The 72089-nt window shown below is 45.2% G+C and overlaps 1 protein-coding gene across 1 annotated transcript; it reads left to right on the top strand.

The window, feature by feature from the left end:
• Positions 1-30621: 30621 nt before the first annotated feature.
• Positions 30622-67225, top strand: KLF11 (KLF transcription factor 11). The gene is made up of 4 exons (XM_082249420.1): positions 30622-30854; positions 53263-53517; positions 61463-62417; positions 66680-67225. Exons 1-4 carry the CDS (start codon positions 30825-30827, stop codon positions 66976-66978), a joined length of 1539 nt encoding a protein of 512 aa, XP_082105546.1. The 5' UTR covers positions 30622-30824; the 3' UTR covers positions 66979-67225.
• The last annotated feature ends 4864 nt before the right edge of the window (positions 67226-72089 follow it).

Below are 72089 nucleotides of genomic sequence, written 5' to 3'. Positions count from 1 at the left end.
CCATTTGTCAGGTTTCCTCCCACTGTCCAACATGCCTCCCTATTGGACCAGTGTGAAACACTCTCTAGACAGAATGAGTTGCATTCTGAGCACAATGAACAGACCCCAATAACAGATCCTGCTCTCTGGTAGGCAGAGAACAATATAGATTTACCTGCAGCCCCTCTGGTAAGCAGGCAGAGCTCAGACTATACTTTCTCACTAGAACCTACCTAGGAGGGTGCTACACTTGTTTAAGTATATACTTCTGTATGCTGCTTTAAAACTGCAATAAAAATTATTGGAAAACAAAAGTTAGCAGCTACACTTTTTGTAGCTGCTGACTTTTAATAAACAGAAAAAGCTGGAATGCCGCTTTAATTGCGGTTAGCTTGTTGTTCATATAACAAATCAGAATGTAACAGGTTGAGAAAAGGAGCAAAACATGTTATTCTCCAATGAAGTGAATTATTGTTATGACTAGAAGAGTACAATAGAACGTCATCACAATACATTAGCATCTTGTGCGGTTAGTTGCGTTTTGAGTTTTGTGCTTTTACATATTGCAGGCTGTAAGATTTGCTGTGTCATGTCTTGTTTGTGCAGAGTGATGATCAGGAGGTGTTCCCGGTTGCAAGGTGTTTATGAAGCACATGATCCCAATGATTCATAACAAGTCTGACTCATTATAATATCCCCGGGGAAGACTGACTGCCTTGTTTATGATGGATTTTCTGCCATTCTACTCCGTACGCTGCTATCGTACCCAGAAAACAGCTGATGTACTTTGTATCCAATGTATACCATTAACTGAATGCAGATATAGATCCATGCTGAATGGAATCACGAGTGACAACACAGAAAGCAATGAAGTAAGCACAGTAACTTATTTATAGCAGAACTAATATAAAAACTTTTTTTTCCTCATTTTGGATAGAGTAAGGGATCCCCTATCAGTTTTTTTCCTGAGCCATCTGTGTCCCATTGGAGAGATTACCCTTCACTTCCCGTTCTACAGCCAGAACAGGAAGTGAGAGGAAAACTCTGTAAAGTGAGGGAATCCTTGGTTGTCATTGTGAAAAACCATGCCCACACTCCGCTTGAGTGCTTCAGTGCGTCAGTATACCACTTCCTTCAGTCTCAACATAGATATCAGATATAGCTGCATATTGCAACCAAGAACCACACGGGACTCGTTTAGCTGCAAAACTGGAACTCTTTATTGAACAAACTCACACAGAATATATATCCCACAGAGGACAGTCCCCTTCTGATCATATTACCCTAACAATACAAACTGTACCCTGGAATATAATTGCCATAGCTAAACAAAAACAAATGAACAATAACCCATATATTTACCCAAAACATCGCACAATGGTTTAGATAACGAGGTACAGCTGACTCATGGCTTATCCCATCACAGAGGATCATTAGGAGTTTAGTCAAATTAGCCAACATATACTAGAAACATTATACTGACCTGCTCTTTGCAAGGGTTTTGCACTGAGCACCCCCCGATCCTCTTCTTCTGGGGTGCCCCGGCATTGCTTTTGGCTCCTCCTCTGCATTGGGTGCCCCCACAGAGAGCTGCTTTCCATGGGGGCACCCATGCAGGCGCGCTCACGAGTCCCGCTGTGGTGTCCATTGACACAGACAGCAGGACTTGTCCCGTCCCCCGCTCTCGTGTCACTGGATTTGATTGTCAGCAGCGGGATCCAATGGCTCCCGTTGCTATCAATCTATCCAATGAGGACCCGAGACAGTGGCTGGAGCTGCTGGGCTCATGCTCGTCGCTAGAACATTTGGGTTCAGGTAAGAATAACGGGGGCTCTGGGGGGCAGCTGCAACCAAGAAGGTTTTTCACCTTAATGCATAGAATGCATTAAGGTGAAAAACCTTGAGACTTTAAATTGATTAAACAGCTAGCTACCTGGATGCTCTGAGGTCTCATTCCAGGTTAGACTTGCCGGCATCAAGCTCACAAAGTACAATAAGTATCATTACAAGTGTAAACACATCCCCCAATAGTTTGCTAGGAGACAATAGGTGAGTTAATTAGCATAATTAACAATACAAATAGTGATCTCCCCACTCCTCAGACTAGTAGGCAACAGACTATAGCAGGAGACCTACTTACAATAAACACATTATGGCAGGGGTTACATTAACATCTACAGTCTTAGCTGGCTTGAGGCCTAGAGGCCCGAAATATGGATATGGAACCTCAACTTCCCAGATTCTGTGTGTTTTGGGGAGACATGAACTTGAATCAGAAACAAGACCACTCCACGGATCCCCCAGGCATACACCTTCCAAAAAGTAGTGTTTCCTTAAAGCAGAGTTCCAGCCTCAAAAACAACTTGCACCATCCGCTTGCTTTTTTTACCGAAAAAAGAATTGGATAATTAAAATTTTTTTTTATTTACTTACCTTGTTTTTAAAGAAAATATACTTACCTTCCTTCCTCCCTCTGCGCGCCATCTCTTCCTGCTTGCATTGACTCCTGGGAGATGAGCATCATCACTCCCAGGAGTCAATGCGCCTACACCGGCCCTGCTCGTCACTTCTGGTGCAGGGGCGTCATTCCCTGCTAAACAGCTTCTGGGCATGCCCAGTACCTGTGCAGGGATGACGCGCCTGCACCGGAAGTGACGAGCAGGGCCGGTGCAGGGCATTCTGGGACTCCGACGTCACCGAAGAGGACACTGAAGAGGACGCTCCGGCTTCAGCCGCCCACACCTGAGATGGCAGCGCTGGACAAGACATTTTCAAGGTAAGTATTTATTTTAAAAGGTAAGTGAAACAGGGGACAGTTCAGAGGCTATCGTTGCTGAAATGCATTAGCCCGGGGGTATTTTTATCTAAAAAATGTTTTTGAGGCCGGAACTCTGCTTTAAATGCTAGGACCCATAGTCAGTGGGTAAGAGGCTTGCTCCCAGTCCTCTCCTAAAGCCCCTGTCCTGGCTAGGTCTGTCACAGTCACCAGAACTAATGACCCTATTGGAAGATTTCCCCTCTGTTACTGTTTTGGTGACAACCCAAAATTTTGGATTTGTCTTTCACCATCACTTTTGGTAATAACGGTAAATGGGACAAATAGAGAGGGTGAATCACCCTAACAGGGGCACAGACAGCAATTAAAGTGATTGTAAAGGAAATACTTGTTTAACCACTTATGGACTGGAAGGTTTTACCCCCCTTAATGACCAGGCCATTTTTTGCAATTTGGCACTGCGTGACTATAACTGGTAATTTCGCAGTCATGCAATGCTGTACCCAAAGGAAATTGATGTCCTTTTTTTCCCCACAAATAGAGCTTTCTTTTGGTGGTATTTGATCACTTCTGCAGTTTTTGTTTTTTGCAATATATAAATGAAAAAAGACCGAAAATTTTGAGAATTACATTTTCTACTATTTTTGTAATAAAAAATATCCAATAAACTCAAAATTTTTGTCATATATGTAGGCCAAAAATGTATCTAGCTACATGGTATTGGTTTGCGCAAAAGTTATAGCGTCTACAAACTATGATGTATATACTGGAATTTACGCAGATTTTACTTTCTGACTGCCTATCTCATTTCTTGAAGGGCTAAATGGCAGGGCAGTATAAAACCCCCAAAAATGACCCCTTTTTTGAAAGTTGACACTCCAAGGAATTTCCTGAGAGGCATGTTCAGCCCATTAAATATTTCATTTTTTTTTGTCACAGGTGTGTGAAAAATGACACACACCCTGTTTGGCTATGGGACAGGAAGTGACGGTAAATCTCCCCGATGGGACACAGATGGGAGAAAAAAAATCTGACAGGAGTTATAACCCTCCCTTACTTTATCCAAAATTAAAAAAAAAAAGTTTTACCTATAGTTCTACTTTAATAGGCAAAGAAGAGACTGGCTTCATGTTCTGTTACTTGTTTTGTTGAACTTCTGGATTGGTTGCATGAAGGTCAGTCTTCTCTACACAGCAGTCTTTAATCACTTGCCGACCTGCCACCGACGTAGCCTTACGTCAGTTTGCGCAGGAGGGGCTGCCTGCCGCAATATATCTGCAGTGGGCGGTCCGGAAGTGGTTAAACAAAAAAATGTGAAAAAAAAAATCACATTTTATTTAAATTCATAATTTTCCACAAAAGTGTGACAAAAAATGTAAAAAAAAAAACTGGCCATGCCTCTTTACATATTACCTCAGGCTGTCTACTTTCCAAAAAGGGGTTATTTGAGGGTATTTGTATTGTCCTGGTGTTTTCGGGCCTCAAGAAATTAGATAGTCCATCAGTACATCAGGATTTATCAATTTTTTCAAATATATTTACTATACTTTGTAGAATCTATAACTTTCACTCAGACTAATTAATATAGACTTATTGGGATTTTCTTTACCAAAGAAATGTAGTAGAATACATTTTGGCCTAAATTTTTGAGGACATTTAATTTTATTGGATATGTTTTATAACAGAAAGTAGAAAATATTGTTTTTGTTTTAAAAAAATGTCAGTTCCTTTTTAGTTTATATAACAAAAAATAAAAAACATAGTGGTGATCAAATACCACCAAAAGAATGCTCTATTTCTGTGGAAAAAAATGATATAAATGTAATTTGGGTACAATGTTGCATGACTGCGCAATTAACATTTAAAGTACCACAATGCTGAATAGTAAAAAAATGAACTGGTTATGAAGGGGCTAAAACCTTCAGGAGCTCCACTTGTTTAACAAATAGTCGTCCCGCTGCTCTGGTTTGGCTCACTCAGGGGTAGGGAGAGTTCTGGTGTTCCCCAGAGGGGTGAACTACATGATGTCTGCTGGTGAGGCCCTTGGATTCTTGGACCTGTTATTTCTGTCTGCTCCCTCTTACTTCACTACCAACAACCATTAACTCCTCCCCACTCTTCTATTTATACAGTGCTTACCTAAACAGGGAGACCCCTAGTGTCCACTCTGGAGACTACCACTCAACCGTAACAGGGGAGCTGCAGCTGGTCCTGCAGGCCTGCCTTACAAACCAGAAAATCAGTGATTGATGGTAGAAAAGCCCAGGATGCCTATACATACCACTCTTGTAGAACGCACTGTAAACACAATGATGGTTCCAAATACTTGAAACCATACTTTGAGAACAGTTTTCTGGATCCAGTGTGACATAGTAGTAGTTGATCTGCAGGGCCCTTATGTGGGCCCTCTACCACAATAAATCTGACCTACGACATGCCATTCAAATGCACCCCAATCATCATGAATACTTTCAAAGTAATGCAACTTTCTAGGGTGGACTGGTTTTCACAGAGTGACAGAAATACAATAACTTTATTCAAAGCTAAAACGACCTTATGAAGTTTGAAGTCCCGATTGACAATGAATTGAAATGCATTGGCAGGAAACCACTGGCTAACTGGCTAAGGCCAAGGTACTGCTGGTCTTTAAAGGGGACACTAAGACTAACAATTCTGTTAGCTTGTTATATGTGCCCCCCCCCCCATTCTTCCTCAGAGCAAAAACCTCACAGACTGCATACAAGGAAACTGGGCTGTCACAGCCGAATCAGCATGCAGCAAAGAACTGGATGCGTTCGATGGCTAACACTGGAGAGACTACCAGGATCTATGTTGTCCTGCCAGCAGCTTTCTTGAAGTAAAACCAAAGGAACTATGATTTTTTAGGAGGAAATGTTTATGTCTTAACTCCTAATCACTAGATAGACTGACAATTGGATTTGCTCCACAGTGTAGAGGGTGGGTGGTGAAGGTTTTAGCCCCTCCCCAGTCTGATCTGACTTTTGTTTTTAGTGTCTTAGGTGGCAGATGGCACTATACTCAATATGTGATGATCTAAAGATGCTATGTCCTCCAATGAAAAACAGGGGAAATGGTAATATTTTAGGAAGAATGTGTATGTGAGCAGGGTCTACCATGCCTGTGCACTTGGGGGTATCTATCCTCTCGCGTACATGCTTATCAATGCCCGGGATCAGGTGGGCTACGTCCACATGAATGTCAACGTTTAGGCTGAACCCCAGCTTAGAGATGAGCTGTAAACCATGTGCAGTAGTATAATGTACAGAGTCTTTCTATACGCTCCCTTGCTCAATATAGGTAGCATTTAGGAGGGACACTGCTGTGCCCATGCCCTCTCCACCAGTCCAGCATACCTTCGGCAGTGGGGTTCAGCTGTGCACTAGCGCAGACTTCATGCGTGCACATAATTATCACCTTCCACACTTCCATACCATGCAGCTAAGTACATGGGGTCTCCGTACCATGGCTTTGGTCCCGATTGCTTGTGGGGAACAGCACAGTACATAGACCCCTTGCTATTGGAGGACTTGTCACCTATACCAGGTACCATGCTTTGCTCACTAGCTGCTATACATCACCAGTTTATGGTTACCTGTGACAACTACTCTCTTTCTCCGGCTCTTCTGCCGAGTTAACCCTTTTTGTGTCGGCCTTCCTCTTTCACCCTGTGTCTGCTTTACAGGCCCTGTTCTTCTGATACGCCATGTACCCCCATGCGCCCCTTTGAATAACTTCAGACCAGGCTTAGAACAGTTTAAATGCTTTACTGAAGCTCTCGTGGTGCAAACATCACAATCACATAAATAACGTTTGTGTATTTCTCCTAACTAACTATCTTGTGTTGCCCAGGCATACCTTTGCAGATAGAGATCCATACTTGGCAAAGTACTTGCAAATAAGTCCCCTTGGGGTGGTAGTTGAATGTTGCTCTGGGCTAAATCTTCTCCTCGAACTGGACCTTCTCGCTTCCTATGTGGGGGTCCCGCTCGACTTCCTCTGAGCCCAGCCTTCACCCTTTTTTGATACAGACCAGGGTGGGGGGCAAAACCCAAAATGCTGGGGAAAATGCAGATCGCTAATTAATCCTTCCCAAACCTGGGCAGTTGAAAACGAACTAAACATTAAGGCTCGCTATTTCCTAAATGTCTTGCAGGACAATTTCATGGGTCAGATGGTGAACGCACCAACAAGAAACATTGAGTTGCTAGACCTACTTGTTACGAATAGTACAGACCTGATCGAGGATGTAGAAATATGGGGCAACTTAGGAAACAGTGACCACAGGTCAATTCGTTTCAGTATAAATCACAGAAATAGGAAACACATGGGTAATACAAGGACACTGAATTTCAAAAGAGCCAACTTCCCTAAACTGCGCTATTTGCTACACAATATTAAATGGGATAGAATTCTAGAAACAAGGAACACAGGAGGAAAAATGGGAGTGCCTTAAGAGCATACTAAAAAAAGGTATTGGCCAGTGCATTCCAACAGGGAATACGTTTAAAAGAGTAAAAAAAAACCCTGGGTGGCTAAACTCAAACGTAAAAATGCATATAAAAACAAAAGAAAAGGCCTTCAAAAAATACAAGGCTGAGGGGTCATTGTCAGCATTCAAGAAAGTGAGGCCAGAACATGTTGGCCTCATAAAGGCATAATATGCTAGTATGCATCACATAATAGCACATTATGAAATACTCACCTTAGAACCTTAGAACAAAGCCCTCTCAGTGACGCCCACTCACCGATGAGAGGGCTGACATCTTCTCCCGTCCTTTCTTCCGGGATCGCAGACTCCAGCAGTGTGAGTAGCTGGAGCCACAACAACGTTACTCCCGCATGCGCGTTGGATCCCTCGGTTCCAGAAAGAAGTTCTGAAGTTGCGGCACGGTTCGCCGGAACTTCAGAGCGCATGCGCCGCTGACGTCAGTAGATGCATACAGAGTGAATGCAGGGTGCATGCAGGGTGAATACAGTATCTCACAAAAGTGAGTACACCCCTCACATTTTTGTAAATATTTTATTATATCTTTACACTTTGCTACAATGTAGTGAGTGTACAGCTTGTATAACAGTGTAAATTTTCTGTCCCCTCAAAATAACTCAACACACAGCCATTAATGTCTAAACCGCTGGCAACAAAAGTGAGTACAGCCCTAAGTGGAAATGTCCAAATTGGGCCCAAATTGTCAAAATTTTGTGTGGCCACCATTATTTTCCAGCACTGCCTTAACCCTCTTGGGCATTGAGTTCACCAGAGCTTCACAGGTTGCCACTGGAGTCCTCTTCCATTCCTCCATGACGACATCTGAAGCTGGTGGAGGTTAGAGACCTTGCGCTCCTGCACCCTCCGTTTGATGATGCCCCACAGATACTCAATAGGGTTTAGGTCTGGAGACATGCTTGGCTAGTCTATCAAGTTTACCTTCAGCTTCTTTAGCAAGGCAGTGGTCTTCTTGAAGGTGTGTTTGGGGTCGCTGTCATGTTGGAATACTGCCTTGCGGCTCAGTCCCTGAAGGGAGGGGATCATGCTCTGCTTCACTATGTCACAGTACATGTTGGCATTCATGGTTCCCTCAATGAACTGTAGCTCCACATTGCCAGCAGCACTCATGCAGCCCCCGACCATGACACTCCCACCACCATGCTTGACTGTAGGCAAGACACACTTGTACTTGTACTCCTCACCTGGTTGCCGCCACACACGCTTGACACCATCTGAACCAAATAAATTTATCTTGGTCTCATCAGACCACAGGACATGGTTCCAGTAATCCATGTCCTTAGCCTGCTTGTCTTCAGCAAACTGTTTGCGGGCTTTCTTGTGCATCATCTTTAGAAGAGGCTTCCTTCTGGGACGACAGCCATGGAGACCAATTTGATGCAGTGTGCGGCGTATGGTCTGAGCACTGACAGACTGGCCCCCACCCCTTCAACCTCTGCAGCAATGCTGGCAGCGCTTATATGTCTATTTCCCAAAGACAACCTCTGAATCTGATGCTGAGCATGTGCACTCAACTTCTTTGGTTGACCATGGCGAGGCTTATTCTGAGTGGAACATGTCCTGTTAAATGGCTGTATGGTCTTGGCCACCATGCTGCAGCTCAGTTTCAGGGTCTTGGCAATCTTCTTATAACCTAGGCTATCTTTATGTGTAGAGCAACAATTCTTTTTTTCAGATCCACAGAGAGTTCTTTGCCATGAGGTGCCATATTGAACTTCCAGTGACCAGTATGAGAGAGTGAGAGCGATAACACCAAATTTAACACACCTGCTCCCCATTCACACCTGAGACCTTGTAACACTAATGAGTCACATGACACCAGGGAGGGAAAATGGCTAACTGGGCCCAATTTGGACATTTTCACTTAGGGGTGTACTCACTTTTGTTGCCAGCGGTTTAGACATTAATGGCTGTGTGTTGAATTATTTTAAGGGGACAGCAAATTTGCACTGTTATACAAGCTGTACACTCACTACTTTACATTGTAGCAAAGTGTCATTTCTTCAGTGTTGTCACATGAAAAGATATAATAAAATATTTACAAAAATGTGAGGGGTGTACTCACTTCTGTGGGATACTGTATCTCCTAAACCGTGATGGTTTAGGAGATATTCATTTTAACTACAGGTAAGCCTTATCATAGGCTTACCTGTAAAAATAAGAAAGTAGGGTGTACAACTGCTTTAACAGAAGACAGACTCTGAAATAGACTTGAAAAACATAACATCAATTCAAGTCACCGGGACCAGATGGCTTACACCCGAGGGTCCTTAAGGAACTCAGCCAGGTGATAGTCAGACCATTGTTCCTAATTTTTATGGACAGCATACTGATGGGAATGGTACCAGCTGTTGGGAGAAAAGCCAACATGGCACAAATATTTAAAAAAGGGGCCGAGATATATCCTTGGGAATTCCAGGCCGGTTAGCCTAACATCAATAGTATGCAAGCTATTGGAGGGGATGATAAGGGACAAGATTTTAATAATGAAAACAATATCATTAGTGGTATATCTGGATTTTGCAAAGGCATTTGATACAGTTCCCCACAAATGTTTACTGTACAAACTAACGTACACAGGTATGGACCTTTGGAACGAGTACCTGGATTGAAAACTAGCCCAAAGGGTGGTGATAAATAGCGATCACTTGGAATGGTGTGGAAAGTGGGGTCCCACAATCATCTGTCCTGGGACCAATGAGGAAAGACTGCAAGCATTGAACCTATTCTCTCTGAAGGAGACGCTTGAGAGGGGGTATGATATAAATTCTTTACTGTCAGAGTGGTAAGGGTGTGGAATTCTCTTCCACAAGCAGTGGTATCAGCAGGGACCATTGCTGGTTGTTTAAAAAAGTCGGAGTTTAAAAAAAGCTATTAAATGTGCATCTTAACGACCAAGACATACAGGCGTATACGATATAGTTTTGACATAAACACACACACACTCATCGTAGGTTGAACTTGAAGGACTGGTGTCTTTTTTTCAACCTCAGTAACTATGTAACATTTGTAGGCACTTGCCTTTGTGCCGGTTCACACTCTTGCGAGTGCGGCGATCGCATGTAATATCGGAGCGCACTGCTCCTTCTCTACATGCGATCGGCTGTGCGGTGCGAATTCAGCCATACACTTTGTATGGCTAAATTCACACTGCACCCGCACAAAAGTCGCACAGGGACCCTTTTTTCAGCTGCATCAGGATCGGATTGCACAGTGGTTCACACTTGTGCGATCCGATCCTGTGCGAACTGTAAAGATCGCACTGCGATATGCGATCAAACTGGGGGTGTCGTTAACATTTCATTGACACCCCCAGCGTATCGCATATGGCAGTGTGAACTGCCAGGGGGCGTTTGCGATGCAGGAACAGGCTGCAAATTTGCAGCCTTCCCGCATCGCATAAGTGTGACCCGGCACTTAATTGTAGGCTGCCATTCATTACATTGTTTTGAAAATACAAACTGTCTGCCTGACTTCAATACATTCCCTGATCCAGGACACAAATTCATTTTCATACTTGTTATGTATGAGTGACCAAGAGCTGGAGGAACAGCATGACAACCAGACAACTTCATTTTCAGAAGAAGGTCCACAATGTAAGCCTACATATGGTGAACACAGGCTTCCTTTAACCACTCTGCAACCGCTCACAGTAATACTACTGCGGCAGAGTGGTTCGTTATCGTCCAGCCACGTAGTATTAACGTGACTGGACACTCCCCCTTCTGGGCGGCGCTTGCGCGCCGCCGGAGGCTCGCTCCCGCTGTTTTCATTCACAGCGGGAGTCGGGCCAGGGGAGGAGCAGCGGCGATCGCCGCTGCTCTTACCCGATCGTCGGGGATCGAGTCTGGAGATCCGCCCGCTGTGTGTAAACACAGCGGGCGGATCTCCATAGTGACAGGGAGTGACAGATCGGACTGTTCAGCATAGCTGGACATCCGATCTGTCCATGAATCACTCAGTCACCTCCCCCCCTACAAGTCAGTAAGCACCAGGCATACATTAACCCCTCCCTCTCCAATAAAATTAACCCCTTCCCTGCCAGTGTCATTTTTACAGTAACAGTGCATATTTATAGCACTGATTACTGCAGTAATGTCACTGGTACCCCCAAAAGTGTCAAAAATGTCAGTCAGGGGTCCGGTCTGTCCGCCGCAATGTCGCAGTCCCGCAAAAAAAATCGCAGATCGCCGCCATTACGCGTTAAAAAAAAACACCAAAAATGACAGAAATCTTTCCCTTTGTTAGTAAACGCAATAACTTTTGCGCAAACCAATCAAAATACGCTTATTGCGATTTTTTTTACCAAACATAGGTAGCATAAAACAAATTGGCCAAAAATTTTTAAAAAAATTGGTTTTTACATCTTTTTTGGGGGGAATTTCATATAAAAAAATGTTAAAAATATTGTTATTTTTTCAAAATAAACGCTCTTTTTTTGTTTATAGCGCAAAAAGTAAAAATCGCACAGGTGATCAAATACCACCAAAAGAAAGCTCTGTTTGTGGGAAAAAAAGGACGTAAATTTCGTTTGGGTACGGCGTCGCACGACCGCGCAATTGTCAGTTGAAGTCGCACAGCGCCGAATCGCAAAAAGTGGCCTGGACGGAAGACAGCAAAATCCTCCGGTGGTAAAGTGGTTAAATAATGCTGTACCTGTTTTATAGAATTCATTATTTGGCAAGTTTCCTCTCATTAGCTCAGACTGATAATCTTTCCAGAAAGCCAACGTGCTCTAATCTCTCCTGTCTAGGTTTCATGATAATAGGAAGGCAGGAGTTGCTTTTTCCTGGAAAATGGGTACAGTCCTCATATCTAGAAGTCAAACAGAGGCAAGCCATAAAAAAGATCAGATCTGCAACTGTATAATGCAATTGATATTAACTTTTTCCATCATCGAGAACACTTTATCATGATAGCAACATGTTGTATAAACCGTGTGACTCCAGAATGTTTATGACTCGCATGTACAGTCCTTGTGATAGTAAAATGCGTTTTTTTTTTTTTATAGAGCCCTGTGCTTACTGTGCAGGGAAGGTGTAGAGACCAAAGTACACAGGGGGAAAAGTTACAAAATCTGAAGCAGTGTAAAAAATTCTGCTCCCAGAAACCAGTCACATTCTTCTATTGTGAAAAGCAACCTATGCACGAGCACCAATTGGCACACGACTACGACCAAAGCAATCACTAATCTGATTCATTATGTACAATAAAACAATCACAGCAGTTAATGAACACCTGCCCTCAGAGCCCATTTTAATGGGTTGAAAAATAATTGGGTGATTCTCTAAAGGAAAACTCCACTTTAAGTGCCCATTCACACTACCGCGACTTGTCAGGCGACTGGTCAGCCTGACAAGTCGCGGTCCATGCAGTGCTACGGGAACCATTCTAATAGGAGCGACTCAAGTCGCTCCGACTTAGAAAGTAGTTCCTGTACTACTTCGGGGCGATGTCGGATCGACTTGCATTGACATTCATTATATGAAGCCCGTGCAAGTCGCTCCAAAGTCGCGGTGCACGCGACTTCACAGGTCGCCCCCGAAGTCGTGCCGCGTTAGTGTGAACCGGCACTAAAGGGGAGGTACAGTCTCCTAACCCAAATTGTAATAAATTCATCTTTGTGATTCTTACAACTTGCAGCATTTAGTTTGGATATTCCTATAACAGTCCACATTGTATGTACTTGCCAAATCTTTCATTTATTCTCTTCCTCTGGAATTCTGTCAGCGGTCAATATTATTATTATTATTATTATACAGGATGTATATAGTGCTGACAGTTTGCACAGCGCTTTACAACATGAGGGCAGACAGTACAATTACAATACAATTTAATACAGTAGGAATCTAAGAGGCCATCACAGATCTGGGCATCTGAAGCCTGCTCCTTTGCAGTTCCAGGATTCCGTGCAGCTGGCTACCCAGCATGCACCTCCCTTTCTTGCGCTTGCGCAGTAATGACACTATGTGGTGCACAGTATTAGACTTACAACGCCCAAAGTCTCCTGGGATCAATGACACAGATATCCCAGGAGTCAACGGGTCAGGCTGATTTCGTCACTCGCCTAGGCGTCTGTGACCGGAAGTCCTGGGGAAAAAAATTGATAAAAAAGGGCCTTTCATATAAAATTAAAAAGTGTTATTATCCAACATAAAGGCACTATGGGTGACTATTAGGATAAATATAACTTTGAAAAATGAGTGAAGCTCCACTTTAGTTTAACCACTTCCCGCCCACCCTATAGGCGATTGACGGCGGGAAAGTGGTTGCATTATCCTGACCGGACGTCATATGATGGCGGCAGGATAATGCGCTCTGCACGCCCGAGCAGCAATCGGTGATGTGGCGTGTCACTCTGACGTAGGCTCTATACCATGTGACCAGCTGTGTCCAATCACAGCTGGTCACATAATACACAGGAAGAGCCATTGATCGGCTTTCCTTCGATCTGCGACTCTCTTGACAGGGGGGGGGGGGGGTCTGTACTGGTAATCAGAGCATTGTGGGAAAAAATGACATAAATTTGGTTTAGGTACAGTGTTGCATGACCGCGCAATTGTCATTCAAAATGCAACAGCGTTAAAAGCTGAAAATTGGCCTGGGCAGGAAGGGAGTGAAAGTGCCCAGTATTGAAGTGGTTAAAAAATAGATATGGGATTGTATACAACTCTTCCATGAGTCATATAATAATTTAAAACTGAACTCTGGGCTGATAGAGGGTCCTACTCACACTTGAGCATCTTTGGTCATTTTGTGGCTTGAGGTTTTAGTCTATTATTATTTTTAGCCAATATAAAGTTCCCAAAAATGTGCCTTATGTGTGTTTTGTGTGTTTTTCCATTGAAGTCTACTCTAGCCAAAACATACAACTTTGCCCCAAAAGTACTTCATGTACTTTTGTAGGTGACAGGCTTCAGGCTACACTATGTTTAAAATTAGGGATGCACCGATACTTTTTTTTTTAACACCGAGTACAATGCCAACTACTGATACCTATCACCTAGGAAGAATAAGTAGGGGGGTGGATTTGGCGGTGGGGGAGAGTTAGGGAGTTGGGTGAGGTGCGGTAAGGGCAGGGTTGGGGGGGGGGGTTGTTAAGTGAGGACAGGGTGGGGGGGGGGTAATTGGAGGTAAGGTGAGGGCAGGGGGGGGAGTAGGGGGATAAGTGAAGATGAAAAAGCACAGGGGTAAAGAGTATGCAGCAGAGGACTTCTCTTTCCTGTCTATGTAATCTGCCACCCCCCCCCCCCGCCAAGGTTTAACCCTTACAGTGCCGGTGTTCCGTGAAAAAACCATACCCGTGAGAAAACCATACCCTCGTCACTTCCGGGGCTCCTACGAAGGGTATGGATTTCTCACGGTAGTTCCATTTGCGGCGGTTCGATTAAAACAGCTCCTCTGCAACATACATCATCTCCGCTCCTTCACCTGTCACTTCCCTGATCTCCGGTAATAAATATAAAAGCGGATCACGGAGCCGCGATCGCCGTCATTTACATCTCATACACCCGCCGCCGCTTTTATATTTATTAGGGGAGATCAGGGAAGTGACAGCGATAGGTGAGGAGATGATTGATGTTGCAGCCGAACTGTTTTAATGTACCCGCCGCAAGCATTAAATTACACACAGTGCCGTGAGTATTTCATGCCCTCCGAGCATGCGCACTTGTCAAATTCTTTGATTGTCAATCAGGTATCCGGGGCTCTGCTGCGCTGCTCAGCTGTTTCCCACAGGAAGTGACGAGGGTATGGTTTCTTCACGGGGTATGGTTTTTTAACGTTACACCGGCCCATTCCCTCATCCTTACGCCGTGGCCCCTCCATTCTCATGCAGAAGCCTGAAAAGCTAGACGGTACGGAAGAGCAGAAAAGTTGAAGACCAGCAGCTCCAGCACTCCATGAAGCTGGGGGAGCTTCAGAGTCTGGGAAGACATTGCTGTCCTGTCCCATCTCGGCCAGCACTGCCCCCACTCTGGACCATACTCAGGCTCACTTTTATAGCCCGTTACAGAAGTCATAGCTAGCAATTACAGAGCTCCAAGAAGGGGCCATCCACCCGCTTGCTCAATAACTAACTGCATGTTGGGAGCTGTAGTTCTCTGCTGCCTGTCAGTGCAAGGCCGGTGTTCCGTGAAAAAAACCTACCCGTGAAAATTTCATACCCTGGTCACTTCCGGTGCACCTACGTCACCACTACGTCATTGAACAGCTGAGGAGCTGACTAGTGCGCATGCACGGAGGGTATGGATTTTTCACAGTAGTGTGTGTAACGTTACACCGCCTCAGCTGTTGCGGCGGTTACATTAAAACAGCTTGGCTGCAATATGAGTCATCTCCGCTCCTGTCCCTGTCACTTCCCTGATCTGGGCTAGTAAATATAAAAGCGGCGGCTGGTGTATGAAAAGATAAATCACGGAGCCGAGATCTCCGTTCATTTAGATTTCATACAGCAGCCGCCGCTTTTATATTTACTAGCCAAGATCAGGGAAGTGACAGGGACAGGAGCGGAGATGACTCATATTGCAGCCGAGCTGTTTTAATGTAACCGCCGCGACAGCTGAGGCGGTGTAACATTACACAAACTACCGTGATAATTTCATACCCTCCGTGCATGCGCACTAGTAACCTCCTTAGCTGTTCGATTACGTATTCGGGGCTGTGAGCATGCGCACTGCTACGCTGCTCAGCTGTTCCTCACAGGAAGTGACGTGGGTATGCAATTTTCACGTGGTATGCTTTTTTCACGGAACACCGGTCTATGAGCATCGGCATGGCTCCTCCCCTCCCCTCCAAACCTGGCACAGTGCTAGCTAATGGTATCAGCCTTGTGGGAGGTGACTAAAATGTCCCTGGTTGTTAAGGACGCGGCAGCTCCGCTTCTTAACAACCAATAATTTCCAGCATTCTTTTCTTTACATCTTTGCTGTTAGCAGGGAAATCCCAATGACAGCTGAAAAAAAAGAAAGCCAGAAAGTATCGGTTTCGGGTAGCGGTATATTTGCACGAGTACCGATACCCGCGCAAATGCCTAGTATTGGCACCGAAACCGATACTGGTATCGGTATTGGTGCAACTCTAATTAAAACTATTGGGGTTGAGTTAGTAAAGGCAAATAGACTGTGCACAAGTATGGTTGCTCCAGAGCTTAATAAATGAGGAGAAGCTTTGCTGACCTCCATTATCCAATCATGTGCAAGCAAAAAATATATATTTTTTTTCATTTCCTTGAGTGCGATTGGGTATTCCTCGCAAAGTGACAATTCACCACATTTACTAAGTTCTGGAGCAACTGCAAATCAGGTGTGAACAAATACATACATTTATGCAGCTCTTTCCTTATTAATACATCATTAAATGTATTTTTTAATGAAAACATTGTGTGTACCTGAATTGGACTTGGTATCAGCCTCTTGTAAACCATGTAGGACTCACACTGGGAAAGGGAGAAGCAGCACAAGAAGCCAGTCTTTTGTGCTGTAGTTTATGTGTGCTAACAAGGGAAATGCTGATAGGAGAAGAGAGCGGAGTGACAGAGATATGAATGCATCAGTCAAGAGACTTTATTGACCAGTCACAGGCTGGGGAGGGACAAGACTTGTAAGTGTGACTTAAAGCATTTGTTACCCCAACACTTTATATTCCGAATATGTGCCTGCTGTACCATGTACTTGTATGAGAAAGTATCCTGTGCTCTTTGTATTGATTCCTTTGTGTAAAAACCCTGGTGTTCCTGCTAGTCCCCTTGCTTTCCCATTAAAAACTATCCACACTAAGCAGGAGGCCACACCGTGTTCACTTCTCTAGCTAGTGTACTCTCCTTGTCCTGACATGCCCCCCGCTGCACAGCCATTCACTGGGAAGCTCAGTGTGCTACTGCTGCACCTTCTCCTTCCCCCAGCTCTTATGCAGCTGAGAACAAAGGGAATGTGATCACTTATAAAAAAAAAAGGGAGAAAAGGTATTTATAATGTTTTTTTTTTATATCTATACAAAAAAGGTTTCACCTTTCATTTCTATTTTAAACTCCCTGGCGGTATGATTCTTTCGGATTTTAGGTGCTGAAAGCAGTACCATTATTTTGCATGTAATTCTTAATGACAAGCAGCCCAAACCAACTATTTACATATGATGTTTTTTTTACTGCGCGTTCTTCTTTATAACATCTCGGGGATGATAAAGTTTGAAACACAAAATCATAAATTATAATATAATAAATAACTATAAATAAGTTAAAGTATATATATTTATATATATATATATATATATATATATATATATATATATATATATATATATATATATATGTATGTATGTATGTATATATATATATATATATATATATATATATATATATATATATGTATATGTGTGTGTATATATATATATATATATACACACATATAAATATACTGTATGTATATATATATATATATAAAGTACAGTAAAACTGCAGGCAAGGGCACTGGGGGGGCAAACTAAGGTCAATTTATTTTAATTAGTAATGTAATCCAATAGGATTACAATATATCAATGTGTTTTACTTTTTGAATTTGTCCCTGGTTCCACCCCCCTGCGACGCGACGCTCGCAGGGAACAGAAGCCGGGGCACACAGCATCAGGCAGAAGATCCGGCCGCCGTACACTGCCGGAATACATCGCGGGATCCCGGGGACAAGGTAAGTAACCTCTTCCAGGATCTAGCGATTTCTCCCTGGCGGTACCCTGGGTGTGGCTCAGGGTTACCGCTAATGGCACTGAAATTCCAGGTTAAACTGAATAAGTTGTTTTTTACAGGGTGATTGTTTACAATCACTTTAACAGCAGCATAGAAAACTTAGTTCTTAGCCCTGCCAGACAGGGCTGTGCTGTGTGGCAGAGATGTGTCAATCTCAGGAATGGCTAGACAGAACTAAAAGAACCTTTGCAGGGAAAACAAATCTCTGTCTCTTTCTCTCTCTCTCTCTCTCTCTATCTCTATTTCTCTCTGTATATATATATATATATATATATACAGTGGGTACGGAAAGTATTCAGACCCCCTTAAATTTTTCACTCTTTGTTATATTGCAGCCATTTGCTAAAATCATTTAAGTTCATTCTTCTTCCTCATGAATGTACACATAGTACCCCATACTGACAGAAAAACACAGAATTGTTGACATTGTTGCAGATTTATTAAAAAAGAAAAACTGAAATATCACATGGTCCTAAGTATTCAGACCCTTTGCTCAGTATTTAGTAGAAGCCCCCTTTTGATCTAATACAGCCAGGAGTCTTTTTGGGAAAGATGCAACAAGTCTTTCACACCTGGATTTGGGGATCCTCTGCCATTCCTCCTTGCAGATCCTCTCCAGTTCTGTCAGGTTGGATGGTAAACGTTGGTGGACAGACATTTTTAGGTCTCTCCAGAGATGCTCAATTGGGTTTAAGTCAGGGCTCTTGCTGGGCTATTCAAGAACAGTCACGGAGTTGTTGTGAAGCCACTCCTTCGTCATTTTAGCTGTGTGCTTAGGGTCATTGTCTTGTTGGAAGGTAAACCTTCGGCCCAGTCTGAGGTCCAGAGCACTCTGGAGAAGGTTTTTGTCCAGGATATCCCTGTACTTGGCCGCATTCATCTTTCCCTCTATTGCAACCAGTCGTCCTGTCCCTGCAGCTGAAAAACACCCCCACAGCATGATGCTGCCACCACCATGCTTCACTGTTGGGACTGTATTGGACAGGTGATGAGCAGTGCCTGATTTTCTCCACACATACCGCTTAGAATTAAGGCCAAAAAGTTCTATTTTGGTCTCATCAGACCAGAGAATCTTATTTCTCACCATCTTGGAGTCCTTCAGGTGTTTTTTTAGCAAACTCCATGCGGGCTTTCATGTGTCTTACACTGAGGAGAGGCTTCCGTCGGGCCACTCTGCCATAAAGCCCCGACTGGTGGAGGGCTGCAGTGATGGTTGACTTTCTACAACTTTCTCCCATCTCCTGACTGCATCTCTGGAGCTCAGCCACAGTGATCTTTGGGTTCTTCTTTAACTCTCTCACCAAGGCTCTTCTCCCCCGATAGCTCAGTTTGGCCGGACGGCCAGCTCTAGGAAGGGTTCTGGTCGTCCCAAACATCTTCCATTTGAGGATTATGGATGCCACTGTGCTCTTAAGAACCTTAAGTGCAGCAGAAATCTTTTTGTAACCTTGGCCAGATCTGTGCCTTGCCACAATTCTGTCTCTGAGCTCTTCAGGCAGTTCCTTTGACCTCATGATTCTCATTTGCTCTGACATGCATTGTGATCTGGAAGGTCTTATATAGACAGGTGTGTGGCTTTCCTAATCAAGTCCAATCAGAATAATCAAACACAGCTGGACTCAAATGAAGGTGTAGAACCATCTCAATGATGATAAGAAGAAATGGAAAGCACCTGAGTTAAATATATGAGTGTCACAGCAAAGGGTCTGAATACTTAGGACCATGTGATATTTCAGTTTTTCTTTTTTAATAAATCTGCAACAATGTCAACAATTCTGTGTTTTTCTGTCAGTATGGGGTGCTATGTGTACATTCATGAGGAAGAAGAATGAACTTAAATGATTTTAGCAAATGGCTGCAATATAACAAAGAGTGAAAAAGTTAAGGGGGTCTGAATACTTTCCGTACCCACTGTATATATATATACAGTGCATTGCAAAAGTATTATTCGGCCCCCTTGAACTTTTCGACCTTTTGCCACATTTCAGGCTTCAAACATAAAGATATAAAACTGTAATTTTTTGTGAAGAATAAACAACAAGTGGAACGAAATGTATTGGATATTTCAAACTTTTTTAACAAATAAAAAACTGAAAAATTGGGCAAAATTATTCAGCCCCTTTACTTTCAGTGCAGCAAACTCTCTCCAGAAGTTCAGTGAGGATCTCTGAATGATCCAATGTTGACCTAAATGACTAATGATAAAATGACTAATGATAAATAGAATCCACCTGTGTGTAATCAAGTCTCCGTATAAATACACCTGCACTGTGATAGTCTCAGAGGTCCGTTTAAAGCACAGAAAGCATCATGAAGAACAAGGAACACACCAGGCAGGTCCGAGATACTGTTGTGGAGAAGTTTAAAGCCGGATTTGGATACAAAAAGATTTCCCAAGCTTTAAACATCCCAATGAGCACTGTGCAAGCGATAATATTGAAATGGAAGGAGTATCAGACCACTGCAAATCTACGAAGACCTGGCCGTCCCTCTAAACTTTCAGCTCATACAAGGAGAAGACTGATCAGAGATGCAGCCAAGAGGCCCATGATCACTTTGGATGAACTGCAGAGATCTACAGCTGAGGTGGGAGACTCTGTCCATAGGACAACAATCAGTCGTATACTGCACAAATCTGGCCTTTTTTGGAAGAGTGGCAAGAAGAAAGCCATTTCTTAAAGATATCCATAAAAAGTGTTGTTTAAAGTTTGCCACAAGCCACCTGGGAGACACACCAAACATGTGGAAGAAGGTGTTCTGGTCAGATGAAACCAAAATCCAACTTTTTGGCAACAATGCAAAACGTTATGTTTGGCGTAAAAGCAACACAGCTCATCACCCTGAACACACCATCCCCACTGTCAAACATGGTGGTGGCAGCATCATGGTTTGGGCCTGCTTTTCTTCAGCAGGGACAGGGAAGATGGTTAAAATTGATGGGAAGATGGATGGAGCCAAATACAGGACCATTCTGGAAGAAAACCTGATGGAGTCTGCAAAAGACCTGAGACTGGGACGGAGATTTGTCTTCCAACAAGACAATGATCCAAAACATAAAGCAAAATCTACAATGGAATGGTTCACAAATAAACATATACAGGTGTTAGAATGGCCAAGTCAAAGTCCAGACCTGAATCCTATTGAGAATCTGTGGAAAGAACGTAAAACTGCTGTTCACAAACGCTCTCCATCCAACCTCACTGAGCTCGAGCTGTTTTGCAAGGAGGAATGGGCAAAAATTTCAGTCTCTGGATGTGCAAAACTGATAGAGACATACCCCAAGCGACTTACAGCTGTAATCGCAGCAAAAGGTGGCGCTACATAGTATTATCTTAAGGGGGCTGAATCATCTTGCACGCCCAAATTTTCAGTCTTTTTTTTTTTAAAAAAAGTTTGAAATATCCAATAAATTTTGTTCCACTTCATGATTGTGTCCCACTTGTTGTTGATTCTTCAAAAAAAATTACAGTTTTATATCTCTATGTTTGAAGCCTGAAATGTGGCAAAAGGTTGAAAAGTTCAAGGGGGCTGAATACTTTCGCAATGCACTATATATATATATATATATATATATTAGTGATCGTTTTTTAATGCCAATACCGATATTTTCAGACATGTATAAAAAAATTATTTTTCTTCAGGTTCTCCTTGAGGAGGGATCTGGGGGTCTAAAAGACTCCAAAGCCCTCCTCGGCTCTGAAAAGCATTCAAAATGCCAAGTTTAACTGTTTTGAATGCTGTCAGTTTTTTTAATTCGGCGCCAAGTACCCAGAAGTGATGTCATGACATCACTTCCGGGTTTTTTACATGGAGACCGGTGCATGCGCACTTGCAGCAGGGATACCAGCTTTCACGGGGACACATCTTCATGCTACACCGGGTCTTCTCTTGGGTGGCAGCGGCAGTGGATGTAGGATGCCCGGATCTCCCGTTGGGACGGGAGACCCGGGTGAGTTATGGAAGGCGGTGGGGGGAGACGTCCCCTCCCGCTCCTTGTAATGACAGCCGAGCGGCTTCTGAGCCGCATCGGTTGTCATTACAAGTCAGCTGACCATCGGCTATGGACACCGGTTCCCGGGATGATGCCTCTAGCTGCAGGTATCACCCCAGGACATGCACTTTCCCTAAATATCTGCAATATCGGTAACCTCAGGGGCCGATTCCGATATATCTGGGAAAGTGCATATCGGCCCCCGACAATCAGTCGATCTCTAATATATTTATACAGCTAAACCTTAAAAATGTTCAGCACCCTTAACATCAGTACTGTGTTTGCATAGAAATATAGAAATTCTGAGAATTCCCATTCCTTGTCTCATGTGACTCACAGCTTTCCCCACAAATCAGAAGTCTGCACAAAGGTTGAAGTGAATAATAGGCATTCCCTACAATAGGAATTTCTTTTTTGGTGAGATACTTTCTAAAGCTAGTCTTACATTACAATTTTTTTTCATTCAGCCAGCAAACAGCCAAACTGTGTGAATAAGGCCTAACTAGACTCTCTGGGTATTCCCAAACTAAAAATTGAGAGGGAAATTTACTAAAGCTAGCTTTACGTTTCACACTATAATAATTTTTCATTATGATACAGGATTTATATAGCGCAAACAGTTTGCGCAGCGCTTTACAACATGAGGGCAGACAATGCAGTTACAATACAAATCAATACAGGAGGAATCAGAGGGCCCTGCTCATTAGAACTTACAATCCAGAAGGTAGAGTCAAGTGAAACAAAAGGTAATAACTGTGGGGGATGAGCTGATAGAGAAAAAGAAAATACAGTTGTTAGGTGTGAGTAGGATAGGCTTCTCTGAACAGAAGAGTTTTCAGGGATCATCTAAAAGCTAATAGAGTAGGAGATAATCAGACAGATAAGGGTAAGGAGTTCCATAGGATTGGAGAGGCTCTGGAAAAGTCCTGGAGGCAAGCATGGGAGGAGGTGACGAGGGAGCTAGAGAGCAGGAGGTCTTGAGAGGAAAGAGGAGAAAGATTAGGTTGGTATTTTGGGACTAGGCTAGTGATGTAATTGGGGGCTAAGTTGTTGTTAGTATTTTGAATTGAATTTGTTGGGTGAGCGGAAGCCAGTGGAGGAATTGACAGAGAGTAGTAGCAGACACTGAGGGATGGGTAAGGTGGATGAGTCTGACAGCAGCATTCATGATGGATAGAAGGGGAGATAGCCTATGTAGATATAACCCAATGAGAAGGGAGTTGCAGTAGTCAAGGCGAGAGATGACCAGGGAGTGAACTAAGAGCTTTGTTGTGTCATTGGTTAGAAAGGGGTGTATTTTGGAGATCTTGCGAAGGTTGAGGCAGCAAGATTTGGATAGTTATTGGATGTGGGGCTTGAAGGAGAGTTCGGAGACCGGAACTACACCTAGGACCTTGGCATGTGGGGATGGACTGATAGTTGTGCCATCAATTTTGGCAGAGAGATCAGAGGAAGGTGCATGTGGTGGAGGAAAAATTATAAATTCGGTTTTGGGTAGATTGAGTTTGAGGAAGCTGTGTGGCATCCAGACTGATATATCTGCTAGTATTTAGTGATACGTGAGGAGGGAGTGAGCTGAGGGGTAGAGAAATAGATTTTGGTATCGTCGTCATAGAGAGGAGGTGTAGATTGAAAATAGGAGAGGTCCAAGAACAGAACCTTTGGGACCCCAACAGAGAAGGGAAGAGGAGAAGAGGAAGTAGAATTGTAAGTAATGCTAAAGGTGCGGTTGGATGAGTAGGAAAAGAATCAACGAAGAGTACAGTCACGGAGACCAAAGGCATGGAGTTTTTTGAGGAGGAGGGGGTGGTCAAAGGCATCAGAAAGGTCCAGGAGTAGGAGTACAGAATAGTGTATAGAATTGGCTGTTATTAGATAATTTGTTAGTTTTAGGAGAGCAGTTTCTGTGGAGTGTTGAGGACGAAATCCAGACTTAAGGGGATCAAAAAGGCTATTCTTGGCATGGTGGTTGCTTAGTCAGTTGTAGACCAGACGTTCAAGGAGTTTGGATAAAAAGGGGAGCAAGGAAATGGGGCTTAGGTTAAGGTTGGTTGGGTCTAGTAAGGGCTTTTTAAATATGGAGCTGACTAGTGCATGTTTTGGAGAGTTGGGGACGATGCCAGAAGAGAGGGAGAGATTGAAGATGTGGGTTAGAGAGTGTAGAATAGAGCAAGAGGGTGAACATAGCATTTGCGAGGGAATAGGATCCAGAGGGCAGGTGGTAAGCTGAACGTTAGCAAGTAGTTTAGCAACCTTGTCTATAGTGGTGGGTTGAATGAGGGAAGTAGCGATTGTACCTGTGGGCATGAAGTGTAAAAAGTGGAAGGTATCTGAACAGCAGAGGTCTTCTCAGGAATTGTATCAATCTTCTGTTTGAAGTGATTGGCGATCTCCTGGGCAGTGAGTGAGTTAGTGGATGGAGGGAGTGGAGGACGAAGTAGAGAGTTGAAGGTAGAGAAGAGTTGACGGGGATGAGATGATAGGTTGTTAATGAGAGTGATAAAATAGGTCTGCTTGGCAGTGGGGAGGCTGGAATTGTATTTTTGAAGGACCAATTTATATTGGTTGAAATCTTTCTTAAACCTAGTCTTACACCACAGGCACTCAAGAGCATGGCTATGCTTTTTTAGACTTCTGGTGTTATCTGTTTGCCAAGGTTGAAGGGGTCGGGGCCTGATTTGGTGTGTAGTGAGGGGGGCCAGTAGGCTAAAAGTGAAGCGTTGTAGACAGAAATAGCTAGGTCGGTGCAGGACAGGGGTGAGATTTTGTCATAGAGGTGGTCGGTTACAGAGTAGAGAACAGAAGGGTTGAGATGGTGTAGGTTTCTAGGGGTAACTGTTAGGCAGTTGGAGGGAGAAGAGGTGGAGGAGAGGGAGAGAGTGAAACTATTAGGTAGTGATCAGAGAGAGGGAAAGGATAGCTGGAGAGGTGCAAGGTCAAGGATATTGCCTTCAGAGTGAGTAGAAGCATGTATCCATTGCTTCAGGTCAAAGGAAGAGGTTAGACTGAGAAGTTTGGAAGTGGCAGGACTGTTAGGAATAATAGGAATATTGAAGTCGTCGAGAATGATTGTGGGGATTTCAGAAGAGAGAAAGTAGGGTAGCCAGGCAATTTGTCCAGAAAAGTTGATACCGGTCCAGGGGGCTGGTAGATCACAGCTATTCTTAGAGAAACTAGAGAGAGAAAGACAAATGCAGTGTGTCTCAAATGAGGAGAGTGACAGAGAGGGAGGTGGGTGAAGTACCTGAAAGGAGCTCTGTGGGGCTAGAAAGATTCTGACAACCCTCACCCTTGTGTCCACTGCATCTGGGGGAGTGAGTCCAGAGAAGACCACCATGGGATATGGCAGCAGAAGACGCAGTGTTGGATTCATAAATCCAGGTTTTCGTAATGGCGAGTAGATTAAATATGTTAGCGATAAAGAGATCATGGAGAGAGGTGAGCTTGTTACAGACAGAGGGGGCATTCCAAAGGGCGCAAGAGAAAGGGAGTCTGGTCTTGGGAAGAAGAGAAATGGGAACTACATTTTGTGGATAGCTGCTGCAGCCAGAGGGTGCAGGGTAATGGGGGCATTAAGTACAGTTAAATGATGGAGGCCCAGGGTTTGGGGATATATCTCCAGAGGTTAGGAGAAGCTGAAGGGTGAGGGTATGAGAGTTCGAATTATATGAAGGGACATGCCCCAGTGTCCTGGAGATTTTTTGCTGCGTGTGGATTTAGAAATAGCAGGAGATGGTGAGTGCAGTAAAAAGGAGAGGACAGAAGTGAGGGTGACATATATAAGCTGTGGGGTGGAGAAGAGGGGTGAAGGAGAGAGAGTTTAGGGATAGTGGACACGGCTGTCAGAAGGAGTGGTAGAGAGTGCATTTTATAAGGAGAAGGAGCTGAAGGGGTAAACAACGTCACCTGTAGTCTGTGTGGTGTTTTTCTCAGTATTTCCTGTGTTTATTCAGAAGTGCTCCCACTTACAGAAATACACCCTACTTTGAGAAAGAGACCCCACAGCAAATGTGCCCCCCTTTGCCAATGTGCCTTTCCCAAGAGAAGCTTAGTTATATACTGTTAGGGATGAGGGTGGGAGCTTTCCAATTAGCTAATCAGGAGTTAATAAAGTATGGCTGTCTAAACAGAGCATAATTCTCACTTCAGAAACAGACTTACAAGAGAACAGTTAATAAAGATAAGTACAGGCTATAATTTTAGGGACGACATAGGGAAAAAATAAAGCATTACAATGAGGACAACCTACAGATGAGCAAAAACAAACATACCACAGTAAAAGACAAACATAAGGAGAGCAGTTTTCAGTATCACAGTTTTGGATGGAGTTGTAGCAGTAAGAACACACCTGTAGAGGGACATATCACTTCACAAGAACAGGTGCACAATCACATTTGTGCATGACATGTAACTGAAACGCGTTGCTTTTTAACAGACTCATGGGTTCCTGTTAATTCTTAATGACACACCACAGACTTGTAAAACTTCAGTGTTTTTGCATGCGCAAGTGCATGGCACCACAGTACACTAACCACTTCCCGCCGTGTGGCTTTCGTTCTGGGACGATGTCATATGACGGCGCCCAGTTTAGCCACGGACGCGCTGCGTCCCAGGAGCATGGCGCGACCCTGATCTCCGGCAAAAAGCCACGGCTGCAGCTCTTTACCCATGTGATCGGCTGTGTCTAGTCACAGCTGATCACATGTAAACAAGGAAGTGCCGTTTTTTGGCTTTTCCTCTCTCACACTGACAGAGTGTGAGGTGAGGAGAGTTGATAAGCAGTATCTTCTCAAAGGGAAGACTTGTAAAGGTAATCGGGTCACTGATCATCAGTGCCCTGATTACAATGCTAATCAGTGACACCAGTCTGTGCCCATCAGTGCCACCTATCAGTGCCCATAAGTTTTGCCAATCAGTGCTGCCTTTCAGTGCCACCTATCATTGCCCGTAAGTGCTGCCTATCAGTGCCACCTATCAGTACCCATCATTTATGCCAATCAGTGCTGCCTTTCAGTGTCCATCAGTGCTGCAAATTAGTGCCATTTATCATTACCCATAAGTGCCACCTATCAGTGCTCATCAGTGCTGCATATCAGTGTCACCTATCAGGGCCCATCAGTGCTGCATATTAGTGCCTCCTCATAAGTTCCGCCTTATTAGTGCCCATCAGTGTCGCCCATCAGTGCCCATCAGTGCAGCCTCCTCAGCGCACATTAGTGTAGGAGAAAAATTACTTATTTAAAAATATTTGCTAACAGAAACTAAGAAAAACATTTTTTTTTTTTGATTTTTTAACAAAAAAAAAAAAAACATGATTTGTTAAATACCACCAAAAGAAAGCTATATTTGTGTGAAGAAAACGATTACAAATTATTTTTGGTACAGTGTTGCATGATCGCGCAATTGTCATTCAAAGCTGAAAATTGGCCTGGGCAGGAAGGGGGTGAAAGTGCCGAGTATTGAAGTAGTTAAGGTTCTGTGCGGTGCAATTTTTTTAAAAAAAGGGTCCAGTGTTCTATCAGAATACCGCTACTTATCAGATTCTACAACCGGAAGTGACGTCGGACTAGAGCAACTTACTGCGCGTGCGCCATGCGTTCCAACATAGCCACTATGCGTTCCATTAGGTTTCCTAATGTGACAGAACACAAAGCAGCAGCTAACATCTAAAGCCATTTATTATCAGTCAACTGTGTTTACTCTTTTTAAATCATATTGACAACAGAAACTACCCAAATGACCCTGATGAAAAGTTTACACACCCTGGTGATTTTGACATAATAACAAGCACACAAGTTGACACAAAGGGTCTGAATGGCTATTAAAGGTAACAATCCTCACCTGTGATCTGTTTGCTTGTAATTAGTGTGTGTCAGGGGCGTAACTACAGGGGTTGCAGGGGTTGCAATCGCTACCGGGCCCCATGCTCCAGGGGGCCCGGTAGCAAACCAGTGGGTGAACTTCCAGGATTGCAAAGGTCACACTTGCGACCGGACCCTGGCATTGCACCACTGTGGGGAAGCCCCAATATTGCAGAAAGGGGGCCCACTGCAGAACTTGTGAAAGAATCCTGCTGCGGGACCGTAATAAAAGGCCATGCAACGAGTGTAAAGAGCCCCAGGATTAGTGGGAAGAGCCCTGGGCTTGAAGGTAAGGGCCCCGGCCAGGGGTCTGGGGGGCCCTTCATGGTTTCTTGCATCAGGGCCCTGAAGGTTCTAGTTACGCCTCTGGTGTGTGTATAAAAGGTCAATGAGTTTCTGGACTCCTGAGAGACCCTTGCATCTTTTATCCAGTGCTGCACTGACGTTTCTGGATTCTGAGTCATGGGGAAAGCAAAAGAATTGTGAAATGATCTGTGGGAAAGGTAGTTGAACTGTATAAAACAGGAAAGGGATATAAAAAGATATCCAAGGAATTGAGAATGCCAATCAGCAGAGTTCAAACTCTAATCAAGAAGTAGAAAATGAGGGGTTCTGTTGAAAACAAACCACGGTTAGGTAGACCAACTAAAATTTCAGCCACAACTGCCAGGAAAATTGTTCGGGATGCAAATAAAAACCCACAAATAACTTCAGGTGAAATACAGGACTCTCTGAAAATGTGGTGTGGCTGTTTCTAGGTGCACAATAAGGAGGCACTTGAAGAAAGATGGGCTGCATGGTCGAGTCGCCAGAAGAAAGCCATTACTACGCAAATGCCACAAAGTATCCCACTTACAATACGCCAAACAGACAAGCTTTAAACCTTCAGGCACAAAGTCATTTGAAGCGATGAGACCAAAATTGAGCTTTTTGGCCAGAACCATAAACGCTACATTTGGTGAGGAGTCAACAAGGCCTTTGATGAAAGGTACATCATTCCTACTGTGAAACACGGAGGTGGATCGATGATGTTTTTTGGATGTGTGAGCTACAAAGGCTCAGGAAATTTGGTCAGAATTGATGGCAAGATGAATGCAGTATGTCATCAAAAAAATACTGGAGGAAGATTTGCATTCATCAGCCCGGAAGCTGCGCATGGGACGTACTTGGACATTACAACATGACAATGATCCTAAACACAAGGCCAAGTTGACCTGTCATTGGCTACAGCAGAATAAAGTGAAGGTTCTGGAGTGGCCATCTCAGTCTCCTGACCTCAATATCATTAAGCCACTCTGGGGAGATCTCAAACGTGCAGTTCATGCAAGAGAGCCCAAGAATTTACAGGAACTGGAGGCTTATTGCCAGGAAGAATTGGCAGCTTTACCATCTGAGAAGATAAAGAGCCTCATCCACAAATACTACAAAAGACTTCAAGCTGTCATTGATGTTAAAGAGGGCAATACACGGTATTAAGAACTGGGGTATGTAAACTTTTGATCAGGGTCATTTGGGTAGTTTCTGTTGTCATTATGATTTAAAAAGAGTAAACACAGTTGATTGATAATAAATGGCTTCAGCCAAACACTAACCATGGGGGAAAGAAAAGTTTTTGTGTTATCATTCATGTTCCACAGAAGAAACATGCTATGTCTCTTCTGCAATAAAATATACCTGCCCACCTACTACCTGCCTGCTGTGGCATGCCAACTGAGCTGAGGTTGATTTACTAAAACCTGGGAGTGCAAAGTCCGCTGCAATTCTGCATAGAAACCAATCGGCTTTGAGTTTTATTGTCCAAAATAGGGTTTCCATCCATCCAGATTTCATGGACATGATCGGATCGGATAGCAGCAGGTGTCAGTGGAGATGTCTCTGCTGCCCCATAGGGATGCATTGAGCATCCGATCAGGTCCGCCTGACAGTTTTTAATCGGACATCGGATTGGATCACCTGTGTCTAAGGGGCCCAAGTAGAGATCACTGAATTCTGTGCCTGTGCACAAGTTATGTCGTCACACATCGGCCTATAAAGGTACATGAAGAGCAGTAAGCGGAAGAAGATGCTGGTGAGGGACACCTAACAGAGAGGAGGTAAGTAGAGTGACTTTATTTCTGCTTTAATGAACAAGGTGAAGCTAGAAGCTGATTGGTTACCATCCATAGCAGATCCAGATTGTCCCTGCTTGGTTTCAGTATATTGGCCCTGTAGTATGGCGGTGTACACAGTGCTGGAGTGACAGGTCCTCTTTATGAATAGTCTCCTGTCACTGTGCACTCCGCCTGAACTGTGCAGTTTGTAAACATCTATAGCTCCCCTGTGGGAGTGTCAGTGGGCGGGTACAAGGCGCCTATGTGAGTCCAGCTCTGCATTCCTCTGCTCCCCCCAGCACTACACACACATTGTATTGTATTGCAGTCTTAGCCCGGTCTATCCTCTCCCCCGGGGGAACCAAGCCGAGTACACAGGCGGCTCTCTGCGTGTATTTGTCTGAGCCGGTGGGCGGGGCTTCCTCGGTGACAGACCGCGTCTCTCTCCTCCAGACACGCCCCCTCAGCCGCGCGACCTTTCCCCTACTTTCCAAGCTCTTGCACACTCAGCCCTGAGCGGCATGCCTTCAACACGAGCTGATCACGCTCCCGGCTCGGCCGTCATTGGCTGAGCGGAGGCCGAGGCGAGCGCCGATTGGCCCGCGGCTCTCCCCCTTCCCTGGGTTGTGCAATGAGTGCGATGTCCTCACCTTGCCTTCCCCGCCTTCCCTCCCCGCTGTGTGTTGGATGCTGTGTGCACGCCGGAGCCGGGCCCTCCCATGCAACATGACGACGAGGTAACATCCCCAATGCAAAGGAGGAGAGCTTGTTATTGCTGATGAGCAGCCCCGGCTCTGGCAGGCGGCACCACGTCCTGCTACCGACACCGCTCCATCCTTTGTTACCCTGGACCGGACTGACACCATGCTCAACGTCACCACCAGCGACAGGGCTGTAAGTCACCAGATGACCATTGTCCTGGGATTGGGGAGGGGGGAATAGATGGGCAGACAAAGAGGATTGCACAGGAATGTTACACAATGGACCCCTATGTTATATATATATATATATATATATATTATTCTCTATATATACACTCAGTGTATCACCTCTATTATTCCATTGGTTTACTCTATAGAGGGGATCTGTGATTGCTCCTTACAGGTGGCTGGTCCATCACTGGGGAGGATCTGTCATTGTGTCCCATCACTCTGTATATACCATCACCTGTATATACCATCACCTGTATATACCATCTTAGTCCCATCACTGTATATACTATCATCTGTATATATATATACCATCACCTGTATATACCATCACCTGTATATACCATCTTAGTCCCATCACTGTATATACTATAATCTGTATATATATATATATATATATATATATATATATATATATATATATATACACCATCACCTGTATGTACCATCTTAGTCCCATCACTCTGTATATACCATCATCTGTATATACCATCATCTGTATGTCATCACTCTGTATATACCATGTTAGTCCCATCACTGTATATACCATCACCTGTATATAGCATGTTAGTCCCATCACTGTATATACCATATGCCACCATAGTGTCAGGGCTGTATATATACTGGGGTTTATGTGGCTGTCACTGGCAGGGATGGAGTTAGGATCTCCTCCTGGGGGGAATTCAATCATGTCATAGTGATAACTCTGCTCAATGGGCAGGTGTAATGAATTGTATGGGCTCAGTGCTCATCTATCCTATCTATCCTGTATCATCAGTGCTCATCTATCCTGTATTGTATGGGGACAGAGCTGTGATCTTGTATATAGTATTTTATGTGCTCAGTGCCATTTATATAATGTATGGTCCCAGCGCTGCTATATAGAGAATTAAATGGGATCAGAGCTGTGATCTTATTATATAGTATTGTATGTGTACAGTGCTCCCCATCACAATACTAAGCACATATAATACTCCTATATAAGATCACTAAACCTATGTACCTAATAATAATGATCACAACACTAAGCCCATACAGTTTTTTTTTTTTCTCTAATGTTTGAGTGCTCTCCTATATAACAAATTCAATGGGCACCGTGCTGTGATCACAATGTATAGTATATAGGTTCAGTGCTCACATACAGTATTATATGGTCTCAGTACTGTGATCACACCACGCCTATAGCATGAGCTAATTTCTGTGATCATATTCTATAGTATTAAAGGGACTCAGTGCTGTGATCAGTCAGTCCTATATACAGTGTAATATGGGCTCAGTGCTCTTGTATACAGAATTGTATGGGGTCAGTGTTGTGATCATATAATGTATAGTATGGGTTCAGTGGCTATATAATAATCTGTGATACCAGTGCTTTTATATTCAGTATTTTACAAGGGTTCAGTGCTTTTATACATGGCACAGTATGGGCTCAGTGATCTTCTATACTGTATTGTGTATGGGATCAATGGCCCTATATACAGTACAGGGTGGGATCAATGGCCCTATATACAGTACAGGGTGGGATCCATGGCCCTATATACAGTGTAGGGTGGGATCCATGGCCCTATATACAGTGTAGGGTGGGATCCATGGCCCTATATACAGTGTAGGGTGGGATCCATGGACCTATATACAGTGTAGGGTGGGATCCATGGCCCTATATACAGTGTAGGGTGGGATCCATGGCCCTATATACAGTATAGGGTGGGATCCATGGCCCTATATACAGTGTAGGGTGGGATCCATGGCCCTATATACAGTGTAGGGTGGGATCCATGGCCCTATATACAGTGTAGGCTGGCATCCATGGCCCTATATACAGTACAGGGTGGGATCCATGGCCCTATATACAGTATAGGGTGGGATCTATGGCCCTATATACAGTATAGGGTGGGATCCATGGCCCCATATACAGTACAGGGTGGGATCCATGGCTCTATATACAGTATAGGGTGGGATCCATGGCCCTATATACTGTACAGGGTGGGATCCATGCCCCATATACAGTACACGGTGGGATCCATGGCCCCATATACAGTACACGGTGGGATCCATGGCCCTATATACAGTATAGGGTGGGATCCATGGCTCTATATACAGTATAGGGTGGGATCCATGGCTCTATATACAGTATAGGGTGGGATCCATGGCCCTATATACAGTATAGGGTGGGATCCATGGCCCTATATACAGTATAGGGTGGGATCCATGGCCCTATATACAGTATAGGGTGGCATCCATGGCCCTATATACAGTATAGGGTGGGATCCATGGCCCTATATACAGTATAGGGTGGGATCCATGGCTCTATATACAGTATAGGGTGGGATCCATGGCCCTATATACAGTATAGGGTGGGATCCATGGCTCTATATACAGTATAGGGTGGGATCCATGGCCCTATATACAGTATAGGGTGGCATCCATGGCTCTATATACAGTGTAGTATGGGCTAATTTATTAAATGTGCAGAATGTAGTGGTATGAGTGCTGGTCATCGTATATAGACTGTATTGTAGAGTATGGGAGATGTCAGTGGTGCTATGTTGGGTGCTGGGTATCCTGTAACCCCTTAGGTACCGGAGATGGGTTTAATGACAACCGCCCTGTCTGTTTTTTTTTTGGGATGGTTTTTTGAACGCAGGCCCCGCCCGCCGGCTTCACTGTCGCGCCCACCTCGTTACCAACCCCGCCCCCGCCCGGCCCCCTCACATGGCTATTTTAATGGATGACGTATTGGAAGTCTATATTTGGATCACGACGCCCCGCCCTCTGGGCAGGCCGAGGGGGCGGGGCCCGCAGTTGTTACCCGCTTGTCTCTGGGTGGGGCAATGCTGTGCTTACTTCTCATTGTCCGCGATAGGCTCCGCCCACAATCTGCAAAACAACTCCGTCAACGGGGGACAGCTGATCGGCACTGCCAGGGTGGGGCTTCTATCGAGCCATTGATTGCGAGCTCTGCAGACAAGCATTCAGTTGTTTGTGATCCCTGTGATTGTGTGCTGTACAGGATTGGATACAATGCCATTGTTCTATATAGAATACAGTGTTGCAGATGATATGATTAACCCTTTGTAGAACCTTAGAGGATCTCCTGTGATCAGCAACCAATCACAGACAGGGGGGGTCTACTAAAGACTTGAGCATGGCAACCAATCAGCTTCCAGATTTCATTTTCTAAGCTGAACAGAACACGCTTAGGCTGGTAGCTGATTGGCTGCCGCTTTTAGTAAATTCCTATCCTCAGCATTCTGCTTCCTGTACATTAGAATAAACCGAGATTTTGCCATTGGTTGTTCTGTGCTTCCAGGAATTGTTACATCTTTAGAAATCTGGCCATTCACTGTACAATCTATGTAAGATTTACTAAAACTCTGTAATAGGAAGACACATATGAACAATTCATTTAAGTTTTATCCAATAGGTCCTTGAAAAGGATCTAAAGGAGATTGTATAATATAAAACCCCCATACACCTTACAATCTGATCATACAATTGTTTGCCAACACTGCAATAAACTTACCTAAACTATCCAATCAGGGAGACTCTTCTATTACATACTTCTTGGTAGATTTGAGGCAGAAAGCACCAAAACCAGGTACCCTCCCCCTCCCAAAAGGTGACAAATGTGGCAGCGGAAGGGGGCAAGATGGAGACAAGCGGAGCTTCCCCTTTTGGGTGGATCTCTGCATTATTAATCTGCCCAATTAAATGTTTGAATGCTTAAACGCATCTTAACATATTTTTACTGCTGCCTTTTTCCTGTCAAGAGAAAGGCGTTCAGAAGAGCGTAGTGTGCACGGGGGCTTAGACTGACCATACACTGTACAATCAGTTAGTCTCTGTTAGGCCCCTTTCACACTGTCCGTCCGTCGGACGGACTCCGTTTATCTCAGCGGGGGATCGATCCGCCGATCCCCCGCTGAGCAGGAGGATGACCTGTCAGTTCCCCATACATCTCTATGGGGGAATCGGATGGGAACGGACCGTCATTCCTTTCTCATCCGATCTGCTGGACAGATGGAAAATAGGGTTTCCATCCGTCCAGATTTGACGGATCAGATGTCAGCGGACATGTCTCCGCTGATATTTGATGCCCCATAGGGATGTACGGGGGGACCGTTCAGATCTGCCAAAAAAACAGACAGGCGAATCTGAACAGACTGCCTGTGTGAAAGAGCCCTTGGGCTAGGCTGCAATCCAACTTTAATCCAAACTTCTGTGCGATTATGTGATGCAACCTTGATAAGGTTTGCATATTCTGTGGGGCCAAAATCATACTGGAATTGATGTAAGCAGACACTATTGAAAACAATGTGATTTCCATTGTCATACAATTCTGTTGCGACTCAAAGTTGCATATGAAATCGCACTAGTGTGATGGATCCTTAGATCTAACAGCTATGTAGTTCAAGGAGCTGAATAATTAGATAGATATTGAATGTTTGCTTTAGGTAGATCCTCATATTACATGGGTTTTGTAAATCTACTAGTGATTGTATAATGTATGGCCTGCCTAAAGGAGCCGGATGTAAACTTGTCATGTAAACAGTGGCTGCATCCAATCAGATGTGTTCTATACAGTACAGGAGCCAGCAGTGGAGATTCCTCTGGTTGAGCCTGCAGCTATGTGTATGACAGGCCTAATAACAAACAGCTGTGAGCTGGGAGCAGGTTGGGGCATGCCCTGTGTTCAGTCTGTGATGTGACGTTCAGCTTCTATTACTCATTCTTCAGGCGGATGGTGAGAAGTGGCCTGAATGCTGTAGGTCAGCCATCCGCTGTGGAGACAACACAGGAAATGAGCTCAGCAGTTTGATGAATGATGAGTTCCTCATTAAAGGGGAACTTCTCCCGACTATAGCAAAATTCAACGTCAGCAGATACAAAGTGTGCATTTGTTCTGCTGATTTGTAAGAGACAGACACTGACCGGCCTGCGGAGTCCGGCGCTGCGTTCCCCCAGCCTGCGGAGTCCAGCGCTGTGTTCCCCCCAGCCTGTGCGTAGTCCGGCGCTGTGTTCCCCCCAGCCTGTGCGTAGTCCGGCGCTGCGTTCCCCCAGCCTGTGCGGAGTCCGGCGCTGCGTTCCCCCAGCCTGTGCGGAGTCCGGCGCTGCGTTCCCCCAGCCTGTGCGGAGTCCGGCGCTGCGTTCCCCCAGCCTGTGCGGAGTCCGGCGCTGCGTTCCCCCAGCCTGTGCGGAGTCCGGCGCTGCGTTCCCCCAGCCTGTGCGGAGTCCGGCGCTGCGTTCCCCCAGCCTGTGCGGAGTCCGGCGCTGCGTTCCCCCAGCCTGTGCGGAGTCCGGCGCTGCGTTCCCCCAGCCTGTGCGGAGTCCGGCGCTGCGTTCCCCCAGCCTGTGCGGAGTCCGGCGCTGCGTTCCCCCAGCCTGTGCGGAGTCCGGCGCTGCGTTCCCCCAGCCTGTGCGGAGTCCGGCGCTGCGTTCCCCCAGCCTGTGCGGAGTCCGGCGCTGCGTTCCCCCAGCCTGTGCGGAGTCCGGCGCTGCGTTCCCCCAGCCTGTGCGGAGTCCGGCGCTGCGTTCCCCCAGCCTGTGCGGAGTCCGGCGCTGCGTTCCCCCAGCCTGTGCGGAGTCCGGCGCTGCGTTCCCCCAGCCTGTGCGGAGTCCGGCGCTGCGTTCCCCCAGCCTGTGCGGAGTCCGGCGCTGCGTTCCCCCAGCCTGTGCGGAGTCCGGCGCTGCGTTCCCCCAGCCTGTGCGGAGTCCGGCGCTGCGTTCCCCCAGCCTGTGCGGAGTCCGGCGCTGCGTTCCCCCAGCCTGTGCGGAGTCCGGCGCTGCGTTCCCCCAGCCTGTGCGGAGTCCGGCGCTGCGTTCCCCCAGCCTGTGCGGAGTCCGGCGCTGCGTTCCCCCAGCCTGTGCGGAGTCCGGCGCTGCGTTCCCCCAGCCTGTGCGGAGTCCGGCGCTGCGTTCCCCCAGCCTGTGCGTAGTCCGGCGCTGCGTTCCCCCAGCCTGTGCGTAGTCCGGCGCTGCGTTCCCCCAGCCTGTGCGTAGTCCGGCGCTGCGTTCCCCCAGCCTGTGCGTAGTCCGGCGCTGCGTTCCCCCAGCCTGCGTAGTCCGGCGCTGCGTTCCCCCAGCCTGCGGAGTCCGGCGCTGCGTTCCCCCAGCCTGCGGAGTCCGGCGCTGTCTTCCCTGCAACTGAACCTTCTCAACACTGCGATCCCCAGAGTCACCAACTAGGAATAGGGGGACTGCTGTGACTTCCTAACCAATCAGACGGCTCCCCACTGCGCAAGATCAGGAGGTGCACAGAGACGGGTCCTGCAGCCTTCTGGGATTATGGGCTCATTCACACAGGAATCCAAAATGCTGCCTTTAGTTGCATACAGTGTATCATTTTATAAGTATCTAAACAGCAAGAAATGAATTGGGCCACACACACAGCTGTGTCTACAAATGAAAATGTGGGCTCCATATAGCAGCATACAAAATAAGGAGCAAACACACAAACAATAATGGCCCATGGAACGTAATACAAAAGTCATAAAAGATCAATTTCCTCTACAAAGATTAGACACATAAATATATAATGTACACCTAAGGCCTCTTGCACGCTGCAGCTTGAAAAAGCGAATACGGCTTTTTTTTTATACTGCGCTAAAATACAGCCCATTAATTGCAATGTGCCTAGGCTCACAGACACGTAAACGAGCGCCGCACATTCTTCAGGGGAAAAAAAGAAATAGAAAAATCTGCATTTTTTGGTCAGCAATTTACACCCCATGCACGCAAATGGGCGCAATTGCACACAAATATGCCCAAATGCCTATTTACATATCGTGCAGAACAAGATCACTAGAAAGTTTTCACGCAGTTGCCCGGAAGTGCATGTGCACGGTGTGTGCTACCTCATTCGCGTGAAAATGCGCACAAATGCATAAAAAGAAAAAACTGAAAAAGTAGATGCTTAACAGGAGCATCACGTGCAAGAGGCCTAATAAATTGTTTGGCATAGCAAGCCAGAAGGGTTACATGTAACCATATACACTATATTGTCAAAAGTATTGGGACACCTTCCTTTACACGCACATGAAGTTTATGGCATCCCAGTCTTTGTTTGTAGGGTTCAATACTGAGTTGGCCCACCCTTTGCAGCTATAACAGCTTCAACTCTTCTGGGAAGGCTGTCCACAGGGTTTAGGAGTGTGTCTATGGGAATGTCTGACCATTCTTCCAGAAGTGCATTTGTGAGGTCAGGTACTGATGTTGGACAAGAAGTCCTGGCTCACAGTCTCCACTTTAATTCATCCCAAAGGTGTTCTATCAGGTTGAGGTCAGGACTCTGTGCAGGCCAGTCAAGTTCCTCCACCCCAAACTCGCTCATCCATGTCTTTATGGACTTGCTTTGTGCACTGGTGCGCAGTCATGTTGTAAGAGTAAGGAGCCATCCCAAACTGTCCCCACAAAGTTGAGAGCATGAAATTGTCCAAATGTCTTGGTATGCTGAAGCCTTAAGTGTTCCCTTTACTGGAACCCCTGAAAAAACAACCCCACACAATAATTCCCTTGCCCCCCTCCCCTCCTCTACCAAATGACTAGGACCATCAAAAGAAAGCTCTAGTTGTGAGAACAAAATGATAAAAATGTAGTTTGGGTACAGTATTGCATGATCGGGCAATAGTCGTTTAAGGTGTGAGAGCGCTGAAAGATGAAAATTGACCTGGGCAGGAAGCGGGTAAAAGTGCCAGTATTAAAGTGGTTAATGAATACAAGGTTTCCTCTGGTTGAGGTGGAGATGGTGACACCATCCGCCCACTTCAGCTAGTCGGAGAAAGCCTCCTATTTACTGGTAGAACACAGTGCTTCCTGGTAATGATGGGTTAGAGCTGAGCCATGGTTGATTTTGTTCATACGGGAAGTCCCTGTACCACTGCAGGAACACAGTGCTGTGTACAGCTGATGCCTCATACAGTTCATACAGCACTGACAGATACTGCAGTCCTTGTAATATTTGGTTTGAGTCTGCTTGGTCCAAACAAACTCTTTAAAGTGAATGTTAACCAGGGAACTCCTTTCAGTGGGTTCATTTTCTGTAATGTTTGTCTCTTTAAACACTCTTGTGTGGATGGGTACATTGATCACCTATTAACCACTTAAGCCCCGGAGGATTTTCCTGCTAAACGACCAGGGGGTATTTTGCGATTCGGCACTGCGTGACTTTAACAGACAATTGCGCGGTCGTGCGACGCTGTATCTAAACGAATTTGGCGTCCTTTTTTTTCCCACAAACAGAGCTTTCTTTTGGTGGTATTTGATCACCTGTGCGATTTTTACTTTTTGCACTATAAACAAAAAAAGAGCGTACATTTTGCAAAAATAACAATATTTTTCACATTTTTTTTATATGAAATTCCCCAAAAAAAAAATGTAAAAATCAAAATTTTTTAAAATTTTCGGCCAATTTGTTTTATGCTACCTATGTTTGGTAAAAAAAATCGCAAAAAGCGTATTTTGATTGGTTTGCGCAAAAGTTATCGCGTTTACTAACAAAGGGAAAGATTGGTGTTTTTTTTTTAACGTGTAATGGCGGCGATCTGCGATTTTTTTTTTTTTTTTTGCGGTACTGCGACATTGGGGCGGACAGATCGGACCCTTGACTGACATTTTTGACACTTTTGGGGTTACCATTGATATTTCTACAGTAATCCGTGCTATATATATGCACTGTTACTGTAAAAATACACTGGTAGTGAAGGGGTTAACTTTATTTGGGAGGGAGGGGCTGTGTGTGTCCCTAGGGGCGTGCTTTCTACTGTGATTGGCTGTGGCTTGAGCTGTAAGGACACTGATCAACGGATCTACATAGTAGATCCATGTGATCAGTGTTTTTACAGCGAGGAGAATGACAGGTGGCTTGTTTACACAAGCTGCCTGACATTCTCCCTCTCCCCCGCCGATCGCCGAGTGACCGGCGGACATCGGGTCCGCTGGTCACACGCGCGGGTGGGGTCCGTGACCGCGCGGGAGCGCGCCTCCGCGGGCGCGCGCTCGCTCCCCAGAGCCTCACAGGCGAGCGACGTAGACCTACGTCACTCTGCCTGTGAGGGGCTGACTGCCGCAGTAAATATACTGTGAGCAGTCGGCAAGCGGTTAAAGGAGAAGTCTACCCTATAGCCCCTTTCACATGGGGCGGTGCGCCAGACAGACTCTGTTTTTCTCAGCGAGGATCGATCTGCTGAGCAGGCGGATGACAGGTCCATCTCCGCTTACTTTGCAGAGACGGAGCTGTCAGATCCCTGCTCTCCTCTGTGGGAGATTGGATGAATACAGACCACCTGTCTGTTTTCATCCGATCTTCCAGACGGATAAAAATTAGGGTTTCCATCCATCCCGATTTCAGGGACAGGATCAGATTGGATAGCAGCGGGTGTCCGCTGACATCTGCTGCCCCATAGGGATGCATTGAGCATCTGATCAGGTCCGCCTGAAAAACTGACAGACGGACCGGTTCGGAACACTGGCCTAACACTAAAATCGCTACATCTACAGACTTCCACAATCTAAGACTAACCTATCTATCCCTGTAAATAAGAAATCGCTATACATACCTTTTCTGATGCTGCTCCAGCCCTGTCAGCGGTGGCTTCGCTGTGTAGGTGGGTGCAGAGGACACAGCCGACAATGGAAGCCCCATAGTAACTATAGGTGACGTCACTTCCCATTCATTTCACAGCCGTTGTCCGCTGTGTCCTCTGCAGAGCCTCTGCCTCTGGAAACCGGACTGGATCGGCTTCAAAAAAGGTAAATATACTGATTTCTTCTTTACTGGGCTAGATAGGTTAGTGTTAGATTGGGGATTCCTGTAAATGAAGCGTTTTTAGTGTTGAGGTATAATTCAATTTAAAGAGGGAATTTAAGTCAATAACTTACCTTCTCACTAATGTCCAAAGTTTTCGAGGTGTCTCTCATAGACACTGGCATCTTTTCCCAGAGTGCCGATCTTTGGGCCTGTTCATTGGCTGGCAGCTAGGTGCATTTAACCACTTGCCGACCGCCGCACGACTATCTACGGCGGCGGTCAGCCCCTCACAGGCAAAGTGACGTAGGGCTATGTCACTAGCTTGTGAGGGTCTAGGGAGCGAGCGCGCGCCGCCGGAGGCGCGCTCCCGCGTGGTCACGGACCCCCCCCGCGCGTGTGACCGGCGGACCCGATGTCCGCCGGCCACTCTGCGATCGGCGGGGGAGAGGGAGAAAGTCAGGCAGCTTGTGTAAACAAGCTGCCTGTCATTCTCCCCTCTGTATGAGAGATGATCATACGGATCTACTATCTAAAATTTTTTTTGGGGGGAATTTCATATAAAAAAAGTGAAAAATATTGCTATTTTTGCAAAATTTACGCTCTTTTTTTTGTTTATAGCGCGTGATCAAAAAATCGCACAGGTGATCAAATACCGCCAAAAGAAAGCTCTGTTTGTGGGAAAAAAAAAGGACGCCAAATTCGTTTAGGTACAGCGTCGCACGACCGCGCAATTGTCCGTTAAAGTCACGCAGTGCCCGAATCGCAAAATACCCCCTGGTCGTTTAGCAGCCAAATCCTCCGGGGCTTAAGTGGTTAATAAGGAGGAAAAAAAAAGCACTCCAAATAGTGCAACAATATAAACATTCAGTTGTACATAAAAAAAAGTGTCTGTGCAAAATAGAACTCAAACTTAATAATGCAACACAAAAAATCAAAAACAGTCCATAAGTGTAAAACAATCCAATGAGGGAATGATCTGTGCAGAGTGAAAGTAAAGGGATCTGTCACCAGCAGCACCCTAACACTCCAGTGTCTTACCACATGTCCAGGACCATTATGGTCAGTGCAGAGTGAGTAAAGGGATCTGTCACCAGCAGCACCCTCACACTCCTGCATCTTACCACATGTCCAGGACCATTAGGCCCCGTTCACACTGGGGCGACGCTACTTGCCGGGGCGACCTCATAGGTCGCGGCGCGCTGCTCGCACAGCGACCTCGGAGCGGCCGGCACGGACTTCATAACATTGAAGTCTATGCAGGTCGCTCCGGGTCGCCCCAAAGAAGCTCCGGATCCTTTTTCTAAGTCGGAGCGACTTGTGTCGCTCCTACTAGAACGGGTCCGCAGCTTCTCTATGGAAGGCGACCTGTCAGGCGACCAGGTCGCCTGACAGGTCGCCCCAGTGTGAACGGGGACTTATGGTCAGTGCAGAGTGAGTAAAGGGATCTGTCACCAGCAGCACCCTCACACTCCAGCGTCTTACCAGATGTTCAGGACCGTTATGGTCTGTGCAGAGTGAAAGTAAAGGGATCTGTCACCAGCAGCACCCTCACACTCCAGCGTCTTACCACATGTCCAGGACCATTTTATTGCAGAAGTGATACTGCATGTGTCTTCTGCAATAAGTTTCCGGTCTGCTCGTGAGGGTTATGAAAGTTCAACTTTGTAAGTTTTGTAGTCTTATAGGACTAAATCGCACAACATCGCAGCGCACAAGTACACCCATTTTTAATGGTTATGAAAATTCCTTCAGTTCTGATTTCATCTTTTCATTGCCCTAGTTTTGAAAGCTTGTCAGTTTTTTAGATGTACACCAAGGATGTAGCATGCAGGACTTGGTGCACGTTCAGAAAACACGGGACATAATAGAAGTCTATGGGAAACCGTAGATAAACTGCACCTGAAATGCATCCAAAGAGCAACAGTGTGAAAGTGTCCATAGCAACCAATCTGAAATCAGATCACATTAATCTGTTAAGCTGGCCATACACTGAGCGAGTTTCAGCCGGTTCCTGATGAACGCACTGAAAATTGCTTTGTGGGTGGCCCTATCAGCAACCTTTCTCTGCAGTCTTTCAATACCAGATGGGAAATGGTCAGCCAACAGTGGCAGCATTCAATCAGATGCATTTACTGTTTGGGTGTTCTGACAGCTGCCGGTCACAATACAGTAACGGCAGACTCCTCCATTAACGCTGTTTATTGTGTATTGCCGGTTGTACCGCACATCATTGTTCTGTGCATGGGGCTGATGCATAACGCTGACTAAAAACCGAGTGACCATTCACTATTTAATTCCCTGGTACATGAAAACCAGAAGTATGGTTGGTGTGGGCAGTACATCCCACATTCCCTCTTTGTTTTAATATAGGGACAAATTAAAAGGTGTGGCAGTCAATCAGAAGTCCTCTTAAAGCCCATTCACACTGCCGCGACTTGTCAACCTGACAAGTCGCGGTCCATTGACCGCTACAGGACCCGTTCTAATAGGAGTGACACAAGTCGCTCCGACTTAGAAAAAGGGTCCTGTACTACTTTGGGGTGACCTTGGAGCGACTTGCATAGACTTCCATTATGTGAAGTCCCTGCAAGTCGCGGTGCACGCGACTTCACAGGTCGCCCCCCGAAGTCGTGTTGCCTCAGTGTGAAGCGGCTCTTATTGATCTGACTGCCCCGGATGTGGTTGCCATGGGATACTATTCATCATTGCTCCTTTGCACTGCCTAATAGAAATTGAGGGGCATTTAGGCCCCTTTCACACTTGTGCGACTTGTCCTGCGATTTGGGACTGCAAAGTCGCATGACAAGTCGTACTCCATGATTTCCAATGAGTACCATTCCTATCTGTACGATTTCAAGTCTCCCCTGCACTACTTTGGGACAATTTAATGCATTTTGAGGTCCAAAGACATAGGCATTGCTTCAAGTCCAGTCAAAATCGCATTAATCAAAGTAAAATTGCGAAACTTTTAGGTCGCACAAGTGTGAAAGGGGCCTTCTAAAGACTGGAGCAGCCAGTATCGAAAGCAACCAATCAGTTTCTCTTTTCCATTTTTAAAGCCTAATGGAACAAGCTAAAGGTAGAAGCTGATTGGTTGCTGTGCACAGCTGCTCCAGTTATGATAACTGTCCCCCATTGAGTATTATGTTTGCAGAGCCTTTCCCCTGGTAAATGATTGTAAGTGATAAGCAGACGTCGGGTCAGTTTTATCCTCTGTGGCATTTCTCATCTCCATGTTGACTCAGGTTATCTGAGGACGTGGAGAACAGCACGAGTCACACACACCGCACAGGCAGCGCCGAGGAAGGATTTTCTGTTTCCTCTCTGGAAATTGTTCATGTCACGTCTCAGACATTTCACCAAATGACCCCATTTAAAGGGGGTGGAGGGGGGCACCCCGCTTGTGATGCCTGATGTGATCCTGCAGCAAAGCATTAGGAACACCACAGGCATTGATGGCTCTCCTGTCCCCCTCTGACAAGCACTTCAATGAATGCTGAATTAGAAGTTGATGCAGGAGATTGAAGAAACGAGTGCTGGGGGCCCCGGGGCCCTAACACGGTGACCGCATCTTCAGAGAGAGAAATTCCTTCAGTGACCTATTTCACATGTCCGGCTTCTAACATCCACATAGGGGTAATGTTATGTAAGCGGGGTGGAAAGAATGAGCGAACCCATTTATATTTGTGTAGTGCTGTAATGGCCGTTATGACACACTTTAACCACTTCAGCCCTAGAAGGTTTTACCCCCCCTTAATGACTAAGACATTTTTGTGATGCAGCACTGCATTAATTTAACTGACAATTGTGCGGTTGTGCGACGCTATACCCAAAAAAAATGTATGTCCTTCCCCCTCCCATAAATAGAGCTTTGTTTTGGTGGTATTTGATCACCTTTTGCGGTTTTTATTTTTTTGGACAATAAACAAAGACTGACAGTTTTGAAAAAAAAAATATATACATTTTTTTTTTTTTTACTTTCTGCTATAAAACACATCCAATAAACAATCTAATTTCTTTATCAATTTAGGCCAATATGTATTCTGCTACATATTTATGGTAAAAACAAAAATCCCAATAAGCATGTATTAATTGTTTTGCTCGAATGTTATCACATCTACAAACTATCGGTAATTTTTTTGATGGCATTTTTGATGGCATTTTTATTTATTTATTTCATTATTTATTTTTTACTAGTAATGGCGGCGGCCAGCGATTTTTTTTTTTTTTTTTTTTTTTTTTTTTTTTTAAATTTTTATTTATTTTATTTTTATCACTTCAGCCACTTTATCCCCTTAAAGAACAGGCCTTTTTTTTACGATTCGGCACTGCGTTACTTTAACGGCAAATTGCGCGGTCACGCGATGCTGTACCCAAATACAATTGATGTCCTTTTTTTTCCCCACAAATAGAGCTTTCTTTTGGTGGTATTTGATCACCTCTGCGTTTTTTTTTTTTTTTTTTTTTTTTTTTTTTTTTAGATTTTGCACTATAAACAAAGACAATTTTGAAAAAAACACCATATTTTTACTTTCTGCTATAAAACATTCCCAATAAAAAAAATGTTTAAAAATTAAAATCAGTTTACCGTATATACTCGAGTATAAGCCGAGTTTTTCAGCACATTTTTTTGTGCTGAAAACGTCCCCCTCGGCTTATACTCGAGTCAAAAGAAAAAAAAAAAAAATTCCCTGGCCGCTCCGACGGTCTTAAGCTTTCAAAAACGGCGCCGCCCGTCGCATACATGTCACCGCGCACGCGCCGCCGCCGTTCGGGAGAGTCCGGGAATAGCCGAAATTATACGAGCGGCGGCGCGTGCGCAATGACGTGTCGGCGCCATTTTTAAAATGAAGGCGCCGCTGGAACAGGTAAGTGAAACAGCTTCACTACCTGCCATTATGCAGGGCTGCGGGCACACTACAAGGGATGCAGTGCTGCGGGCATGGTCCACCTGTACCATGCCCACAGCACTGCATCTCCTGTAGTATGCCCACAACCCCAGATCCTCGTGTACCATGCCAGTACCCTGCATTCTCCTGTACCATGCCAGTACCCTGCATTCTCCTGCACCATGCCAGTGCCCTGCATTCTCCTGCACCATGCCAGTGCCCTGCATTCTCCTGCACCATGCCAGTGCCCTGCATTCTCCTGCACCATGCCAGTCACCCTGCATTCTCCTGTACCATGCCCGCCGCCCTGCATTCTCACCCTAGGCTTATACTCGAGTCAATGATTTTTCCCATCTTTTTGTGGTAAAAGTAGGGGCCTCGGCTTATACTCGGGTCGGCTTCTACTCGAGTATATACGGTAGGTCAATTTGTATTCTGCTACATATTTTTGGTAAAAAAAAAATCCCAAAAAGCGTATTTTAATTGGTTGCCAACTACGGGATAGATTTTTGGACTTTTTATTTTTTTTATTAGTAATGCCAACGATCAGTGATTTTTAGCGGGACTGCGGCGGACAGATCGGACCCCTGACATTTTTGACACTTTTTGGGGACCAGTGACACTAATACAGTAATCGGCTAAATAATATGCACTGTTACTGTATAAATGACACTGGCAGGTAAGGGGTTAATACTTGGGGTGATCAAAGAGGTTAAATGTATGCCTAAAGTGTTTACTCACTGGGGGGGGGGGGTTCTGTGACAGGCACAGAGAGATCAGGGTTTCAGCTTAGCTGAAACTGCGGATCTCTCCCTGCCTGTGTGACAGAAGATCTGCCTGCTTTGTTTACATAAGCAGATGGGTCTTCTCTCGGTTTCTCCGACGATCGCGGGAGGGCAGCGGCAATCGTCGCCGCAGCCCGCCTCCCGCTGTGTCTAAACACGCAGGTGCGCCGCCAAAACCACATGCACTCAGTGACGTAGTACTACGTGACTGGACGCAGCCGAGCCGCTCTGCCACAGTAATATTACGGCAGGCATTCGGCAAGTGGTTAAGGCCTGATGGTCGAAACGCGTTGATTTTGATTTTACTGTACGTAAAACAATTGGCGCTAACCAAAAAAGACCTGCGCGAATGGAGTGATATTTGACAACAATTTGAATAAATATGTGTAAATATATATATATTATGGGAATTGCTTCCACACTGCGAGCCGCAATAATAAACGTAAAACGTGAACTGTGATAACAAAGGGTGAAAATTGCGCTCAGCAGTCACTGAAAAAAGTGCTTTAGTGCATAAATATTAGATATTAAAATGCAAATGAGATATTGTTTAACACAATAAATAATAAACGAACATTGGTGACTCATGTGGTTCAAAAAAGTCCTTAAGGTGCTCAGTGCAAACTGTGTCTTCAGCAGCAAGATTAGGTAATATGGGAACCTTCACCAAAAACACCTCCACCCAGTGGTAAGACAATATACCTCTTACCAGACAACGATGACCCCTTAATTATAGGGGGTCAAAAACCGGCATTAATCTCCACATAGGCTCAAAATGTTCCTCAGCGCTGTCTCTGCTTAGAGGATATTGGTCCAGATGCCTTTAAGAAGCTTCGGATCTCCGAGCATCATAATGTAAAAGAACAAGGAAAACTCCAATGGTGTAATAACGTCATATATTGGGGTTTAATGATAGAATTGCACTTACATCAAAAGCAGTTTTTCAACGCCTGGAAGTACAATAAAGCTGATCGGGTGGATGGGACGCCGTTTCCGCATCTGCACGCCACCTCACCGGAACTCTACGGTCTCACGTGTCCCGACGCACGTTTCGTCAGCCGCGCTGACGTCATCAGGGGATCAGGTACATGGTATACCGTTACAGTGGAAGGGTCCATGTGTGTTTTCCTTTGTTTGCCTAGAGATGATTACAGGTGTCTGTGGAATGTTTCCATAGATGGAGCATGACCGATGTCTGCAGTGTCACCATGGCAACAATACAAAAGTGTGCCTTGTGATACGACGGATACCCTAAAGCAGGGGTCTCAAACTGGTGGCCCTCCAGCTGTTGCAGAACTACAATTCCCATGAGGCATTGCAAGGCTGACAGTTACAAGAATGACTCCAATAGGCAGAGGCATGATGGGACTTGTAGTTCTGCAACAGCTGGAGGGCCGCCAGTTTAAGACACCTTCCCTAAAGCAATGGTTATCTTATGAGCTAAAGGGGGCCTAAAATTTAGACACAATCTCACCAAAGGACCGCACCTAATGTTCAGTTTATGTAATGCTTGAGAGGACTGTCAGACCTAATCAAGGAAAGGAGGATCTGAGAGTGTGGACAGGAGGATACATTTTTGATTGGGGATAAGCTGTAGAAGACGATCTGAAACTGGGAACATGTTACGTGAGGCTAATAGAGATCAATGCTATTACCCCATCATTGTTCCCACTACAGACTGCCGAGGGCTGTGCATCATATTCCAAAGGGCTGCAGGTTGCACACCAGACCCTAATGTGCCTGTGAGTAAGAATATGTTGCTACTAAAGTTCAAGTGATTGTAAAGTCCCATTTTTTATTTTTATTTTACATAGCAAACATATTATACTTGCCTCCTCTGTGCAGTTGGTTTTGCCCAGAGCAGCCCAGATCCTCCTCTTCTCGGGTCCTTCTTTGCAGTTCCTGGATCCTCCCTTCAGCAGCTTGCTATGGGGGCACCCAAACCGAGCTGCAGCTCCGTGTATTCATTCAGACATGGAGCTGACATTCGGCCCCGCCCCCTCTCCCGATTGGCTGACTTTGACAGCCACGGGAGCCAGTGGCGCCGCTGCTGTGTCACAGCCAATCAGGAGGGAGAGTCCCGGGTGGCTGAGGGACTCGTGGACATCACTGGACAGGAATCAGGTTCAGGTAAGTATTAGAGGGGACTGGGGGGGGGGGTTATCTTTATGCATAGAATGCATTAAAGATAAAAAAAAAAAAAAACAACTCCTTTCACTCTTCCCTACAGAATCCCACCAGTCTGAAAGGTCTTGTTGCGGGTTAGGGGGGCCATCCCTATGAGTGGACTCCTAATATGCTCTGTATAACCTGCGTCTACTGGTGTGAAATTCAACTTTATGCACTGCAATGTAGTGTCACACATCACACCACTGCACTGCGTAAAATTGCATGCTGTCTGCTCTTTTTTCAGTGCACACCTATGCAGCATGTTGGTGTGAACTGAAACAATAGTACATATGGCAGATTGCCTTGTCTATGCATTGAGCAAAACACTGCCCAGTGCATATGGTGTGGGACCCTAAAATTGCTTTCTAAAATGCTGTCTAGGCACTGTCTGAGGGTACCATGGTCTCCTCCCACCAGTCTGGGTGATGTCGGAGGGTACCATGGTCTCCTCCCACCAGTTTGGGTGCTGTCGGAGGGTACCATGGTCTCCTCCCACCAGTTTGGGTGCTGTCGGAGGGTACCATGGTCTCCTCCCACCAGTCTGGGCGCTGTCGGAGGGTACCATGGTCTCCTCCCACCAGTCTGGGCGCTGTCGGAGGGTACCATGGTCTCCTCCCACCAGTCTGGGCACTGTCGGAGGGTACCATGGTCTCCTCCCACCAGTCTGGGCACTGTCGGAGGGTACCATGGTCTCCTCCCACCCGTCTGGGCGCTGTCGGAGGGTACCATGGTCTCCTCCCACCAGTCTGGGTGCTGTCGGAGGGTACCATGGTCTCCTCCCACCAGCCTTGGGAGCTGTCGGAGGGTACCATGGTCTCCTCTCACCAGTCTGGGCGCTGTCGGAGGGTACAATGGTCTCCTCCCACCAGTCTGGGCGCTGTCGGAGGGTACCATGGTCTCCTCCCACCAGTCTGGGCGCTGTCGGAGGGTACCATGGTCTCCTCCCACCAGTCTGGGCGCTGTCGGAGGGTACCATGGTCTCCTCCCACCAGTCTGGGCGCTGTCGGAGGGTACCATGGTCTCCTCCCACCAGTCTGGGCGCTGTCGGAGGGTACCATGGTCTCCTCCCACCAGTCTGGGCACTGTCGGAGGGTACCATGGTCTCCTCCCACCAGTCTGGGTGCTGTCGGAGGGTACCATGGTCTCCTCTCACCAGTCTGGGCACTGTCGGAGGGTACCATGGTCTCCTCCCACCAGTCTGGGCACTGTCGGAGGGTACCATGGTCTCCTCCCACCAGTCTGGGCGCTGTCGGAGGGTACCATGGTCTCCTCCCACCAGTCTGGATGCTGTCGGAGGGTACCATGGTCTCCTCCTACCAGTCTGGATGCTGTCGGAGGGTACCATGGTCTCCTCCCACCAGTCTGGGCGCTGTCGGAGGGTACCATGGTCTCCTCCCACCAGTCTGGGCGCTGTCGGAGGGTACCATGGTCTCCTCCCACCAGTCGGAGGGGGGGCATGGTCTCCCACCAGATGCACATAGGGGGCTGTGGTTTTGTGGTCACCAGACCACATAGAAAAAAAGCAAAAAAAAAAGGTATTTGTGCTTAATTGTATGCAGTGCAGTGGGGGAAGGTGGAGGGCAGCTGCATTTAAAAGGTACAAGTTAGTGCCAAAACTTTGGCTTTGTAACGATTTTAGTATTTATACTTTACCTTTTTTCGTTGTAGATAAAGTAAGGGAGGTTTATAATCCTTGTCAGTGTTTTATTGCCATCTGTGTTCCCTTATGGAGATTTCCCTTCACTTCCTGTCCCATAGCCAATCCAGGAATGAGAGTCAATCCCTGCAAATTATGGGAATCCCTTGGGGACTCCCAGCTCATCAGAACTAAAGTCCCCATTGGAAGATTTCCCCTCTAATACTTTTCTAGGGACATTCCAAAATGTCTCTTTTACTTTTACTTTAACTTTTATTGTAAACAGAGAGGGTGAATTTCCCTAGTGTGAGCACAGACACCAATAAAAACCCAAAAGGTTCTTTACCCTCTCCACTCTATCCAAAACTAAAAAAAAGTTTTGCCTTTAGTTATACTTTATTTATATTAGCTGTTAATTTACGCCACGTTTCATTATTCCACACCTTGTCGCGTCGTCCTTGTTTTAAAGCTTAATTATAAAAAAAAAAAAAGTTTAGTGCTTTCCCTATAATTACAGAACAAAATGTCAACTAGGCAGCTGCTAGTCATGGCCAGAAATGAAGCAATGCATGCAGATAATCCTCTATTTGCATCCAGTTTTTCATCCGCCTCTATCAACATCTGTGTTTTTTTTTTTTTTTTTTTTTTTTTGAATGGATGAAAGCCCTGTTTTTCATTCGTTAAAAAAAACGGATGTGAAACTGAGGTTGACTGAAAAAACTGATGACAAAAAAAACGTGACTGTGTGAAAGGGGCCTAAGAGAATCCGGCATTGATCAATCGACTTGGTACTGTCAGCCTGCCCTTTAACGATTTGAATCCCGGCTGGTTCCTGCTGAACCCAATGAGATCCGAACCGTGTATGGCCGGCCTTAGTCTCAGCATTAGATGGCCAGATATACAAATCTTTTGACAGGCAAAGCAGCTCTTATTTCATCTGTAACTTTGCTTCTTTTCTATTGCCCAGTGAACTGAATGCCTTAAAAAGTTGGCTGTCAGCTTACTGTCTCTGATACCAAAGACCTTCTCCTTGCCCACAATACCTTGTGCTCAGACCCGGAAATGGGCTGCTTGGGTGTGGAGCAGTGCATCATGGGAGGAAGAGAACTGAGGACACCGGAGTAAAGTGGGAGTAAGATGTAAAGGGAAAAATATGGAAAATGACTGCGCTACCGTCATGGAGAACAGCTGATGGCACTACAATACAACAATATTGTCTGAAGTGAGAAGAGGAGAAAGGGCCACGCTAAAAACATATATACTTTTATAAGTAATTTGCATAAAGATGCATTTAAAGGGCTACATATACACATGCAGTATTAAAGAGGAAGTAAACCCTCCTCTGCAACTTGTACCTATAGGTAAGCCTATAATAAGACTTACCTATAGGTACTGTAAATATCTCCTAAACTTGTACCTATAGGTGATCCTATGATGAGGCTTAACTATAGGTACTGTAAATATCTCCTAAACATGCACCGTTTAGGAGATATTTACCTTACATGCAGCCAATGACATCACCGGCGCATGCGCTCTGAAGGAACGGCCGCTGGTGCCGTTCCTTCAGAGCCCCGTGCTGTGACCGTCGGCTCCTGCGCGCGTGCGCAGGAGTGACGTCACCTCGGCTCCAGCCAATCAGATGGCCGGATGCCGCGATCCCGGAAGACGGGCAACTGAACATGTCGCCCATCATAGAGGTAAGCGGGCAGCACGGCGGGGGCTCGTTCTAAGGTAAGTATTTCATAATGAGCTAGTATGCAATGCATACTAGCTCATTATGTGTTTCTCTTTCAGGTTGAAAAAAAAATAAAATTTAATGGATTTACAACCTCTTTAAATTTATGGATACCTTGAAAAGTGCAAAATGGCAAATGTGCAACCTCTATATGAATCCATAGAAAACAAAAGAGTAAAATCCTCAAAAATGTGAATATTATGTGTTCAAACACAAGATAAAGTCCATTTCCAAGAAGAGAATTCCGTGTTCAGAATGGAAGATTGCCAAAAAGGTGTGACTGCCACCAGAGGGGAGAGTCAAAAACGCTTACAAGAGTTAATGGACTCTATTGCCAGCGGCAGAGAGTCATTCAGGTAAAAGGTATTGAAACCGTGTGAAGCAATAATCTCTGGGTAGCTGTCAACGTCTTCTTTGTCACATCAAGTCTTCTCTAAGTATATAGGAACTTGGATAACCATAGAAAACAAAAAGACTCCTCGTAGTGTAAAACCATTATAGAAGGACTTTATTAAAAAAAAAAAAAAGTAGAAAACTTAGGGCTCTTTCACACGGGCGGTCCGATCAGATCCGCCTGTCAGTTTTTTAGGCGGATCTGATCGGATCCTCCATGCAGCTCTATGGGGCAGCGGGTGTCAGCGGAGGTCACCTCCGCTGACACCCGCTGCCATCCGCATCCGATCCTGTGCTGAAATCTGGACGGATGGAAACCCTATTTTTCCATCCATTCAGTAATCAGAGCAGAGCGGATCTGATGAGTGCGGACAAGCGGTCCGCTCTCCTCCGATCCCCCATAGAGGGCAGCGGGTGCTGAGACACCTCCCTCTCCGCTCTGCAAGCGGAGACGGAGCTGTCATCCGCCCGGCTCAGCGGGGATCGCGGATCGATCCCCGCTGAGCAACACGGATCCGCCTGCGGAGGCGGACCGTGTGAAAGAAGCCTTACATCCACTCTGCAGTTTACAACCTAGCGCTTTTCGTCCACACTACCCCAGATGATGTCCGTGTGGACGAAACGCGTCGGATTGTACTGAGTTTGCTCCATGTCATCGCGCCTGCTGGATACCACTTGTGATCACACCGTTTGTACTTGAATTGTTTGTAAACTGCAGAGTGGATGTACATTTTCTACTTTTTAATAAAGTCCTTCTATGACTGTTTTACACTATCAGGAGACTTTTTGTTTTCTATGGTTATCCGAGTTCCTATATACTTAGAGAAGACATGATGTGACAAAGAAGGCATTGACCGCTATCCAGAGGTATGTTTTTAGCGCGGCACTTTCTCCTCTTCTATGATGTGAAGAGTAGGCTGAAGACACTGATATACAGGGGGGCTGCGTTGTGTTTTTTTTTGATTTTTATAGAGTGTGCCTTCCCTATTGATCAAGTTGCCCTTTTGCTTTGTCTCCATAGGTTGACTTCATGGACATCTGTGAGTCGATCCTGGAAAGGAAGAGACATGACAGCGAGCGTTCCTCCTGTAGCACACTGGAGCAGAATGACTTTGAGGCGGTGGAAGCTCTGGTGTGTATGAGCTCCTGGGGTCAGCGATGTCACAAAGGAGAAGTGCTGAAGATGAGGCCACTGACTCCAGCTTCTGACTCCTCTGATTGCCTTCTGCAGTATGAGTCCTCCTCATCGAAAGATTTCCACTCGCTAGCCACCCTGGTAAGAATGAACACATACCACCAGTGTTCAAGAATGCACTCTAGTTTTAGTAAATCAACCCCACAGTGTTTTCGGTTTCATTCAATCTGGCTTATAGAGATGTCAACTTGGAGCTACTCGGTCAGTAATCTGGCTGTGCATGGAACAGCCCAAAGTTTCTCAGCCCAACTTCACTGCTAGGGTTGATTGCTCATTATGTCTGGGGGGAGAGGAAAAACCCTGTACCCAATTCTCCACTCCTCTAGCAAATCACGATCCCACACGCTCTAGCAGTGGACTGTCTCTCAGGGTCAACATGTTGAATGCAGGACTATTGACCCTGCTTTGGTCTTTGTCAGTATCCTAGATGGCTAGGGTGTGGGGGAGGAGATGCTGCAGGGAAAAGCGGAGGATCAGGTAAGTAAATCTTTTGTCCCCCCTAGGCCTACACAAATGAGCGGCCCTACCGTGAGGGATAATCTTTTAGTTGCCTGGAGTTAAGGTTTAACCATTATCAAATGACAGGGATGGTTGTATCTGTGTGAATTTAGTTCTAAAACAGTCATAGTCAATGCTGTCTGCATTTCTTGCATGGTATGGGTGTTCACACCTGTGTCAGTATGTCCATCACCTTGGATGCCCAAATCTTCTGCAGTTAGGGCCATGTACAACAAAGAGTGGCCTTAAAAGTTTTTAGTGTCATATAGGTGCAAAAATAACCTGGTAGTGCATGGTAGACACCATCAGATGACCCAGATAATGATACTTTTCATCTAACAACTCCCGTCTATCAAAGTCCCTGGAGAATTAAATAGCGGTATTTCCAATTTCCAAAATAATAGGTTAGGTTAAAGTGATTTGTAAAGGTAAATTTGGAAGAAAAAAAAAAAAAAACCTGCTTATATTTACCTGTACTATGCGAACCTCCTCCCGTCCCCCGCCAGTGCTCCTGACACCTCCTCACTTTCCATGGGGGCACATGTGCCTGCTTGCTCCCGAGCCCCGCTGCTGCGTCCATTGACAGTGGGACTCAACCCCGTTCCCTCTTTGCTGGCTTTGATTGACAGCACTGGGAGCCTGCAATAGCTCCTGGTGCCCCAGCAAAGCTAGCGAGACCCAGAAGTGAGGGGAGGGAAGAGCTTCAGACGTGCCTGCCACTGGATGGAATGAGGGCTCAGGTAAGTAAAAGGGAGGGGGGATGCTGATGCCTATACATGTTTTATCTTAATGCAAGGATTGCATTAAGATAAAAAAAAAAAATGTAGGCTTTAGAGCCACTTTAAATTATAAGAGATACCCAAAAGCATCAAGCCTAAAATTTGTGAGTGCCTTTTTGAAATGTTGGCAAAGTTTCCCTAGGAGACAGATTCAAAAGCACCTACAGCTCATCAATTTTGAGTTAACCAAGAATAATAGGGGCTAGGAAGGGGCGAGCGTACTGGGGGGCTGCATGTAAGTGATTGAGTAGCTGGATTACTTCCACCGCGAACAAGTCTGTATGTCAGATTTACACACATTGTGTAAAACCCCCTACTGCTATTGACTCATGACATACATTGGTGGCAGTGAAAGGGTTAATGTATTGTAGGTTACCAGTCTTTATATGTGGTGGATGCATTGGTTTTCTTTTTTTCAAGAACATTTCTGAAAATATGAAGAAATACCAGCTGGAAGAAACAATTTTTTTCTCCGTAAGTTCCTGTGGACTGCACAGAGACCTCAAAAAAAGTTCTTTGACTTTCCCTGATATTGTCTGTGAACTACAAAAGCATTGTCCCTCTAATCTAGATGAGCAAAGAGAAAGGGGCTTGTAGTCCACATCAGGAGAGCATACTTTAATGACAATGCTGCTCCTCCGTACATATAGTACTACAGTGAGTGAGGGTTGTCACCCTGTTACTGGCAGGATCACCAGGTGAAAACTAATACAGTAACCCAGGGCTCGACAAACCCCGGGCGCCAGGTCGCATTTGCGACTAGAATTAGCGACCTGGCGCCTGGGGTGCCCTGCAGGAGGTGTCCTGTCCTTTTTGCGCCCCCACCTCCTCCCCGAGTGCACGGACTTCCGCGCCGTCCAAAAATTGAGGCCCTGGCTTTTCGGCCTTCTTCTGTGAGAGAGGCTTCCAATGGGGAACTGGCGCCCTCTTGTGGTGGCCGGGAGTAATGGCTGTTTCCACTGCTTTGTTCTCAATGCCTTCCCATCTCCTTCCAAAGAGGAGATGAGAGGGAAGTTTTTGCAGGCTTCATCTCCCTATCCAGTTACCTTTGCTTAAAGGTAAGTGGACAGGGAGTGTGGTTATTATTAATTTATTTTTTAAATTTAAAAAAAATAAAAAATTTATTTATTTTTTTTCAATTCTTATTATTAATTTTTTTTTCATATATATATATCTATATCTTTTTTTTTCCCTCATCGCCATGCCACAGCTGAAGGCCCCTTTCACACGGGCTGTCTGATCAGGTCCGCCTGTCAATTTTTCAGGCAGACCTGATCGGACCCTTCATTCTCCTCTATGGAGCAGTAATCTGCTGCCATCTGATCCTGTCCGCCAAAAACAGACGGATGGTGGTTCTATTTTCTATCCATCCTGTGGATCGGATCAGATGGCATCGGATGGAAAGAAACAGTCTGTTTCCATCCAATTGTGCTATAGAGGAGAGTGGGGTTCTAGTCGTATTTATGTGTAAATTTAGTATCCGTTTTATTAAATAAAGCTTGGTTATTATTTTAAAAAAAAAAAAAAAAACTGGCTCCTAACTTTTTTAACAGACTCCTAGATTTCAGGCAAATTTGTCAAGCCCTGCAGTAACCACATCTAAAGGCTGGCAAATTGCTGTATAATTGTTTTGGGTGTAGGTAAGCTTTAGGTGTGAATTCAGCATCAGGATTATGTAACAAAGTAAAAATGTTATAGGCACAGCAGCGCACGCTCTCTCTCCCTCTCCCCCCGATCTGTGCACTGCTACTACATAATCAGACTATTTCTATTGATTCCTGTTGTTTTTCTGCCAGTAAGCACAGGCCAGTTTGCGAAGCTGATGTAACTGGCTGTACGGCATGTACTTGCTGCCTTCTGTCTCTGTAATTCCTTCTAATATGCTGCAATCCGCTCTTGGGTTTGTAGTTAATTAACCAGGCATGAAAACACAGGGCAGAGATGTGGGACCTGGAACTGTGTGTCATTAAAGCTGGCACATGATTGTTTTGTTTAGTTGTCTTTCCTTCTCTATGGCTACCTCCCTTATGGAAAAAGGCCCGAGAGTCCTGGGTCTCAGCTGGGATGAGAGTTAGGAGTGAACACTGTGTTGTTTAGATCAGCGTTTGTTGACCTTTTTGGTGCAAAGCAGTATGTTTGGGGGAAATGGACTTAAATTGTGTCGAATTAAGGAGCCCAAGCAACATCTGGTTATGCTTTGCCTACAGCTGGCCATAGCTAAGCTCAGGTATTGGACAGCAAAATCAAAAATGCACAACTCTTGTCAAATTTTTCTTAGAGTTGCATAGAGGCTGGCTACGATATCTTTTCTCTTTCATTCATTCATGGACACAGCTCCTGATCTTCATAACCATTGGGTTATACTGCCCCCTACAGGAGTAGGACACTAGTCGGAAAAATAATCTAGCTATGCCTATGGGCAGTACCAAGGGGTATACTCCCTGTTATAGGTACTCCCTTTTTTTTTTCCCTGCCTAGTCAGGAGTAAGGACCTAGTTCCTTTCTGGGATCTCTGGTCCTGACAACTCTTTTTAGATTTTTTTTATTTTTTTTTTTCTGAGAGATCTACAGTCAGCGGCAGGTCTGGGTGACGGGCTGGATAATCTAGATCCAGTAGTCACCCCAGTCTGGCCAGCGAGAGCGCGCAGACCTCAGCTCTGCTCTGGGTTAGCAGTGACATAGCCCCACTGGATGGGGGCTGGCCTGCCAGTTAAACATTTCGATGGCGAGGGGTTCTGTCTGGAGCGGTGCCTGCCTGGTTCCTGGTATGGTGAGTAGATGTCCCCCCTCTCCCCCTGGAGGGAATTTGGGGTGGACGTGGGACAGTCGGACCCCCGGGTTCCCCTCCTTCCCATCAGCCACCCCTCTTTCATCTGTCCCCCATACTGCTCCCCCCATCCACTTATGCTGGAGCTGTGTGGGTGGTCCTGTCCATGGGGTGGGGCAGGGCGCTCAGCTGGCGATGGGGGCCAGGGGGTGCGCTGCCGGTAACTGGACAACCGGCTGTTGGGGGGGGGGGGGGGGTTGTACCTGATGGGGACTCCTGCTGGGGCCCCCCCTCCTGCCTGGGCCTGTCCTTGAGGACTAGGCATCCCTCCTGGATCCCTGGGAGGCTTGTGGTGCCGCCATTTTAAAGTAAGCCTGTGTGTTTCTATACACTACAGCCATGTTTGTGTAGTCCAGCGGCAACTTTTTTTGTGGGGTCCCCCTGGTGACTCATGGAGGCTTTGGAGCACATCCCCCCCACCTGACCCCCTCTCTGAGGCTGCGGGGCCCTCCAGGTCCCATCATCCATCAATGCACTGACGGCAGTCCTGGAGTCCTTTTGTGTCCCGGTGGAGGTGGCTTTTGGGCGACGGGCTAGCAAAAAGCAGCCCACGCCTTCCCCTGCCTCATCTGTCTTATCTAATCCTGAATCCAATTCAGCTGCTGCAGACGTGGGTCATCCTGCTGGGTCTGTGACATCAGCAACCGTTCACGAAAAGACGCTGGTGGAAGCACTGATTGTATCTGTGCATGAGACCTTGAATATAGAGGACCCAGCTGCGATGGGGGCGCAGGTTCCCTTTTTCACCTGAATCTGATTCTGCATATCGCACTGTTCTTTGCAAACCGATTTCGGGTTGTCGTTAACATACACACCTGCAGCGATTTGCATGCAATGCGGAATCCAAACAGAGCTCGCTGCAAATTTGCAGTGTACAAGTGTGAACCGGGCTCAGAGATTAAGTCCATTTGCTACATTTAGCTTCCTAAGAAGAGTAGTGTTATGCCAATTACTGGATATTTTTTAGGCCCCATGCACACAGGGCATCAAAAAAAAAATTGGCTGCAAAGCTATTGCTAACGCAAGGAAAAAGCGGCGTCAAAAACGCGCCTTTAGCAGCATTTCACATTGGCGTCAATGCGCGTTTAGGCGTGTCGGCGCTTAGCGTTTTTAAATGCAACCCTCTTCTATTTGTGACCAATCACATTTTTCACATTTTAAAAAATGCCTGACGCTGCTAAAAGCCGATATACAGCGATAAGCTGTGTTTAAGCGCGTTTAGCAGCGTCAGGCGTTTATACAGCTTAACGCTGCTGCTCTCGAATGCACTGGGCCTGGGTTTTTTTTTTTTTTTTTTTTTGCAGCTTAACCACTTGCCGACAGTAATCCTACTGCAGCAGTGCGGCTCCCCTGGGTCCAGCGACGTAGACCTATGTCGCTGGACTCCTAGTGGTCTCGGCGGTGCGTGCACGCCGCCGGAGGCTCGCTCCCGCTGTGTCTAAACAATCGGGCCGGATCGTTGGGGAAAGTGTGAGAAGACCCGCCTGCTTATGTAAACAAAGCAGGGGGATCTTCTCAGTGACAGACAGGGAGAGATCACAGGATTCAGCATAGCTGAACCTGCGAACCTCCCCCCCACCCCATGTCAGTAAGCATGAGGCATACATTTAACCCTTTGATCACCCACAGGGTTAACCCCTTCTCTGCCAGTATCATTATTACAGTAACAGTGCATATTTATAGCACTGATTACTGTAGTAATGTCACTGGTTCCCCCCAAAAATGTCAGGTGTCCGATCTGTCTGCCGCAATGTCGCAGTCCCGCACAAAAACGCAAATTGCCGCCATTACTAGTAAAAAATAAAAATGACACAAATCTTTCCCGTACTTCGTAAACGCAATAACTTTTCCGCAAACCAATCAAAATACGCTTATTGCGATTGGTAAAAAAAAATCGCAATAAGCGTATTTTGATTGGTTTGCGGAAAAGTTATTGCGTTTACGAACTACGGGAAAGATTTATGTCATTTTTATTTTATTTTTTTTATCAAAGATACATGTAATGGAAAACAAATTGGCCTAAAATGTTAAAAAAAGTTAGATTTTTTTGGGGAATGTTATATAGCAGAATGTGAAAAATATTGTTTTTTTATTTCAAAATTGTCGCTCTTTTTTTTTTTTTTTTTTTTGTTTATAGCCCAAAAATTAAAAATCGCACAGGTGATCAAATACCACCAAAAGAAAGCTCTATTTGTGGGAAAAAAAAGGACGTCAATTTTATTTGGGTACAGACCCTGCAATCGTCCGTTAAAGTAACTCGGTGCCGAATCGCAAAATAGGGCCTGGTCAGGAAGGGGGTCAAATCTTCCGGTCTTAAAGTGGTTAAAAACGCCTATGCCATTTAGAGTTCCTAAAAGCCTATGTGTGCATGAGGCCATACAATAACATGGAGGGGCGTTTTTTTAAGCAGCAAAAAAAAAAAAAAAACGTCTGACGCTGCTAACAGCAGCTGCAAAAACGCCCTGTGTGCATGGGGCCTTAGGGATCTGGAACTGAAATTGCCTTCCTTTTGTGGTAAATGGCCTGGTTACGTATTTCTATGACATGGGCAAGAAATCTAAAACCGGTTGTTATACAAAAGAAGACCTTATGCCCCGTACACACTATCAGATTATCTGAAGACTTTTGTCTGCAGATTTACCTTTTCTATGTAGTGCAAGGGCCTGCCGGATTGCATACAAATTGAAAGTGTTTAGGTTTGACCTCATATTATCTGGTTTTGGTAAGTCTGCAGACAAAAGATAATCTGCACGTGTGTACGGGGCATAATAAGTTACCTGTCCAGCAGTCTGAGAGTCATCACTTCTCTGTTCAATCACTATGGCCTCTGGTAGAATCTTCAGTAGCTGCTGCCTCTCTCATGGCTCCTCCCACTCGCCACTACATCCATACAGGAGGTTAATTTGAGGACACCGGGCTTCTACCAGTTAGGATCAGCTGTCGAAGATTCTGCCAGGGGCCACAGTTCTTGGATTGGCTAAAGTAAGGACTTATTGCCTGCTAGAGAGGTGAGTATTAAAGAGCATGAAAACACCCTCACCTCTAGCAGCTTGTATTGTAAAGGTATACGGCCCCAAACATCACAGCAAAGAATCTGACGATGACATCGAACAGCTTACACACACATTAACTGTGTTTATTTTAGAGGGCTGGCATGCTGCGAAAGATCTATTTTTCCTACAAAAAAGAAAAAAAAAGCAAAGATTGTTGTCTCTGTGAAATTTGAAGATGAATTTCTCTTCAATGCCTGTAGCTGCAGATTTTAAAGCGCTAATAAGGTTTACCTGTAGGTACAATAAGTATCTCTTAAACGTCGGGGTTTAGGAGATATTCTCCCTTTATGCAGCCGATTACTCCGTGCGAATGCGCGGGAGTGATGACATTGCAGTGCTGCCAATCAGGCGGCCAGAGGATGCGAACCCGGAAGGAAGACCGGGTGAAGATGGAAGCATCTGTCAGAGCTCACTGCGCGGCGGTGCAAGCCTTTGTTCTAAGGTAAGGATTTCATAATGTGCTAGTATGCGATGCATACTAGCACATTATGCCTTTTACTTTGCAGGTTTTTAAAAAAAATTAAAAATAAAATTTTGCGCGGTTTACTTCCTCTTTAATGGGCATAGTCTGGACACAGGTTCACTAGTTGTCTTTTGTATTTATCTTTTTTCAGGACACTGCCTTAAGCCTAAAAATTTAGTATGGATTTTTGTGTGTGGTTTTGATTTGTTTTTTTGTTTTTTTTACTTTGCAAAAGTGTTATTTCCTTGTTCGTGTCATGGTCCATCAACTTTAGCAAAACTGAAAATGTTTTTTTAAACCGACATAAAATGCAGAATGAGTAAATCTTTGCTTGGTGATCATTACGCTTGCATTTTCATTTCATGACACCATTTATCTTATGCTTGTTTTTTTTTTTGCTTTCCAGTGCATGACTCCTCCACACAGTCCAGAATTTACAGAGCCTTGTACAACACTCCCTCCTGCCTGCCAAGTGACCTATTCCAAGCCAGTGACTGTCATGTCCAGCAGTTCTCATTGTTCTGTGTCTTCTTCTAATGCGTCCAAGCCTTTTACTCCAGCAGTCCACAGCTTGTCCTCTCAGAGCTCTGAGGTGTCAGAAAGGTCACAGCCCTGTAGGGCAATGGTCACAAGTGTCATACGTCACACAGCTGACACATCTGCCTTCCACCACCTCCCCCAATCTCCACCTAAAGCACCAACAGCTGAAGCCGTGTCCTCCCAAAACTGTGATGTCAAACATTCCAAGCTCACCAAAGAGACTCCTGTCCAAGAGGACCTGTCCAGAAGCAACTCCCCTGTGTACCTTCCACAGACTGAAATTCCCTGTGCAAAAGTAAACACTGGGAGCCAACAAACGGCCAGTGTACAGACACAGGAGCCAGTGAAATGTGAAAATGAACACTCAAATGAGACCAATCCGTTGGTTTCTGTTCCTGCTTCTAGTTCCCCTGTTCTCTGCCAGATGATTCCAGTAAACGGGCAACCTGGTGTTATCTCGGCTTTTATCAAGCCACCTTCTCAACCCATGTGCAATACCATTAAACCCATTTTGCCCCAAACCACCTCCCTTTCACAACCAGTCCTTATGGGCACACCAATGTCTCCAGGCACTGTTATGTTTGTCCTTCCTCAAGCATCTGTCACCCAGCCACCTCAGCAGTGTCCACAGACTCTAATGACAGTCGGAAACACGAAGTTGTTGCCTCTTGCCCCAGCTCCTGTATTTATTACTTCTGGGCAGACCAGCCCCCCACAAATGGACTTTTCCCGAAGGCGCAACTATGTCTGCAACTTCACTGGGTGCAGGAAGACGTACTTCAAAAGTTCACACCTCAAAGCACACCTTCGAACCCACACAGGTGAGACCTCAAAATCCATAGAGGGGGGAGATGAAAGGAAAAAAAAAATGTGTGTGTGTGTGTATATGTATGTATGTATGTTTGTATGTGTATATATAATATATATATATATATATATATATATATATATATATATATATATATATATATATATATATATATATATATATATATATATATATAATCTCTATCGCACCTTTTCTTCTCTTTTTAAAGCATAATATCACTCTACAGTTTTTTTCTTTTCATGATCACTTTTTACTGTACTGTTATATAATAAACCACCTGTCCCCTGCCACTTCTAAGACAGACTTGAGTGACCAAAGACCACTGATCTGTTCTCCGTCTTCAGTGAGCGGTGACGATCAGTCATTGGCTCTCTGCTCCTCCAGCACTTACTGGAGCATTTGGCTGTGGAGGGGGCGGAGCGGCTGGCTCAGGCTCTCAGTGGCTCGCTGAGAGGATGAGCCAGCTGCCGGTCCAGGTATCAGGGTGGTTCCCAACCATATGTACGGATCTTTTCAGAGGCTGGACCGGCTATGTGAAGTTAGCTGACAGCGGGCAGGAGTGCAGAACGAACCTCACTTCTGTGAGTACAGCCAAAATCGCTTTGGCTATACTTCTTTTAAAATGGTAAATGGCACCCTAAATTCAGTGTTCGGTCATTTGGTCTTCAGCAGACTTTTCTAAAGTTAGTATACCTATACATGGCTACAGTTAAATTGTTTGTTACCCAGAACTGGAGCAGCATGGACCTCAAAACTTTATCTGATCATTAGCTAAGTTTCTCTAGTGCCTTTCCTTTATTGTTTTTAGAGGACCTAAATACTGTGATGAGGTTTAATTTACAAGCAGTAGTAAAAAGCTAAGTTTTCTCTTTTATTTTAAATTTGTTGTGGATTTAAAGCAGAACTAAACTCTGCAATACTTGCCTCCCATCCAACCTCTGGGAGGTCCCTTGCTGATACCGGCATCTTCTGGGCCCTGGGTCTTTGGCCTTCTTGATCCTGTTACACAGGCACTATGGTGAAAATGTATCGAGATGTACATGTGCAGCTTATTGCTATGCACACAATGCTGTGTGAACAGGCAGATATTGCAGACATAGCCTGTCTTTTTATATTTCAATATATTTTTTGAAAAGATCTGGTAATGAGAAATACAGTAAAACCTTGGATTGCGAGCAGAACTCATTCCGGAAACATGCTTGTAATCCAAAGCACTCGTATATCAAAACGAATTTCCCCATAAGAAATAATGGAAACTCAAGATGATTTGTTCCACAACCATTTATTCATAAGTCCTTCCGTTTTATAGTCCATATAAAAAGATTATAGCAATGTGATAGGTTGTGTAACTATAAAATGTCCGTCCACAAGGGGATTAGAAGCAAAACCAGCAGGAGCCACAGAGTATAAAAGAGAACAGGCGCCTCTAAGTGTAGCAATATTTAGCAACTCACATGGTTGATAATTTAAAAGAGGCACATCTAAGTATGCAGGCATCTGGGGTAAAGCTGTCCGCATAGACCATCCTCTGCACCCCCCACTCTCGCCGCCGTCAGTCTGCAATCGTGACCGGGAAGACCACCCTGCAGTAGAGCGATCTGAAAGGGAGGCTTAATGCGCTCCTGGAGAAAAAGCGTGGAAGGGATGACATCGAGGGCGGTGCGGAGGAAGGTCTATGTGGACAGCTTTACCCCAGATGCCTGCATACTTAGGTGTGCCTGTTTTAATTATCAACCAAGTGAGTTGCTAAATGTTGAAACTTAATTATATGTAACCATATTGCTACACTTAGAGGCGCCTCTCTTCTTTTATACTCAGTTGTGATATGACGCTGCTTGTTTATCAAATCAAAATGTTATTAAAAACTTTGCATGTCTTGCAAAACGCTCTCAGACCAAGTTATTCTCAATCCAAGGTTTTACTGTATACAATTTAAACAAAATAGCCTATCTCTTATACAGTAATTGTTTTTTGTCTGTTTGGAATTTTTTTTTTCTTTCCCGTAGATTTATTTGCATTTTAACATACTGTATATACTCGAGTATAAGCCGAGTTTTTCAGCACATTTTTTTTGTGCTGAAAACATCCCCCTCGGCTTATACTCGAGTCATAAAAATGTCCCCAGCCGCCTGACGTGCTCCGAGGCCCCTTGGATTTAAAAATGGCGCCAACATGTCACCGCACATGCGCCGCCCCCGCTCGGGAAAGGCCTATACGTTCGGCTATTCCCGGGAATAGCCGAACGTATACGAGCTTTCCCAAGCAGCAAAGGCGCATGCACAGTGACATGTTGGCGCCGGGCAGTGTCATTTTTAAATCTAAGGGGCCTCAGGAACAGATAAGTGAGACTCCTCCACAGCCGCACTACCTGCCGTTATGCGGGGCTGCGGGCATACTACAAGAGGTGCAGTGCTGCGGGCATGGTACACCTGTACCATGCCCACAGCCCTGCATTCTCCTGTACCATGCCCGCAGCCCTGCATTCTCCTGTACCATGCCCGCTACCCTGCATTCGCCTGTAACTTGCCCGCAGCCCTGCATTCTCCTGTACCATGCCTGCAGCCCTTGTTTTTGGTCTCGTGGTGGTCCAGTTGGGTCCAGTAGCTGCTGCATTTCCCACCCTAGGCTTATACTCGAGTCAATCATTTTTCCCATTTTTTTTTTTTTTGTGGTAAAATTGGGGGCCTCGGATTATATTCAGGTCGGCTTATACTCGAGTATATATGGTATCGGGCGGCACAGTGGTGTAGTTGTTAGCCCTTTCACCTAGCAGCAAGAGGGTCATTGGTTCTAATCCCAACCACGACACTACCTGCCTGGAGTTTGCATGTTCTCCCTGTGCCTGCGTGGGTTTCCTCCGGGTACTCCAGTTTCCTCCCACACTCCAAAGACATGCTGGTAGGTTAATTGGATCCTGTATAAAAAAAAAAAATTGGCCTTACTGTGTATGTATGTGAGTTAAGGAGCTTACAATCTAAGGTCCCTGAGGGCAGAGACTGATGTGAATGTACAATGTATATGTAAAGTGCTGCGTAAATTGACAGCACTATTTAAGTACCTGATATAATAATAATAATTTGGAAAAAATCAGTTTGCCAGTGAAGTTGTTGGTTTCCATTTTTCAAAAACCAACTTTTGTTTTTGGAATAAATGGAATTTATAAAAAGAGAAGAAAAAAAAAAAAGTATTTTTATGGCAGCTGTTAGACTTGCGCAGCTTCATTTGTCAAGGTGTCTAAAAGTAGAACCGTATTTTGTGTTGCCCACAGCTACCAATAGACTGAAAAGGGATAATCTGATCAGTTGCTGTTGACGGCACAGAGCATTCTTTTAGACAGTTTATAAATGTCTTGGGTCACACAGCCCTCACGTAACATTGAGCCTCATTTATCAGAGTGCCTTTAAGACCTGTGTTGCCATAGCAGCAAATCAGATTCTCTGCTTTTTCTTTTATTTGAGGTTAGCAAATGAAAAGGGGAGTTGGGATGATTGCTTGGAGCATCACAGATGGCTGTTTTCAAGCACTTTGTAGGGCACTGATATTTTAGCAATAATAGCCAATGCTGTGATAACGGAAGGTAAGCATATGTAGACTTTAGTAATGCCCCATACACACGTGCAGATTATCTGCAGACTTTTGTCTGCAGACTTACCAAAACCATATAATATGAGGTCAAACCTAAACACTTTCAATTTGTATGCAATCCGGCAGGCCCTTGCACTACATAGAAAAGGTAAATCTGCAGACAAAAGTCTGCAGATAATCTGCACGTGTGTATGGGGCATAAGTGTGCTTGAGACTAGGTTCACACCTGTGCGATGCCAGACATCGAATGTGATTCCCATTGTGTTTCTCTGCAGATCACATGCGATGCCTGTGCAATGCGAATTCAGCCATACAGTGGCTGAATTTGCATCACATTCGGACCAAAATAGTGCAGAAACCTTTTTGTGGTCTGCACTGGAATCTGATCGCATGGGTGTTCACACTCATGCGATCCAATTCCTGTCTGATTTCCACAGTTCGTATTGCGATCTGCGAACCAATTTGGAAGTGTCATTAATTTTACATTGACGCCGGCAGCAGTTTGCAGAGAGCAGTGTGAACTGGCTGCGAGTGACATGCCATGCGGGAAACCGCATTGGAACCGCGCTGGTTCCCACATCGCACATGTGTGAACCCAACCTAATGGTAACTCATTTCTAAAACATTGCACAGGCTGGATTATACATTTTGTTTTGTTTTCCGTTGCAGGAGAAAAACCTTTCAGCTGTAACTGGGAGGGATGCGATAAAAAGTTTGCCAGATCAGATGAACTGTCTCGACACCGCAGAACCCACACAGGCGAGAAGAAATTTGCCTGTCCTTTGTGCGACCGACGATTCATGCGCAGCGATCACCTGACCAAGCATGCCCGACGACACATGACCACAAAAAAAGTTCCCTCCTGGCAGGCAGAGGTCGGAAAGCTAAACAGAATAACGACGTCCGAACAGACAAGAAATCCGGGACCATCTTTAAGTATGCTGGTGTCCATGTCTCCCCCAGTATAAGAGTGACTGATCAAACACATTGAAATGAAACAAAGCCTTTGGATTCACACACTGAATCACCCAGAGACCTAAAACACAAAAACTCACAGTGCTTATCTTTGTTACGTCGTCTTGGGCTGTGTCCAGTTTTATGACATTGATTTGTACCCTTTATGAGTGATATAAATATATTATATAAATATATATAAATCTTACCTACCAGCATTTTTACACAAGAAAATAAAAAAAACTATTGTATTGGCAATAAGCTTTTTTTTTTGATATATATGAAATTTATGTTCTGTAAACCAGATCTAAAATGTTCCCCCTTTTTTCTACAAGGAATGGTATTTGTTTAGTTCCTTTTGTGGAAAAGGTTTATCACCCTAGAATACAGCCCACCTGTCACTACCCCTAAGCTGTAATAGAAGATGCTGTATACCTACATTTTTAGTGGTTTGTGTCTTGGAACCCATCCGCTTTGCTCTTCCTGGTCACTGCCTGTATTTCGCTCCTTTCATCGGCTCGTACAGTGTAGGGTGGGATTGGAGATCAGGTATTGAACAAACCCAGGTATCCGATACCCTGCCGGGATCAGCAAAAAGGCAAGAATAGAGCATCATCTTTTACATCCTAGGATTACTTTGAGAGATCTTGTAAGGACAGGATCACTTTAAAGCAAACCTGGCACATGAGAAATATGGAGGCTGCCACTGCTGACCCTCTTCCTAAAATGCTAGTTGCTTGGCTGTCTCTGAATGAAGTGCTTTGAGCCACCGATTTGTGATTTGTCATGCTGGACCAGAAGTAAGAATTCCTGACATAGGCGTGCGCACAGGGTGTGCCGGGTGTGCCTGGGCACACCCTAATCACCTTGGGCACATTAGCATTATCGCTCTGTTTGCCAGTGAGAAGATGGGAAAGATCTCCCTCGGACCTGCTCTGCCATAAGAGAAGTGCCACACACTTCTATTTCACTTTGCCAGCAGGGAGAGTAATGTACCGGGGCCATATACATGTAGGCAAACACATGCATGTGTATTTAAACTTTGGGGTGCACACCCTAATGCAATAGGCTGCGCACACCTATGATTCCTGATCTGCATACTTGTTCCAAGTCATTGACTCAAAAGTCCTGAAGACAATTGATCAGCATGACAGAGAAGCAACTAGCATTTTCAAAGCAAGAGGGTTGTTACAGTCTTCATATTTTTTTGACACCAGTTTTGCTTTAAAATTAACATTTTAAGCTTTTTTGAACATTTGTAGCTAAAAGATCCTCTGCTGTGCACCTTTCTGATCTAGTTACAGATGCTTTTCCTGACTGTAGCGCAAAGTCTGACCCACCCGGTCTGTAAGCCTCCATTCACATTAGGTCGCTCCGACTTAGGGGGCGACCTGTGAAGTCGCGTGCAGCGCGACTTGCATGGACTTCACATAATGGAAGTCAATGCAAGTCGCCTCCAGATCGCCCTGAAATAGTACAGGACCCTTTTTCTAAGTGGGAGCGACTTGTGTCGCTCCGACTTAGAACGGCTCCTGTACTACACAATGGGAGCGTGAGGACCGCGACTTGTCAGGCTGACAAATCGCGGTCCAAGTTGTACCAGTGTGAATGCGGTGTTAATGTGGACCCTGCATGAATGTGCAAGTTTTGATTATTTTGGACCTTCCCAAATAAAAATACTTATTAAAAGTTAAAAATATCTTAACATGCCTTTAGAAGAGAAAAAAACCTTGGACACCACGTTCTGCCTGCATTAAGATAAAGGCGTTGTGCCTCCTGGAAAGACGAGTACCCGTAATCCTGCAAGAATTAACAAGAATAAATTACTGTAATGGAGTTAAATCTTGTGGGATTTTAGGTTGTTGGCACCTCGATGTAGCAAAAAGCTGCATAAAAATAAAAAAAACTCTAACCTTGGGCTTTAAAGTGTAAGGTCTGCTTTAAGAGTACCCTCAGTGGCCAGTGAAGGGCTCTCTATGGGCAAGGGGAATGGCAGAGGAGCAGGCTTTAGCTCTGAAGTCAGGACAATGTAGCAAAGTAAATGTAATTCAAAAGGATATTTTTTGCTAATTTAGGGGTATTAGAGTCGGTTCACACTGGGGCGTCACGACTCCTTCGGGGGCGACTTGTGCATTACCATGCACCATGACTTCGGAACGACTTGCAGGGACTTCACATAATGGAAGTCTATGCAAGTCGCTCCGAGGTCGCCCCGAAATAGTACAGGACCCTTTTTCTAAGTCGGAGCGACTTGTGTCGCTCCTATTAGAACGGGTCCTGTAGCGGTCAATGGACCGCGAGGGAGCGCGACTTGTCAGGCTGACAAGTCGCGCTAATGTGAACCGAGTCTAAGGAGACACGTGGTACCTGTTCTTAGGGAGGATCTTTTCGTTTTAAATGTTTAAGATAGCTAATGGTCACTTTAACTTTGTTTATGATTGTATAATCCGGTAAGGCCTTGTTCACATGAGAGCCAAGTGCAGATCTGTTTCCAATACCTGCTTGATGACAGGTTATTATGGGCTGCTGGGTTTTTAAATGCCAGCACGGGGGTAAAGGTTTGGGGGTAGAACCCAAAGTCAAATTGACTGCAGGATCTTAAATCTGCTAGACAATGCAGGCGGCATTTAGGATTACATAAAAGGAAACGTAAGCGAAGTGCTGGCATTTGTTTATTCGTCTAGTTTAATACGTTTTGAGAGCTCAGTGGTTGCATTCAACTCTCCCTTCAGGCTAGGCTCAGACTATTGCGATGACAGACATTGCTGTGCACATCACACATGATGTCTGTGCGATGCGAATTCGGCCATACAGTTTGGCTGAATTTGCATCGCATTCAGACCAAAATGGTGCAGGACCCTTTTTTTGATCTGCACTGGAATCGGATCTCATGGGTCTTCACATCCAAGTGATCCGATTCCTGTCCAATTTCACAGTTGGCGCTGCAATCAGCGAACCGCTGCAGGTGTCAATGTAGAGGACAGTGTAAACTGCCTGCGAGTGAGATGCGGGAACCCGCACTGGAATCACGCATTGCCCAAGTGTGAACCCAGCCTTAAACAAGGTCTACATAGCAAAGAGGTCCTCAGAATTTTACCAGCTGTACATTTGAAGGTGGTGGTTCTCAGGATAAAAGTTGTACATCATGTTTGACAATCTTTTTCTATTGAATTAGTCTGTGTTTACAGTTTATATCACCATAGCTTGTTTGAAATTTGTTTTATACTTAAAGGTTTATATACCCCAAAACTGGTATTCTAGCATTTGATGGAGACCAGCACTTTCATCCCCCACCATTTTTTTTTTTTTTTTTATATACCCTTTTCAGGGACTTTGGCAGCAGGATGACCCATACAGAGTTCTTGGCCCTTTTCCTTAATGCCTTGGAATCTCTGTCCACATTCTCTGTGTTTTAGAAGTGAATGATAACTAAAATGAGGGAGTCAAACACAAAATAATCATTTCTGCATGTGGACAGAGTTTGATCCTAAGGGCAGAAATCTCACCGCTAGGGTGCCTAAAAACTATTAAGTCAACAAGTGACGCACCTTGCCATCTTCTCCATTGGAATGCACCACCCAAAGTTAGTTTTTCTGGTGAAGGCAATTTGCTGATTGATTTTTCTACTTCTGGAGCATCCTCCCTTTAGTGAACCAAAAATTTGAGCCCGTTGACTTTACTGGGAAATCTAAAACCAATAGGCAAAAGAAACTGGAGCAGCGAACAGAGAGGACTGATAGTGTCAGGGCTCTATAGGCAGTCATGTACGGCCATCTATTTAATAGATGAATCACTCTTCAGTGTCTTGTGTCCCTCAGGGACTCTGGTGTTGAGATCCTAGCCCCAGAATTCCCTGGTTTCCTCAATGGCTCTAAATCGCCATTCAGAAAGGGTCAGCATCAATTGGACTAAAGCCTTCATTCCACTTGATGAATCTAAACCCTTGTATTGGCCAGCTTTAGCCTGGATCAAAGCAATGCCAGTAAGCACCTTGTGACTGCAATATCAAAGGGAATACGATCTTGCGTGTCCATTATTTCTATTGCACTATACTTTATACGTCTTCTTTTATCTTATTGTATATGTATTTGTGAAATTCCAGTAGCATTTATTTGGTAATTTCTACAGAAAGATTTGCCCACAAAGCTGGAGTGAAGCATTAAATGTTGTATTAACTGGATTTAAAGAGAGATGTAAGATCCTTGACTAGACAAAGCTTGGTCATCATTGCCTTTACATGAAGGCATATTTGCCTAACGCTTATGTATTTATCCAGAGAGACATGTATTGGAAAAATGTGTTGCTGTATAAGCTGTAAACGTGACAATGCAAACATTTTAGTAAATAACTGAAACATAAATTCACCTGTCTGAAGATTTCACCCATTCAGTATTTATTGTGCTTGCTCCCTGCTGCCCTCTGCTGGTATATTGATGTCAATGTAACAGAGCCCTGACTGTTCTGTTCGTCTGGTTTCCTTCATGGATTCACTCAGTATGACCTCATTCCTATGACGGGTCATAAAGTTTACCTTTGCAAAAAAAAATATATATATATATATATATATATATGCACACCTTTTTTTGCGCGTTTTTTGCTTTATTTATTTATTTTTCTTTTTATTGGGAGTTCTCGCAGATCAGTAGATAGTGGGTGCAATGCAGAGCTCTTGCAGACTGTCAGTGTAAGCAGTCTGCTTGTACCTTGTACAGGCAAGCAGTTACACACTGACATCAATGAACTACCTAGAGGAAATCAACAGTGCCTTGATAGTTCATTGAAAACTACACGCCTCTACAAACTAATGATGTGGCTGGGTGGGCTGCTGCAACAGTAACATTACGTTACACCCTTAATACGGTTGTAACATGTACAAAAAGTGAACTTATCCTTTAACCCCTAGATGCTGACAGTATGCAAATATGCGGCCTTTCTACGGGTGGACCTTGGCGCCAAGCGGCGGCATATTTGCGTTCATTAGTGCAAATACAGCTGCGCCTTGAGCGTGTTCCCTGTGCATTCCCGACATTGGTGGCTAACGGAAAGCTCCTGATTGCTGCTTGTTATTGGGAGCTTTCCGATCATGTGACAGCCAATCATTGTCCTGGCATCCTAAACCATAAAT

Source organism: Pelophylax lessonae (assembly GCF_965119305.1).
Source record: "Pelophylax lessonae genome assembly, chromosome: 3".
In the NCBI taxonomy this organism is placed as follows: Eukaryota; Metazoa; Chordata; class Amphibia; order Anura; family Ranidae; genus Pelophylax; species Pelophylax lessonae.
The sequence above is the reverse complement of the archived record's forward strand: the minus strand, read 5'-3'. Positions and strand labels throughout refer to the sequence as shown.

Excerpts from the sequence above, each read along its gene's own strand:
- KLF11 (XM_082249420.1), top strand. The coding sequence starts at position 30,825 with ATGCTCAACGTCACCACCAGCGACAGGGCT. Across the intron at positions 30,855-53,262 it reads TCACCACCAGCGACAGGGCT|GTTGACTTCATGGACATCTG; the intron begins GTAAGTCACCAG and ends TTGTCTCCATAG. Across the intron at positions 62,418-66,679 it reads ACACCTTCGAACCCACACAG|GAGAAAAACCTTTCAGCTGT; the intron begins GTGAGACCTCAA and ends TTTCCGTTGCAG.